Raw genomic sequence first — 72,089 nt, 5'->3', positions numbered from 1 at the left:
AGAATTCTATCACATAACCTCAGAGAGTGGCCACATCAGCAGTCTCCTACTTCATCATACATATGCATCTATCCTCAGATATACAACCTTCCTTTTACAAAAGACACCAAGGAGGAAGGAAAACTTCACAATGTAGTTAATCACTAACAGATATGTAAACCAAAAACATAAACTCTTTGATTCTTCATTTAAGTCAAGCAAATATTTTATAACCTTTTGTGATATGAAACTATGTTGATTATTCCTCTATCTACTCTATCATTAGGACCATGGGAAAAGTGAGTCTGAGGGGGTTGAGATGATCCATAGAAAGCATCAACACATTCTAGCACTGCTTTCACCAACAACTCAGCTCAGAGGCAACAGAGCCAAGACAAAAAATAAAGTTTGTGATGAGACAACCAGGCCTGATTAATGAACTCTTTGTTTGGAAATATGGATATTTAGTAATATTTGACTTCTCTTTTCATTTACTTTGGAGTAGAAGTCTTCCATCCAGTGCTCTCAGCTCCTTTAGTCTCCACCCTCTGAGGATTCACATCTACTCCATGATCATACAGGAAGTATTTAAACTGTGGGGTTTCCAGGTTTCCAGGTTCTGGCTATGACAAACAATGCTGCTATACATAGTTGAGCATATGTCCTTATGGTACTATATATACACATAGGAATAATATTCATTTTGATCAGAGAAGAATGAAGTAATAAAAATTGATGGAAGTATTTGTATGTGTTTTCATGTGTACATGTGTATGCATAATATAAAAAAGCTTACAGAAAACAAGAAATTCTGATTTTTTAACGCCTTATAAACTTACTTTGAGCATAAATAGCATGATGGCTTACACTGAAGAAGATAGGAATCTGCTAATTGTTCAAACTACGGTTCAGGATACCTAAGCAGCTCCAATCTCACCACAAAATCTTGCAGAATTCCTATAGATCTATTGGTCTTCACTGTATGTTGGAAGCCTGAAGAAACTAGTTCTAATATCTGGGCATGAATGCTGCAGTTATGGATAGATGGATTTGCCAGAAGTGAAAGCAAAATGGCAAAAATTAAAGTTCTTTCTTTCATATGCCTTCATTTAGTCTGTCATCTATCAGTGCTGCCTACGTGCATTTAAGTATGAATTTTTTTCAAATAATACGTTCAAGAAGACATAAGGAATCATGAATGAATATTGGAGATGTTGGCATTGAAGGCTGGAGAGGGAAGAATAGACATTATATAAATAATATTCTTTGTTTGTACTTTACAAAAAACAGTAAGAAAGAAGGAAATAATTTCCTCACAGGGATGCCTAATAGACGTAGTTTTAGTTAACTTCAGATTCTGTCAAGTTGAAAACCCAGAATAATCATTACATAAAAGAGGTCTCTTTAGCTTTACTATACAGTCCACTGCAGTAGTAACCTGTAGAATGTGCTAAAAGTCCTAAAAAATGCAGTTTAAGTTTATATAGAGAAGAAATGTAGAACAGGAATGATTTAAGTGTAATGATAAAATTATAAAACAGTAGTAACAATAGTTCAAGAATTCTTATGTATTTACTGACATTTGGAAACATCAATTTGTACACAGTACACTTAGTTTCGCTTCTCTGTTATTAAGTTAGTTAATCTATATAACATGAGGGCCTGCTTGTTGGTGTTTCTGTCCTGCTCAGTCAGTTCCTACAGCCGTTTAGCCCTCCCCCAAAAAATCAAACATAGAGTCTGCATTAGTTACAAATTGATAGGCCCATTAGTGTAGGCTTCTTATTAACTCAACTCTTATAACTTACATTAACACATTATTCTTATCTATGTTAGTCACATGGCTCAGTACCTTTTTCAGTGTGGCAGGTCACATCTTCCTTCTTCCTTGTCTGGGCAGGACTGTGGCGGGATGGGCTTTCTCCTACCCAGAATTCTCTTGTTCTCCTTGACCTGTCTCTACTTACTGTCTGTTGTCTCACCTATAATTTTTACCTGCCTACTGGAAAATCAGTGTTTATTTAAAACATAATTACCAGAATACAGAATTGTCCCACACCAAATATAGAGAGATGAATGTCGTGTCTGTTGTTGAATAAATATATGATGGATAGATGGTAGGTAGGTTGCTGGATGACTATATTACTAAATATTTTAAATGGTAGATACATAGTTGAATCATAGATGTCAATTATAGGATGAATGTGGGAATAGATGATATTTGTATAAATCATAGACTTGGGAATCTTTTCTCTCTTATCATGATGTGTTTTGTTGAATCATGCTCAACTTTATTTCCATATTTCTCTTAAGAAATTGAGTGCACATATAAATTATTTTACTGAAATATTTGCTAGAAATTTAACAAACTTTGTAATGTCAGTAAGTAATCACATCTCAAGCATTAGCGGCAAACATTACTGAACACTCCAATGCATCTGTAATGTGCACACATTCTGTTAAGTTCACCCTATCTCATAGAGCTTACACACAGCCATTACCTGCAAATATATTCTGTGTGAACAGGTCCCAAAAGATATGAGAATAAAGACTAGAGACAATAAACTGTACTTTCTTCATGTCTGTTCTGAATTTGATTCTTTGGGTTTGTTTTCTGCTGATTGTGCCCTTCTAGTTATGAGTTCTTCTGAATGAAGTTTTGTGCCTGGGCTCACACAGAAGTGCCCTCACTAATTTTTTTTTAACAGCAGTACCTGGTAGTATCCTCAGTGATCACAGAGTATAGTTTTAGGAAGTTAAATGTTTAGATGTTTCTCTAATTATGAAATGTCGGCTCTTGTAGGAAGGACTTTAACTGGTGCCACAACCATCCACCACTACTTACATAACTCACCCACTCTAGAACATTCCTTGGAGCTGTCAAATCCAGGCCCAGGCTGGTGACGGAATAACCATCGACAATGCAGCTGAGAGAAAATGAGTGTGAGAGCTTAATGAGTCTAGGTCTTGTCTTCTGAAGCTTCACATGGGACAACACACCTGAGTATAAGAAAATATAGCCACTATCAATTAACTGCTGATAAATTACTGACATCTGTGTAAAATGGTAACACTCACCTTGGGGTGTTGTCACCAGTCACAGGAGAAGACCCAATAGCCTCATCAATAGACAACATTCCTTTTTGCACTGAGATCAGGAATGTATGTGAGACAGCTATGAGATCCCACAGCCCAGGAAAGGATATAACAGAACTGGAAGATAAATGTCCAGGCAGAAAGCCACATTCCTTTCAAGATGAAATAACTATTCCAATATTATTGATGAATGAGGATAGAAAAGAACATGTGGTCCTTAATGTTACTATACATCTATGACTGTACCTATCTTCCTATTTTTAAGACCCACAATGTGGTAGTTAGTCTGAATATGCTCTAGGGCAGTGCCCAGGATTCTCTTTTACTTTTGATATTACTAGTTTGACTTAACCCTACAGAATTCCTGATTTTCGTTCGTGATAAAATCCTATGATGTGTTCACATTTCCCTTAGTGCTTTTTGTTATAGGAGATCCACATACACCGTGCTCCAATTTCACTGAGTGATGCTGGTGAAACTATATTGACTATATATATCACACCACCTCTCTAATGGAACCAATTCATTCTTTATACAGTGACCTAGCTCACAGTCTAAGAAGGGCATGTGTGTGACAACATGATGGGAGGAGGTTTGTGATGGGCCAACTGCAAGAACGCAGGGTAAGGAGTCTGAGAACACTTCCACAGCCCTGTATATTTGCAGAAGTGATGTCTTTACTATCATATGTCCCTGTTTCACTATTTGACAGCTTGTCTTGGAGTCAAGTCTAAACAAAGCCCTCTCTAGTGAATTTTGATTTTGATTCTGTTTCTCAGGGTTTCAGCATAAACACCAAGCTTCAGATTGTGGTTGGTGGTATAGAGAATGGAATAGCCAGGCACTAGAGTCCAAGAAAAACATTGGAGGACATGAAAGGAATTCACTCCTAAAATCAAGATATGAGGAATATTATATTGAATTTACTATTCTTTCCTTCAACCAATCTCCCATTACTGATACTGGGAAGTCATGGCATATTGTATTAGGGCTCATATTAATGGATTCTCTCTCTCTCTCTCTCTCTCTCTCTCTCTCTCTCTCTCTCTCTAACCAAACTACTATATGGTCATGTATTCCATCTTCACAAAATTCAATTATAAAATAAACTGTTTCTTCATTGTATGTGTGGAGATAAAGATGTGGCTCAGGAGAGGTGGAATCCAGTCTAAGTTTCAAGTTTCACTTTTGTGTCATATCTCAAGGCTCCCATCTCATTTCCTCAAGTTTGGCCAATAGTCACTAATAGAGATGAAACTTGACAACTCATATTCCTTACCTTTAAATGAACTTCAAGACCTGCTCTTTATTTCTTGCTCTGTGTCAGGGATGAGAGTTTACCCATAAGGAAAGGCCCAAGACTACTTAAACAAAAGAAGTTATTGACATTGCCTCTAGTTTCCTACCAGAAATGCATAAAAGATGATATTGCTGAACACACTGTTACATGCAGTTTGAGTGCATCCATGGCTGATACTCTAAACCCTCAGCCTTGGGGAGGTCATAGTTCTTAGAGAAGAACCTATTACAGTCATCTTGATAACTGGACATATTAAAAAATTTATTCTAAATATTTATGTTTAAACACATATTTAATGCTGATATCAGCCTTTTTGGATAAGATACTTTTACAGCAGAGTAACACTTAATTCTGAGACACATAACTTTCAGATTTCTTAGAATAAGTAAATGTGCTCTGGTCTAGTGAGCATCTATATCACCTTCTCCATGTCAAAAGAATACTTGCTTAGAGAGGGTGGAGAACATGTAAGACCCAGAGAATGAGGAGGAGTGCTATGCTGTAGAACTCCATGACAATGTGAGCAGACCAACAACAGATCCTTATTTTCATCACATTGAGTTGACAAATGTTATCTCTTTGCTTTGAACACCCACTTGGTCTCCTCCAGTGAGATCAATCAGAAGGTTCCAAGAATGTAATGGAACATAGTCCTCAACACACAACCCTTTCCTTGAATCCTCCATGTGTCACAAACTGGGATATCTTGTTGTTCAAGGTTTTCTGTCCTGCCCAGTTCCTTCAGTTTTTAAAACCCAAAGGAATCACACAGAGGTCTACATTAACTATAAACTGATTGGTCTAGTAGCTCAGACTTCTTATTAACTCTTATAACTTATATTAGCCAATTATTCATTTCATTTCTGTGTTAGCCACATCATTTGGAACCTTATTTGGCAAGGCAGTCACATCTTGCTTCTTCTGTGGCTTATTGACCCACCTTTATTTCCTGTCTGGTTGTCCCACCTATATTCCTGCCTGCCTGACTACTGGCCAATTAGCGTTTATTTCAAATATAGTTGACAGGATACAGACCATTGTCTCATAGCACTTCCCTCCTTTTTTTATACATAAGAACTCTGAATCTATTATCCTTTATTTAGCTTTTTTCTGACCATAATCCATAACAACTTGTAACCAATATTCTAAACAAAGGAAAATAGTCATAGTCCATATCTTGGGAATGTGGGCATAGTTTTCCAGGATATTTCCTGCTGGTTTGGGGTGTTGATAATCTTATGGGGATCTAAAGAAAATTTAGAATTATGATCAAGTACTGACTGGAGTATCCTGTGACGCTTGGTCATCTCAGGCAGCTGTCTTAAATCTGTTCTGGATGTATAACTCAGACCTCTGGGCAATCTGCTCCTACCAGTGTTTTCTCAGGTGGTCTTTCTTGATCAAACCTGATTTTTCTTAACTCAGAATGAATCCACAGACTCTCATTTCCTGTAAAAACAAAAACAAAAATCTCTTCTCCAAAGTAACATGTTTTTGACTTCAATTTTGAAGTCAGGGAATTTTCAAAATACCTATCTTGGATTAATTTAGCAGCATTTATAAACAAATATCTTTCAGCAGCTGTTGCTCCTTCCTCAGCATTCAAGCCATTCAAAGAGAACATCATAACATACAGTATCCAGAATCTCTGTGTATTTTTCATCTTTACATGGATTTATTTTAACCTCTATTTCTTTATTTTTATTTTTTAATTTTTGGCTTTCTGAGACAGGGTTTCTCTGTGTATCTTTGTCTGTCCTGGAGCTCCCTTTATAGACCAGGTTGTCCTTGAACTCATAGATCTGCCTGTCTCTGTCTCCCAATATTGGGATTAAAGGTGTTTATCACCACACTCAACTACTCTCTTCTTTTTTCTTTTAAGGACTTTAATCTTTTTCTCTTCTCTCCCAAGCCTGCATATATTTTTAAACACATTGTAAGCCATTTAGACGTTTTCTTTGTTTTTGAATCTATCTTTACTGTATATCTCTCTTTTTCTGACCACATGATTCTTTAATTTGCTAAGCAATATGGAGAGGATTAAAGCTGGGGCTTTTACAGATGTATCCAGCCTATTCCTTATTTTTCTGAGATTCCAGCCTCAAGGCAGAGGTACTGGATGTAGCCATATTTAATTCTACAACTTTATGTTGTTTTAAGGTTCTTGCTAGAAAGCAAGATGCAGAAGTGTGCTCAAAAACCACACTCAAATGCTCTGTAGCTGGACCTCCTTTCTGAAAGAGTTAGAGTTAACATTGGCAGTACGGCCCAGAAAATCAGCATTTTAAAATGGTGTGGCTTTTTTCCTTCTATGGCTGATAACCAAAAAGCATGTGGTCAGCTTTGCATCAAAATCATATAAGTATTTCATGGCAGGAACTCTTAAAACAGTTGCAAGGTTTTACAGCTAAAGCACTCTTAAATGAGAGCACTTGCCTCTAGCAAGCAGAGCCCACCTGAGAAAGTGCTGCTATCAATAAGCCATGCTTGATTCTATTATTTTATGTCTAGAATTACTTCCCAAGCTCTCTCAGGTTTTATGAGGATGTAGTTGTCCACATGTTGGGCACCATTCTGATGTCTGAGGTTTTCTGTCCTGCCACATTCCCGCAGTTGTTAGGTCCCAAAGAAATCACACAGAGGTCTACATTAATTATAAACTGATTGGCCTAGTAGTTTGGACTTCTTATTTACTAATTCTTATAACTTATATTAGCCCATTATTCATTTCATGTCTATGTTAGTCACGTGGTTTGCTACCTTATTTGCCAAGGCAGTCACAACTTGTTTTTTCTGTGGCTCAGTCATGACTGCAGCCTAGGACTTCCTTCTTCCCAGAATTTTTCTGTTCTCATTTACCCACACCTCTTCTTCCTGTCTGGTTGTCTTGCCTATACTTTCTGCCTGGCTACTGGACAATAAATGTTTATTTTAAATATAATTGACAGGATACCAACCATTGTCCCACAGCAACATCTGATATTCAGTTCAAGGATCAATGACTCCAATATCACTGCAGAGACTGCAAAACTTATTTGCAAGTGAATCTGTGTAAGTAAGAACTCTGTGGAGGAACAATGGATAGAGAAATGTATCTACATGATGAAATTAAAATCCTATAACTTTTCAAATGTGTTTAAATACCTTGATAGAGGTAGGGTATTTTATTTTAGCCAAAAACAAATTGATTACTCACTAGCAATCTGAGATGATCAGAATAGATTCTAAGACATACAAATGAAATTTGGATTTGACAGCATTTTCAGAAAGAGACGTGAGACTCAGGGACACCTTAAGCAGTGTGTTAGCTAGAAACCTCCTACAGGCTCCTGAACCTCAGCTGCTCTATATCTGCATTACTTTCATGGTCTGAGTACCAGAGCATAGCCAGGATCAATGATAAAATTGATGTTCATTTTTTTATGTGAGGATAATGGAGGGAGTTGAGGAAATCAAGGTTAAATACCAGGGTATTCCTACATGATCTGTTGGCTCTTGCTGAAATCATAAATTCTACTGTAACTGGAGAATTAGCTGAAGCTCTGTTGTGAATTTAGGGACCCCACTCCCAATGATCCTTGAATCTCTTCAAGATTGTTCCTGGATCACACAGCACAACCAGGTCTTTCCTGTGTGATGCCATCTATCTTTTTCAGATGAGATTGCAAATTATATAGAAAAATAAATATTACACTACAAAACAGGACTTCAAAATATTAAGATATATTAAAGTTTAGTACAGACTAAATTCAAGACTAGTGTAATGAGAAACATGACTTTGATGCACACAGCAAGCCAAGAAACAAAGAAGCCATCCCTTCATGGGCTTGTGTACCTGCTGTGATTCAGCATCTGAAATTATTTGTGCTAGTGCTGGGGAATCCCTGTTTGCCCTTAGTAGCATTTGCTCATTTCAAGGTCTCTGTAGGAAGGTTTTATACAGGTTCACACTAGAGTTCCATCACTGTGTCTCTGGTAGAGTAATATATGGTTGTGCCCTCTGTTTTCAGACTGTTCAGTTTTAAGGAAAATTAGTACTTGGAGGTGTCTCTGCTGATGGTGACTTAGGATTTGAGAACAGAAATATAATTAGTGTTTTCATTATACCATATTATTCCCATGAACTCCAGACCCTATCTTGGAGTCTTATGGACCCAGTGCAAATGACAGTTTGTTAATGAGAACACAAAGACAGTGCAGGTGAGAGACAGGGTCTGGGTCTGTGATGTCTGAACCAGGTCTGGTACCGACACCTTCACCTGGACCTGGGATAGTGCACCTGGGAACAAGCAACATCATCATCAGTCATACATTCCATACATGGTACATCTGGGTCTGTCTCCTTAACTCCTAAAACACTTATAGGTTAAAAAGATCATGAGGCAGATGAGTAGCACCAGGACAGTCATGATCTGTTGGAAGTTCCAGTGAGAAGTGTATGTGGCTTCTCAGCTAGACTTTGGCTTTCATCCTGAGTGTGAGGCTTCTTTGAATTCGAAGAGGTTCCTGGGAAGCACAGGAGCTTTTAATTTCCCCTCCATGTGAATGACATTTGCTTCATGCTTTTTAGTAGAAATAGAAATGGATACTCAAGAATATTTTCCTGGTCTGGCTGGGTTTCCAATCCCTGGTAAACAAGAACTATTTTAAGTCACACTGTGCAGAGCTTCCAGGCAAAAGATGGGAATGTTTACCATGATTCCATATTCAATCAATGATTGTAGAATAGGGTATCACTTACTCAATGCATTTGAATGTCTTTAATATTTCATGAAATGGATTGATGGAATTGGGGTTTATAGTGATCAGAAATCATAGTTATGAAAACTTGGAATTTATTCTTTTGGTGTCAGTAGAGTAATCTCATTCTTATCCCTCATCTAGAAGATAACTTATGATTACTAACATTTAGTATGTGTGATCCCATGTGTTCATTGGGAAAAATAACTCAAGTGACTGAATTGAATCTGATCTTATTAGTCTCACACTATTTACCTTTCTAATTAGGGACACCATACCTCAAAACTTGTCCTTGAATATCTTTATTTAGGTCTGTCTGTTTTTCTCTTTCTATTTTTATGTCTCTCACTTTTTCTCTCCTCAGGTTGTAGCACATAAGAATCCAGGGTTTATGATTACTGCATTGTTGAAGGATGAGAAAGCAGTTCATAACACCCATGAAATAAAGTAGCATCCAACCATGCTTGAGAGTTATGTGATATGAAGAAAAAAAAAAGACAGAGAAACCTATGTGATGACAAGACATGGAAACGGGTTTACTTGAACAGTGGGAACTGTTTGCCTTGTGGGGATGATAATTATGGAGGACAAGGGACTGCTGGGATTTGTCCCCTGCCTTAGTAATGTAAATCACCAGGGATAAGAAATGAGCTGTAACGAACCTTCCCTTTCATATCCTAAAGAAGTCCACCATCTACTTTATTGGTACCTCACATTTTATGTCCCTCAATTTGGGGTGCACAATATATTTACTGTGAGTGGCAGTGGTGGAGCTAGAACTTAACATAGGAGAGACAGTCATCCTTCTAAATTCTGATGAAGAACCAACACTATGAGTGCTGTGTTCACCTTATTCATGATGTTCAGTAGAAGAATATTTTTCAGATATGTTTAGTATGTCTCATCTTGGGTTTGTCTGATATTCTCATTGTGGTTACATAAAAGGTGAAGGAACCTCAGCAAAATAAAGACATATTTCTGATACCTTTGCGAACTTGCTTTAGGTTATCTTATTATTCCCATATTTTGACTTTGACTATTGCAGATATAGTTTGCATCTGTATTCTATACTCTCTTGATCCATAGATTTTTGTTTCTGTGAATCTGTCTAGAAGGTAGTCACTAAACAAAAGTCGTTTGCAAAGGGAATGAGTTGATTGTAAAGTCACACATTATTTATAATTATCTTCTGTTTGAGAGCTGGATCCTTATTCTTAAGTGTTTCATCAGTTATCTTTTTTTCTCATGTGAACAAATGGCACTCATTTAATGGGTCACGTTATCTTGACTATACCAGCCTGTCCATTTGTGTTTTGGTAGAATTTCATCATAATACAAACTAGAGACTTCAGGGAAGAAAAAAAATCCCAGGTGGAAAATATGCTTTCATCATATTGTTCTGTAGGCAAGACTGTGGGAGCCACTTTCTTGATTAATGAGTGATTTGGGAGGGCCCATGCAATGTTAAAGATCTCATCCATGAAAAGGTATTCCTGGTTTGTATAAGAAAGCAGACTGAACAAACATGAAGAGCAAGCTGGTCAGCAGAGTTCATGCTTTCTGATTCAGTCCCCACCTACACGTTCCTACTTTGATTTAATGTCCCGATTTTCCTCATGGTGGATTTTGAGAGTTAAGATGACAGAAACCTTTTCATTCACATGTTGGTCTTGTTCTTAGTGTTGAACGTATTTATAGATCACAAAGTAGGACAATAGAAAATTCTTCTCATGAAAGTATTGAAGGAGGGGACATAACAGGCTGTCCAAGTGCAACCTCAGCCACACACAAAGTCCTCCTTCCAGATACATCTACACATTCCAACAGACACACAGAGAATGAGAGTCCCACTTCCAGATATAGTCCCCCACCCATCCTACACAACCACACTCTGAAAAACTCTCACATTCATTTTTTTACAGGGTCACCTGGGTGGCCTGGACTTTATATATAGACCAAGGTATGAGAGATTTTCTTGCTTTTGTCTCCATATTGAATGGATTGAGACTATATTTCACCATGCCCAACGAACAAATACAGTGTTGTCGATAGTTAATGAATTTATTTTCTTGAAATCTTTCAACACAATATATTATGATAATTATTTACTTTCTCTCTTCTTTTGCAGGTCCTACCCATTTCCCCATTTCCAAAATTCCATAATGGTCTGTTTTAAGGGTTATTTAAGAGGACATATAAGGGTTTGGACTCAAGGCACTCATTTTCTTATAAACAGTTAATGTTTTAAAAATCCAAAATTGGCAATACAATTTCTCTTTTAAAAATTATTATACAATAAATATATTTGCATTTACAAATTGCAATTCTTTTATCAATGTATAGTTATAATATCCAGGGCTCAAGTGTTGGTTCAGTGGTACAGTGCCTGCCTCCCAGTATTAGTATTTTAGCTCGATTCACAACACTTCGCTTACAAGCTGGGTGTGATGGTTTATCCTATATTCCTAGCATTGGAGGTGTTGTGACTGGAAGACCAGCCATCCAAAGAATCTATCTGCACATTTGTGCTCCAGATTCATCTTGAGATCCTATCTCTGAAGTAACATAGAAATCAACTGATAAACACACTCAATCTCAACGCTAGCCTCCAGACACCTGTGTAAACCACACCAGCAATTACAAATTCTTCTTCCTTGATGTCCAGCAATTATAACTGATTCTGTAAAGGACCAATATACTGAGCATGGATATTGAGAATGTTGGGGTAGGGAGGATAAATCAAAACAAAGAATACAGAAGGAAGAGGCCAAGGAGAAGTAGAAAGAAACTGTATTCTTAGCTGGTGACTCCTATGCTGAGTCTGGACTCCATGATCTTTTCAAGACTACTGTGTAGTTGAGACACAGCATGTGCTGGAATCTCACTACTCATGTTCAACACCACACACCTGAATACAAAGTTAAAAATGAGAGCAGAGTGCATATATGAATAACTATATCTGCCACAGACCGTAAAGAGACAGACAGGGCATGTTCAGCTGTGTTCTCTGACTCTGGTGCTTTGAGTCTCACTAGGATCTTGAAGAAGAATGGGAACTGGAATGTCTTCAGAGGCTTTCGCAGGGTAAGGGAGGCCCTGAGCTTGAAGTCAAACCAAAAATCCCAGCCTTGCTGCTCACCTGACCTCAGAGCAGGTTTCTATGGTCAGATGATGTGGTAACTTCTATACTGTAAACTATCTATAGATGATGAGAAAGTATGCATCATTGAAGCCAGAACTCAGACATATACACACAGACAGATATACAACAACAGAGACAAACCTTTCCACAAACACACTTACAAGGGCCAATGGGTATATGTATATTAATGTCCTATGCTATTTGAAAATTTTTTCCCAACTATGTCATTCATTCTGCTTAAAAACAAATCACCATGCTCATTTATAGTACACTGTGAATTCACTGATTTACCCCACTACCCTCTTCCCTCTTTCTCTCAATCCTTTGACCCTTCTGTCCTTTCCTACTCTCGTGTCTCTTCTTTTCTCTCCTCCCTTCTTTCCTGATTTACTGCACCAACTCTGCTTCTTTTGTCTGCTCTTCCGGGAGTGAGATTGCAGGGTCACAGCATCTTGTGCAATCTTCTGAGGGATCCGCACAGTTTTCAGAATATCTTAGTAGAACCACATTTCCATTTCCATAGCACAGGCATCCCTTCTCATCCATACCCATAACACTTGGTCTTATTCTTTCCTTGGGTAAATGCACTCATATCATTGGTTACAAGCAACTAATACTTTTGGGTTTAAGATCCATTTCTGTGGTTGTTAGAAATGTTAGCTTCATGCTACCTCTTCTGCGCATATGCCCTGGTCAAGGTAAAGCACCCTAATCAGAGCATGGAGGGCAGAACAATGTGTGCTCATGAGAACATCACCTCTCCTCTGGGTTCCTAGAGATATCTGTTAAACTCCTGACTCAGAACTTAGAGAAGTGAGAGAAAGGAGTTTTTCTTGGAAACAAAAATTAAACTATTCTCTTGGATGACAGAAACCATAACCTGTAACAGGGTGAGGAGTCAACAACAGTATTTATTCAATACAAGAAATATAATTATTAAAAATTACCATTTGAATCAAGGTCTCATATAAACCACACACAAACTAGATCATTGGGCTAAATCACAGAACTGGATGAGAACTTTTTAAGAATACACTTTTTAAATTAGGGGTATTTACTTCTGTGTGGGTAGTGTAGTGCTCATGGAGACAAACAGATGGCACAGAGTCCTCTAGACTCACATGTGGTTCTGAGCTGCCGGTGTCTTCTAGGGTTTACAATCTTTTTTGGCTTCTTCAGGTACTGATGAAGGTCAAAAGGCAAGATTACTCTAGCTCAGTGTGATGATCTACACTTTGTTCAGGTAAAGGGCATCCTAAATTTAAACAGAAACTACAACAGGGCTGCAAAAATCAAGTTTTTGACACATAAGAACCCTTCAGTTGGTTCTAAACACAGCACTCAGAATCCATAACTAAAAAAAAAAAAAAATAGAGAAAGAAATGTGTGTGGCAGCAAACCAGGTATACTGTATAGGGAATGTGAAGACTGAACAATCATTGGGGCTCACTGGAAAAATCAGATAATCCAGTCATTGAGATTCAGGCCCTCAGATAGAATTTGTCTCAAAACAAGTGGTGCAGATTGCTAGAGAAATGCATCATATGTCAGCACACACACACACACACAGTAGTGAGAAAGAAAGAGGGAGAGTGAGAGAGACTGAGACAGAGATAGACAGAGAGAGAGATAAAGGGTAACAGGGAGAAACACTGTGATAAATAAACACACAGCACAACAGGAAAAATAAATTCGAATAAACATTTGGACACGCAAGGATTACTACACACTATACCTGTAGAGAAAATCCCTAAGTGTGATATTGAGAGGCAGTACAGACACAGAGAAGTCCTGTCTGCCATGCTTCTATGAGCAGTCTCTCCTGTGACCCAGATTTCTAAGTGCTCTCAGCGCCTCCTGCTGGTCCAGTGTTCCTTACAGGGAGGTTTGTGTCTGAGCTCACAGTAGCATTCACTCACTGTGTCTCTTGTACAGTAATACATGGCTGTGTCCTCTGACCTCAGAATGTTCATTTCCAGGTACAGAGTGTTCTTGGCATTGTCTCTGGAGATTGTGAACCGGCCCTTCACAGCGTCGGTATAGTATATATCACTTCTAATGTATGAAACCCATTCCAACCCCTTTCCTGGAGCCTGGCGGACCCAGTTCATTGGGTAACTACTGAGGGTGAATCCAGAGGCTGCACAGGAGAGTTTCAGGGATTTTCCAGGCTGCACTAAGCCTCCACCAGACTCCAACAACTGCACTTCAGACTGGATACCTGTAAACACAAAGAATTCATGTTAGAAAATTGACAAAGGAATTTTTTTCTCTTTCTCATGTCCACACAACACACAGCATCTCATAGTTTTGATTTACCTTTTAAAATAAGGACAAAGAAAACCAATATGAGCCCTAAGTCCATGGTATGTGGCCTCTGTTCAGTGCTGACCCCTGACAGAGATGACTTGGGAATCCAAGGCTTGTCTCCTCTGCCAGAGCTGCAGGGTCATGACAGGGCTTCTTTTTATGGGCAAAAGAAGCCTTATTTGCATATCTTCCTGCCATAACAGACTCTGTAATTGGATCTGGCCAGAAGGCAGTAGTCAGAGCAGATATAAGACATCATACACACAGGTGAGAGTTATGGAAAATGAAGCATTAATGTAGCTCTGTGTAAACACTTTCCTTGTTAGGGATTCACTACAGTGTATTTAGTTCCCTTTTCATCATATGCATGGAAAATGCTGTGTTTCCACACTGTCATGTCTCTTTAGGATCAACGTGAAGTTTAAAAGCTCCGCACACAACTATGTATCTAGATATAAGCTCTGTCTCTCCCTCTGTCTCTGCTGTAAATGGATTCTTCCTGAGGTGAATGCTGATAGGATCACTTGAAACTTTTCTGAATTTTAATCTGTTCTGAGAGGTGCTGTCATATGCCCCAAGGAATTTTGCAAATGATATATTCTTTGTTCTGTCTGTCTTCCTCTCAGTGATTGCCATGGAGTTATACTTGTATTTACATCACTGACTTGTTTGCATCATGAAATTTTCCCTATGATCACTTTGTATCCCCCAATCTGCCTTTCCCACCTCAATACCAGACATCACATGGCTGGCTTCATGTTGTCTTAAGTCACTTTTATTTCTACATATTTATATTTTTATCATAATGGGAACATTCAAAAAGTGTTTATAACCAAACACAAAACTTTTGCATCAATTTTGTATTTTCAGATGGCTTTGTTTTTATTTTCCCAAATTCTCTTGCTTTGCTTTCTAACCACTCAGGCTCTTTTTCTCACTACACCCAACTTTTCCTTTGAAAACCCCTGTATTACCTGTGCATTTTCCTTCTTGTCCTTCACTTAAAATTTCTTTAACCCCAAATAGGGCCAATTCAGTCAAAACCCTGGAAGATGGGGCTGAAAATTCCTTGGTCTTACTTCTTACTGAGGAGCAGTTGAAAATATATTTTTCAGGACAAGGGATACATTCACTTGTTTTTGAGGTTATGGTCACTGGTATGTTTCTTTTATTTCAGTGCTTGGGTTTACATACATACAGATATGGGCATCAATTTCTGTTCTTAAGAATGTATAAGGTTGGTAGGGACCCATGTTTGGAAGATGTAGGAGGAGCTGGGTGGAAATCATCCTACATAGGGATCCTAAACAGAAAGAATAAAGAAAATTAGTAAAAACTGTATAGCTGAGGCTTAAAACAAAAATTCAGAAAGCAAATGATTAAGGAACACTGGTAAATATCAAATAACTTGGTAGGCAACTTTATCTGGGACCGTCTTCCCATCCAGCTAAGAACTGGTGGGGTCCTTCAATTATGTAAAAAAATCTATTTGTAGATAATCCTATAAATGATTTGTAAAATATCTTTTCACATTTAGTTAGCTGTTATTTTCCTCTAAGCTGACAATATCCCGTCATCAATCAGAATTGGGGGGAAACATATCATCCTTGCCTCATCCTTTCAGGTCTCATGCTGCCGGAAAAGTTATTCTGGTGTTAGAATATACATATGTATCATCTAGGTATCCCCTTTTCTTTAAAATTATCTATAATAAATCAGAGGACATATTGAAGAGAAGAGAATTTCCAGGACATTTCTATCAACAATTGTTACTTCTTTTCTACTCCAGAGGTAAAATTTTGCCTGTGCCTATATGTTTAATAATTTATTTACCTTAATTTGAATATGTGAAAGTTTTAATTAACATTGGTAGGCTCTCCATAAAAGTTTTGGATATTCTTGGTCAAAAGTGAAAACCTGGGATTAGAATAGAGGTATTGGTTCTGATATATTTTACGTTCAACAAACTCATTAAAATTTTATCCTATTCATCTATTTCAGGAGCAGCCATGTGAGCTGATTCTCACGCTGACCCTGGAAAATATGACAGTGGAACCTATGAGTTCTACATAGTGTGGAGTTGTTCAATTCATGGTTATGTGTTCCTCTGTCAGGATTCTAAGAATGTAGTCAATGTGGTCTTCAAAGCTTCATCACACACTAATGGTGTCACTGCCTGAATTTCAGGAAAATCCCCAGCCTCAGGTGAAAAGATTCTTGTTTCCTTTTTAAACCACCCCAAGTCTATGATGCATTAACATTAAGCCCACAGCCAACATGGCTTCTCTGAAAACACTTCACTATCTCCCACATGAGACACCCACTCTTCATGTCACCAACAACAGAGAGTGCAGAGGAGTAATTCTGGGAGCAACAAAAGCACCAACAAAAGCACAAACTGTGAAAATCATTGAACTCAGTTGTCTATGGGAAGGACTAAAGAGAGATGAACCAGGGGCTGGAGCTGTTGTCTGCTGGGATGTGCATATTTGTGTCTGAGAATTTTGTGGTCTGAGTTGCACAATATGCCTATAGAAGAAGCAGTAGTTTGGATTTCGAAGTGCAAGCTAATTTTTACCAAAATGATAATGTTCAAAAATAGAATCTTGCAACAATTATAACAACTGTACACTTTTATAGGATCCTCTTAGTTTAAAAGTAAAAAACTGTTATTGTCCATTTTCTAGAGTAACTTTGGAAATTAACATCAATTTAGGGCAGTTGTGGTTTCTCTGTCACACGTTTAGAAAAAAAAGAGGATGAAAAAAGATTATTCAAAATTCTTAAACTGTCTTACAACATCAGCAATCAGCAACTTTCCCAATTTCATACTCGTGATGAAATATATATATATGCATATATATACACATATATGTATATATAATGAACTGTATATATGAAATATATAAATTAATGTGCTGATTTGTCTGACAATGAGCAATTGGACATCCTAGAGGATTGTGTGGGAACCCAGATGATTAGTGTGTAATTAAAATCAAGATAAATAGGCTATGACAAGTAAAGGAAACTCTAGAAGATTTCGTTGTGTAAAAGAAAAAAAAAATCAAAGGTTAGGGCATCAAACTTGTCCAACCACTTTGGAAATCAGTGTGGCGATTTCTCAGGAAATTTGGGATCAACCTACCCCAAGATCCAGTAATACCACTCTTGGGAATATACCCAAGAGATGCCCTATCATATGACCAAAGCATTTGTTCAACTATGTTCATAGCAGCATTGTTTGTAATAGCCAGAACCTGGAAACAACCTAGATGCCCTTCAATGGAGGAATGGATGAAGAAAGTGTGGAATATATACATATTAGACTACTACTCAGCGGTGTAAAACAATGACATCGTGAATTTGGCATGCAAATGGATGGAAATAGAAAACATTATCCTGAGTGAGGTAACCCAGACCCAAAAATATGAACATGGGATGTACTCACTCATAATTGGTTTCTAGCCATAAATAAAGGACATTGAGCATATAATTTGTGATCCTAGAGAAGCTAAATAAAAAAGTGAACCCAAAGAAAATCATATAGTCATCCGCCTGGAGAAGGGAAGTAGATAAGATTGCAGGGCAAAAACTGGGAACTTGCGGGTGAGGTGGCATGGGGCAAAGGGGAAATGGGATGAGAAACATGAGAAGGGGAGTATGGGAGGAGCTCGGGGGATTAGGATGGTTGGGATATAGGAAGGGAGGATACGGGAGCAGCGAAGTATATATCCTAACTAAGGGAGCCATCATAGGGTTGGCAAGAGACTTGACTCTAGAGGCGTTTGCAGGTGTCCAGGGAGATGTCCCCAGCTCATACCTTGGGCAACTGAGGAGAGGGAACCTGAAATGACCCTATCCTATAGCCATACTGATGAATATCTTGCATATCACCTTAGAACATTCATCTGGCGATGGATCGAGATAGAGACAGAAACCAACCCAATTTGGAGCAACGGACTGAGCTCTTAAAATCCAAATGAGGAGCAGAAGGAGGGAGAACATGAGCAAGGAAGTCAGGACCACGAGGGGTGCACCCACTCACTGTGACAGTGGAACTGATCTATTGGGAGCTCACCAAGTCCAGCTGGACTGGGACTGAATAAGCATGGGATGAAACCGGACTCTCTGAACATGGCAGACAATGAAAGCTGATGAGAAGCCAAGGACAATGGCACTAGGTTTCGATCCTAATACATGAACTGGCTTTGTGGGAGCCTAGCCTGTTTGGATGCTCACCTTCCTGGACCTAGATAGAAGTGGGAGGACCTTGGACTTCCTGCAGGGCAGGGAATTTGGACTGATCTTCAGTATCAAGAGGGAGGGGGAATGGAGTGGAGGGAGGTGGAGAGGAGTGAGGAGAGGGGGAGGGAAGCGGGGGGAGGGGGCGATGTGGGAGGAGGGGGAGGGAAATGGGAAACGGGGAGGAGGCAGAAATTTTAATTAAAAAAGAATAACATAAAGAAAAATAATTAAAAAATAAAACCTTTGAATCAGAAAAAAAAAGAAAGAATTGGGTGTGACAGCAAACCAGGTGTACCCTACAGGGAATGTGGAGACTGGACAATCACTGTGAATAACTGGAAAATCAGACAATTCAGTCGTTGAGATCCAGGCCCACAGATAGTATTTATCTCAAAAAAGTGTTGCAGATTGTTAGAGAAATGCGTCATACCGCAGCACACACACACACACACACACACACACACACACACACACACACTCAGAAGTGAGGGAGAAAGAGTGAGAATGAGAGAGATTGAGATAGACACAGGTAGACAGACGGTAACAGGGAGAAACAGTATAATAAATAAACACACACAATAGAACAGGAAACAGAAATTCTAATAAACAATTGGACATTCAAGGATTACTACACACAATATCTGTAGAGAAAATCCCTAAGTGTGATATGGAGAGACAGTGCAGACACAGAGAAGTCCTGTCTTCAATATTTCTCTGAGGAGGCTATTCTGTAACCTAAGTGCTCTCAGCGCCCCCTGCTGGTCCTGTGTTCCCCACAGGCATGTTTTTGTCTGAGTTCACAGTAACATTCACTCACTGTGTCTGTCTTTTGCACAGTAATACATGGCTGTGTCTTCAGACCTCAGTCCGCTCATTTCCAGGTACAGAGTGTTCTTGGCGTTGTCTCTGGAGATTGTGAACCGGCCCTTCACAGCGTCGATATACCAGGTGCTACCACCACCACTGCTAATGGATGCGACCCACTCCATCCCCTTCCCGGGAGCCTGGCAGACCCAGCCCATTGCATAACTACTGAAGGTGAACCCAGAGGCTGCACAGGAGAGTTTCAGGGACTTTCCAGGCTGCACTAAGTCTCCCCCAGACTCCAGCAACTGCACCTCACACTGGCCACCTGTAAACACAAAGAATTCTGGTTAAAAAACTGACACAGAAGAATTTTTTCTTTCTCATGTCCACACAACACACAGCATCTCATCTTTATGAATTACCTTTTAAAATAAGGACAAAGAAAACCAGTATGAACCCTAAGTCCATGGTAAGTGGCCCGTGTTCAGTGCTGACAACTGACTGGGAGGACTTGGGAATCCAGGGCTGGTCTCCTTTTCCAGAGCTGAAGGGTCAGGACAGGTCTGGTTTTTATAGGCAAAAGAAGGCTTATTTGCATATCTTCCTGACATAGCAGGCTCTGTAGTTGGGCCTGGTCAGAAGGCAGTACTCAGAGCAGATATAAGACATCAAACACACTGATGACAGTTATAGAAATTGAAGCATTAATGTAGCTCTGTATACATAATAACCTTGTTAGGGATTTACCACACTTTATTCTAGTTCTCTTTTTACCATATGTATGGAAAATGCTGTGTTTCCACACCATCATGTCTCTTTAGGGTCAATGTGAAATAGAAAATCTCCACACACAGCTGTGTTTCTAAATATCAGTTCTGTCTGTCCCTCTGTCTCTGCTGGATATGGCTTCTTCCTGAGATGAATCCTGACAGGAACACTTGAAACTTTTCTGAAATCTGCTCAGTTCTGAGTGGTGCTATCATATGACCCAATGGACTTTGGCAAGTGATACATTCATTGTTCTGCCTGTCTTCCTCTCAGTGGAGACATACTTGTATTTGCAACACTTAGTTGTTTGCATCCTGAAGTTCTCTCTATGATTACTTTGTTCTTCCCACTCTACCAATCCCAACTCAATACCAGGAAACACATGGCTGTTTTCATGTTAACTTAGGTCACTTTTATTTCTGCATATTTATATTTCCATCATAATGGGGTCATTTAACAATTGTCCGTAACCAAACACAAAACTTCTGCATCAATTTTGTATTTTCAGAAGGCTTTGTTTTTATTTTCCCAAACTCTAGTGTTTTGCTTTCTACCCACTCAGTTTCTTTTTCTCACTACACCCAACTTTTTCTTTGAAAACCATTGTGTTACCCTGTGTTTTTCCCTCTTGTCCTTCACTTAAGATGCCTTTTCCTGTATTGACTTCCATTCTAGTTCCAAGTCTACACAGCAGAAGCCAGTACACCAAACACGCAGAGTCTCGGACACACAGTCTGAATTCTCTATAAGGCAGAAACTCTCCTTCCTAATCTTCAATGTGTTGTGTGATATAAGATTTCCAGTCTCATTCAAATTTCTACAAGGCTCAAAGAACATTGATGAAGCGGATGTGGGAAGATTGTGAGGTGTGGAGCCCAGGGAAGGGTGCTGTGAAATGCTGTCTTCTGGACATGACATGGATATCACAATCATGGACTCATAATGGTTGTTACTGTCTGTATAACCCAAATAGGCCCTGGTAGAGATAGGCCTGAAATTCCTTGGTCCTACTTCTTACTGAGGAGCAGTTGGAAATACATTTTTCTGGACAAGGGATATAGTCACTCTTTTTTGAGGGTATGGTCACTGGTATGTTTCCTATGTTGCAGTTCTTGGGTTCACATACATGTAGATTTGAACATCACTAACTGTGCTTAAGTAAGTATAAGGTTGGTAGGAACCCATGTTTGGAATACGTGGGAGGAGCTGGGTAGAAAACATCACACGTAGTGATCATAAACAGAAGGAATAAAGAAGATTAGTAAAAACTGTATAGCTGAGGCTTAAAACAAAAATTCAGAGAGCAAATGATTAAAGAATATTGATAAATATCAAATAACTTGGTAGGCAGCTTTATTTGGGATCATCTTCCCATCCAGCTAAGAACTGGTGGGATCCTTCAATTATGTATAAAAAATCTATTTGCAGATAATCCTATACATGATTTGTAAAATATCTTTTCACATTTGGTTAGCTGTTACTTTGTTCTAAGATGACAATATCCCATCATCAATCAGAATTAGGGGAAAAACATATCATTCCTTTCCCACCCTTTCACGGCTCATTGCAGAAACAGTTATTCTGGTGTTTGATTATATATATGTATCATGTAGGTATCTCCTTTTCTTTAAAATTATCCATAATGAATCAGAGGACATATTGAAGAGAAGAGAAATAAATTCAAGGGCATTTCTATAAGCAACTGTTACTTCTTTTCTACTCCAGAGGAAATATTTTGCCTGTGTCTATTTGTTTAATAATTTATTTACCTTATTGTGAATATGTGAAGTCTTTTAATTCATATTTGTAGGCTCTCCATAATATGTTCTGGATAATCTAGGTCAAAAATAAAAACCTGGGATTAGAATAGAGGTATTGGTCCTGATATAATTTAGGTCCAACAAACTCATTAAACTTTTACCCTATTCATTCATTTCAGGAACAACCATGTAAGGTGATCCTCACAGTGACCCTGGAAAATATGACAATGGAACCTTTGAGTTCAACATGGTGTGGATTTGTTCAATTCATGGTTATATATTCTTCTGTCAGGTTTCTAAGAATGTAGTCAATGTGATCTCCTAAGCTTCAACACACACTATTGGTGTCACTGCCTGAATTTCAGGAGAAGTCTCAGCCTCAGATGAAAAGATTCTCTTTTCCTTTTTAAATCTGCTCCAAGTCTGTAATCCATTAACATGGAGCCCACAGCCAACATGGCTTCTCTGAAGACACTTCACTATCCCCCACATGAGACACCCACTCTTCATGCCACCAACAACAGAGAGAGCAGAGGAGTAATTTTTGGAGCAACAACAGCACAAACTGTGAAAATCACAGAACTCAGTTGTCTATAAGAATGTTTAAAGAGAGATGAACCAGGAACTGGAGGTGATATCTGTTGGGATGTGCTTCATTGTGGCCAAGAAATTTGTGGTGTAAGTTGCACAATATGCCTATAGGGGAATCATTAGTTTGGATTTTGAAGTGCAAGCTAATTTTTACCAAAATGCTAATGTTGAAAAATAGAATCTTACAACAATTATAACAACTGTTCACTTTTATAGGATCCTCTTAGTTTAAAAGTAAAAAACTGTTATGGTCCATTTTCTAAAGTAACTTTGGAAATTAACATCAATTTAGGGCAGTTGTGGTTTCTCTGTCATACGTTTAGAAAAAAAGAGGATGAAAAAAGATTATTCAAAATTCTTAAACTGTCTTACAACATCAGCAATCAGCAATTTTCCCAATTTCATACTTGTGATGAAATATATATATATATGTGTGTGTGTGTATCTATACACATATATGTATATATTATGAACTGTATATGGAATATATAAATTAATGTGCTGATTTGTCTGACAATGAGCAATTGGACATCCTAGAGGATTGTGTGGGAACACAGATGATTAGTGTGTAAGTAAAATCAAGATAAATAGGCTATGACAAGTAAAGGAAACTCTAGAAGATTTCGTTGTGTAAAAGAAAAAAAATCAAAGGTTAGGGCATCAAACTTGTCCAACCACTTTGGAAATCAGTGTGGCGATTTCTCAGGAAATTTGGGATCAACCTACCCCAAGATCCAGTAATACCACTCTTGGAAATATACCCAAGAGATGCCCTATCATATGACCAAAGCATTTGTTCAACTATGTTCATAGCAGCATTGTTTGTAATAGCCAGAACCTGGAAACAACCTAGATGCCCTTCAATGGAAGAATGGATGAAGAAAGTGTGGAATATATACATATTAGAATATTACTCAGCGGTATAAAACAATGACATCGTGAATTTGGCATGCAAATGGATGGAAATAGAAAACATTATCCTGAGTGAGGTAACCCAGACCCAAAAATATGAACATGGGATGTACTCACTCATAATTGGTTTCTAGCCATAAATAAAGGACATTGAGCATATAATTTGTGATCCTAGAGAAGCTAAATAAGAAGGTGAATCCAAAGAAAAACGTACAGTATTCTGCCTGGATAGGGGAAGTAGACAAGATTGCTGGGCAAAAACTGAGAACTTGCGGGTGAGGTGGCATGGGGCTAAGGGGAAATGGGGTGAGAAACATGAGAAGAGGAGATGGGGAGAGCTTGGGGGAATGGGATGGTTGGGATATAGGAAGGGTGGATACAGGAGCAGAGAATTATATATTCTAATTAAGGGAGCCATCGTAGGGTTGGCAAGAGACTTGACTCTAGAAGGGCTCGCAGGTGTCCAGGGAGATGTCCCCAGCTCGTACCTTGGGCAACTGAGGAGAGGGAACCTGAAATGACCCTATCCTATAGCCATACTGAAGAATATCTTGCATATCACCTTAGAACCTTCATCTGGCGATGGATCGAGATAGAGACAGAGACCCAATTTGGAGCAACGGACTGAACTCTTAAGGTCCAAATGAGGAGCAGAAGGAGGGAGAACATGAGCAAGGAAGTCAGGACCACGAGGGGTGCACCCACCCACTATGACAGTGGAACTGATCTATTGGGAGCTCACCAAGTCCAGCTGGACTGGTACTGAATAAGCGTGGGATGAAACCGGACTCTCTGAACATGGCAGACAATGAAGGCTGATGAGAAACCAAGGAAATGACACTAGGTTTCGATCCTAATACATGAACTGGCTTTGTGGGAGCCTAGCCTGTTTGGATGCTCACTTTCCTGGACCTAGACAGAAGTGGGAGGACCTTGGACTTCCCGCAGGGCAGGGAATTTGGACTGCTCTTCAGTATCAAGAGGGAGGGGGAATGGAGTGGAGGGAGGTGGAGAGGAGTGAGGAGAGGGGGAGGGAAGCGGGGGGAGGGGGCGATGTGGGAGGAGGGGGAGGGAAATGGGAAACGGGGAGGAGGTGGAAATTTTAATTAAAAAAGAATAAAATAAAGAAAAATAATAAATAATAAAACCTTTGAATCAGAAAAAAAAAAGAAAGAAAGAAATGAGTGTGACAGCAAACCAGGTGTACCCTACAGGGAATGTGGAGACTGGACAATCACTGTGAATAACTGGAAAATCAGACAATCCAGTCGTTGAGATCCAGGCCCACAGATAGTATTTATCTCAAAACAAGTGTTGCAGATTGTTAGAGAAATGCTTCATACCTCAGCACACACACACACACACACACACACACTCAGAAGTGAGGGAGAAAGAGTGAGAAGGAGAGAGATTGAGATAGACACAGGTAGACAGAGGGTAACAGGGAGAAACAGTATAATAAATAAACACACACAACAGAACAGGAAACAGAAATTCTAATAAACAATTGGACATTCAAGGATTACTACACACAATATCTGTAGAGAAAATCCCTAAGTGTGATATGGAGAGACAGTGCAGACACAGAGAAGTCCTGTCTTCAATATTTCTCTGAGGAGGCTATTCTGTAACCTAGATTTCTTTTTTTTTTTTTTTTTTTTTTACTTATTTATTTATTTTTATTCTTTTTTAATTAAAATTTCCACCTGCTCCCCATTTCCCATTTCCCTCCCCTCCTCCCAAATATTGCCCTCCCCCCACTTCCCTCCCCCTATCCCCACTCCTCTTCTCCTCCCCCCACTCCATTCCCCCTCCCTCTCGATACTGAAGAGCAGTCCAAATTCCCTGCCCTGCGGGAAGACCAAGGTCCTTCTATCTACGTCCAGAAAGGTGAGCGTCCAAACAGGCTAAGCTCCCACAAAGCCAGTTCATGTATTAGGATCGAAACCTAGTGTCATTGTCCTTGGCTTCTCATCAGTCTTCATTGACCGCCATGCTCAGAGAGTCCGGAATCAACCCATGCTTATTCAGTCCCAGACCAGCTGGCCTTGGTGGGCTCCCAATAAATCAGTTCCACTGTCACAGTGGGTGGGTGCATCCCTCGTGGTCCTGATTTTTTGCTCATGTTCTCCCTCCTTCTGCTCCTCATTTGGACCTTAAGAGCTCAGACCGTTGCTCCAAATTGAGACTCTGTCTCTACCTCGATCCATCGCCAGATGAAGGTTCTAAGGTGATATGCAAGATATTCATCAGTATAGGATAGGGTCATTTCAGGTTCCCTCTCCTTAGTTGCCCAAGGTACCAGCTGGGGACATATTCCTGGACACCTGCGAACCCCTCAAGAGTCAAGTCTCTTGCCAACCCTAAGATGGCTCCCTTAGATAGGATATATACTTCGCTGCTCCCGTATCCATCCTTCCTATATCCCAACCATCCCAATCCTCCGAGCTCCTCCCATCCTCCCCTTCTCATATTTCTCATCCCATTTCCCCTTTGCCCCATGCCACCTCACCCGCAAGTTCCCAGTTTTTGCCCTGGAATCTTGTCTACTTCCCCCTCTCCATGCGGATGATAGATTTCTAAGTGCTCTCAGCGCCCCCTGCTGGTCCTGTGTTCCCCACAGGCATGTTTTTGTCTGAGTTCACAGTAACATTCACTCACTGTGTCTGTCTTTTGCACAGTAATACATGGCTGTGTCTTCAGACCTCAGTCCGCTCATTTCCAGGTACAGAGTGTTCTTGGCGTTGTCTCTGGAGATTGTGAACCGGCCCTTCACAGCGTCGATATACCAGGTGCTACCACCACCACTGCTAATGGATGCGACCCACTCCAACCCCTTCCCAGGAGCCTGGCGGACCCAGGCCATTGCATAACTACTGAAGGTGAACCCAGAGGCTGCACAGGAGAGTTTCAGGGACTTTCCAGGCTGCACTAAGTCTCCCCCAGACTCCAGCAACTGCACCTCACACTGGCCACCTGTAAACACAAAGAATTCTGGTTAAAAAACTGACACAGAAGATTTTTTTCTTTCTCATGTCCACACAACACACAGCATCTCCTCTTTATGAATTACCTTTTAAAATAAGGACAAAGAAAACCAGTATGAACCCTAAGTCCATGGTAAGTGGCCCGTGTTCAGTGCTGACAACTGACTGGGAGGACTTGGGAATCCAGGGCTGGTCTCCTTTGCCTGAGCTGAACGGTCAGAACATGTCTGGTTTTTATAGGCAAAAGAAGGCTTATTTGCATATCTTCCTGACATAGCAGGCTCTGTAGTTGGGCCTGGTCAGAAGGCAGTACTCAGAGCAGATATAAGACATCAAACACACTGATGACAATTATCGAAATTGAAGCATTAATGTAGCTCTGTATACATAATAATCCTTGTTAGGGATTCACCACACTTTATTCTAGTTCTCTTTTTACCATATGTATGGAAAATGCTGTGTTTCCACACCATCATGTCTCTTTAGGGTCAATGTGAAATAGAAAATCTCCACACACAGCTGTGTTTCTAAATATCAGCTCTGTCTGTCCCTCTGTCTCTGCTGGACATGGCTTCTTCCTGAGATGAATCCTGACAGGAACACTTGAAACTTTTCTGAAATCTGCTCAGTTCTGAGTGGTGCTATCATATGCCCCAATGGACTTTGGCAAGTGATACATTCATTGTTCTGCCTGTCTTCCACTCAGTGGAGTCATATTTGTATTTGCAACACTTAGTTGTTTGCATCCTGAAGTTCTCTCTATGATTACTTTGTTCTTCCCACTCTGCCAATACCAACTCAATACCAGGAAGCACATGGTTGTTTTCATGTTAACTTAGGTCACTTTTATTTCTGCATATTTATATTTCCATCATAATGGGGTCATTTAACAATTGTCTATAACCAAACACAAAACTTCTGCATCAATTTTGTATTTTCAGAAGGCTTTGTTTTTATTTTCCCAAACTCTAGTGTTTTGCTTTCTACCCACTCAATTTCTTTTTCTCACCACACCCAACTTTTTCTTTGAAAACCATTGTGTTACCCTGTGTTTTTCCCTCTTGTCCTTCACTTAAGATGCCTTTTCCTGTATTGACTTCCATTCTAGTTCCAAGTCTACACAGCAGAAGCCAGTACACCAAACACGCAGAGTCTCGGACACACAGTCTGGATTCTCTATAAGGCAGAAACTCTTCTTCCTAATCTTCAATGTGTTGTGTGATATAAGATTTCCAGTCTCATTCAAATTTCTACAAGGCTCAAAGAACATTGATGAAGCGGATGTGGGAAGATTGTGAGGTGTGGAGCCCAGGGAAGGGTGCTGTGAAATGCTGTCTTCTGGACATGACATGGATATCACAATCATGGACTCATAATGGTTGTTACTGTCTGTATAACCCAAATAGGCCCTGGTAGAGATAGGCCTGAAATTCCTTGGTCCTACTTCTTATTGAGGAGCAGTTGGAAATACATTTTTCTGGACAAGGGATATAGTCACTCTTTTTTGAGGGTATGGTCACTGGTATGTTTCCTATGTTGCAGTTCTTGGGTTCACATACATGTAGATTTGAACATCACTAACTGTGCTTAAGTAAGTATAAGGTTGGTAGGAACCCATGTTTGGAATACGTGGGAGGAGCTGGGTAGAAAACATCACACGTAGTGATCATAAACAGAAGGAATAAAGAAGATTAGTAAAAACTGTATAGCTGAGGCTTAAAACAAAAATTCAGAGAGCAAATGATTAAAGAATATTGATAAATATCAAATAACTTGGTAGGCAGCTTTATTTGGGATCATCTTCCCATCCAGCTAAGAACTGGTGGGATCCTTCAATTATGTATAAAAAATCTATTTGCAGATAATCCTATACATGATTTGTAAAATATCTTTTCACATTTGGTTAGCTGTTACTTTGTTCTAAGATGACAATATCCCATCATCAATCAGAATTAGGGGAAAAACATATCATTCCTTTCCCACCCTTTCACGGCTCATTGCAGAAACAGTTATTCTGGTGTTTGATTATATATATGTATCATGTAGGTATCTCCTTTTCTTTAAAATTATCCATAATGAATCAGAGGACATATTGAAGAGAAGAGAAATAAATTCAAGGGCATTTCTATAAGCAACTGTTACTTCTTTTCTACTCCAGAGGAAATATTTTGCCTGTGTCTATTTGTTTAATAATTTATTTACCTTATTGTGAATATGTGAAGTCTTTTAATTCATATTTGTAGGCTCTCCATAATATGTTCTGGATAATCTAGGTCAAAAATAAAAACCTGGGATTAGAATAGAGGTATTGGTCCTGATATAATTTAGGTCCAACAAACTCATTAAACTTTTACCCTATTCATTCATTTCAGGAACAACCATGTAAGGTGATCCTCACAGTGACCCTGGAAAATATGACAATGGAACCTTTGAGTTCAACATGGTGTGGATTTGTTCAATTCATGGTTATATATTCTTCTGTCAGGTTTCTAAGAATGTAGTCAATGTGATCTCCTAAGCTTCATCACACACTATTGGTGTCACTGCCTGAATTTCAGGAGAAGTCTCAGCCTCAGATGAAAAGATTCTCTTTTCCTTTTTAAATCTGCTCCAAGTCTGTAATCCATTAACATGGAGCCCACAGCCAACATGGCTTCTCTGAAGACACTTCACTATCCCCCACATGAGACACCCACTCTTCATGCCACCAACAACAGAGAGAGCAGAGGAGTAATTTTTGGAGCAACAACAGCACAAACTGTGAAAATCACAGAACTCAGTTGTCTATAAGAATGTTTAAGGAGAGATGAACCAGGAACTGGAGGTGATATCTGTTGGGATGTGCTTCATTGTGGCCAAGAAATATGTGGTCTAAGTTGCACAATATGCCTATAGGGGAATCATTAGTTTGGATTTTGAAGTGCAAGCTAATTTTTACCAAAATGCTAATGTTCAAAAATAGAATTTTGCGACAGTTATAACAACTGTACACTTTGTTGCTCCCCATTTCCCATTTCCCTCCCCTCCTCCCAAATATTGCCCTCCCCCCACTTCCCTCCCCCTATCCCCACTCCTCTTCTCCTCCCCCCACTCCATTCCCCCTCCCTCTCGATACTGAAGAGCAGTCCAAATTCCCTGCCCTGCGGGAAGACCAAGGTCCTTCTATCTACGTCCAGAAAGGTGAGCGTCCAAACAGGCTAAGCTCCCACAAAGCCAGTTCATGTATTAGGATCGAAACCTAGTGCCATTGTCCTTGGCTTCTCATCAGTCTTCATTGACCGCCATGCTCAGAGAGTCCGGAATCAACCCATGCTTATTCAGTCCCAGACCAGCTGGCCTTGGTGGGCTCCCAATAAATCAGTTCCACTGTCACAGTGGGTGGGTGCATCCCTCGTGGTCCTGATTTTTTGCTCATGTTCTCCCTCCTTCTGCTCCTCATTTGGACCTTAAGAGCTCAGACCGTTGCTCCAAATTGAGACTCTGTCTCTACCTCGATCCATCGCCAGATGAAGGTTCTAAGGTGATATGCAAGATATTCATCAGTATAGGATAGGGTCATTTCAGGTTCCCTCTCCTTAGTTGCCCAAGGTACCAGCTGGGGACATATTCCTGGACACCTGCGAACCCCTCAAGAGTCAAGTCTCTTGCCAACCCTAAGATGGCTCCCTTAGATAGGATATATACTTCGCTGCTCCCGTATCTTGGGATATAGGAAGGATGGATACGGGAACAAGATTGTTTAAAACTTTCTCCCTGCTCATACCTAGTCCCCAGCATTCATGCATTATGATCCTCAGCCTGACCCCGGGTAACATGAGACTGAATAAGCTGTTTTCTGCTTTGTTTGTAATTATTCAATTCATTGTTTTAAGTCCTAATATAAAGATTCTAAGAATCTAGACACTTCTGTATCTATACAAACCTTCTACACTCACTGGTGGTATCACTGCAGCTATAATAAAAACTGATGATAGACGGGACAAGGACTGGAGCTGACATCTAGTAAAACATGCACACTGGAGGCTGAGAATTTCTTGATCTGAGGATTTAGGACACACCTGCAGAGGAACCAGTCTTTGGATTTTGATCTGAAATGTAAATTTTACCATAGGGAAATACATAAAAATGTGAATTGTCAGAAGTGATAATGAAGTGAACACTTCCCCTAAGTCCTGGTGGTTTAGAATAAGAAAAGAATGAATATTAAATTTTCAGGATTTCTTGTGAAAGGAACATTAATTCAGGCTACAAATAGTTTTTCCATCATGTCAACAAAATAACTTCAAAACATTACAAATTTCTGTAAATTCGTAAACATATTTAATGATCTTACACTTAACAATTGTCCTAACTTACAGTCTCTTTTTGAAATATGTATTTACACACACACACACACACACATTCACAGACACATATAATGTATTGAATGGAATTAAGTGGAAATGTATTTGTAAATACATGGCACATGTAAAATTATGTCTCAATCTGTCTGACAAGAAGAAGCAAATTCATAGCTTTGTGGGTATAATCCATTGGTTCTACCTTGGGAAAAAAAATAGGAAGCTTAATAGGCTTCAACAGTTGAGAGGGACCTCAACTGGACTTTTTTGAAAGAAAGAAGAAACCTCACATTTTAAAATTAAAACAAGAGTTCATGCAGCATAGTCTATAACTTCCATGTTTCTGAAGTGACCCCTAATGGTCTTGGAACTCCTGTTGGTCCTTTGCATTTCCTCTTGCTTCCAAGTTTCTCTGAAGAGGGGCTTTCTGCAGGCTCACACTGGATTTTCCTCACTGTGTGTCAGTCACACTAATACATGTCTGTGTCTTCAGTTTGCAGAGTGTTGCATTTTAAGAAAACTTGTCTCTGTGAGGTGTCCCTGCTGATGGTGACTCAGGATTTGAGAATTGAACTATATTTGCACTGATACAGAGATTCACAGGAAGATGTAAGTGGTGACTTTGACAGTGTTCATCATTTTTGAGTTGATGGAGTTTTAGGATGCTCTCCATTCTGAGACCATATTGAAGAAGAAATGTCAGCCCCACAACTCTCTGAGCTAGTGGGTTGCCAGCCCAGCTTCTGGCTTCTGACTTTTTACTGGTAAATAGAACAATAGAGATTTAGTTACAAACTACATTTTGTGGAAGTGGCGGCTTTGGATCTGATTGACTCAGACGTGAGGTGACTAGTAGCCATTAAGTCACAATTACTTTCTGAAAGAGCAGCAGCTACAGGTGCAATCACTGTGAAGGTGTTAAAAGAACAAATTTTTATTTTTATATACCTAGAAGAAAAGGAGATGATAAAATTAAAGTGAACATGGCAAAAATTAGCAGTTTCAAATATATTTTAGATGATAAATCAAGAATCATTAAAATCATCTGAACTTAAAACATACGGAATCTTCCTTGTTGAGAAAAGAGAGGAATAACAGTTACAAAATTTATAACCACAAAATGTTATATCTTGCATGTTTAATATAAACAGAATGTATTTTAGCAATTAAAATCCAAACATTATATTTAAATTTTCTGGATAATTTTGTCTCCTGTGAATAAACAGGACTGTGTCTATACTGTCTGAGAATCAGGAAAACGTAAGAACTGGTGCCTAATCTTGACCAAATTGCAGCCCAATATTTACAGCATGGTCTTCTCTGATAAAGCCTGCAAATAGGACCCAGTGTCCACATCCTACAGTACATTCTGAATACAAGTATTTCTGTGAATTATGACAAATCCTAGGGCTTCTTGTCAGAGTGCCCCAGGCTGTGGACAGTAGGTGGAGATTTCAGGATTTCCCATTGGTAAGTGGCAACAAAGAGACTTAGAGATGTTATCTCTGTTGCCCAGGATTATGGAGCAGTTGGAGTTTGTCTCACAGGTGGACAATAGCAAAATGAAGATTTTTATATTCCACTTATCTGAGAAATGCATCGAACACATCAAGTGAGCATAACTATTGTAAATAAAAATGCCCCATGTTCTCTAAAATAATCATGAGGCAATCATGAAAGGGGCTTCAAGGTAACAATGAATATTTCTTTCCTGTCTTATATTATAATATTTTCATAGGTGTTTATTCACTTGAAAACTTTGCAGGATGTTGATATTTGAATGCACAAATTATTATATGGCCACATTAATTCAATAAATTAATTTACAGAAATATAATCAATTTACTGCTGTTCCCACTTGTATTTATGGACAACTGCCATACTGAAAACAATTAAATGAAAATAAGAATGATGTGATACCTACAATCGCAATTAATTGTGAGTATCTCTGTGAGATTTGACACCTCAGGCTTCACTTATAGAGAGTCCAGCAGTGAGAGACAGTAGAACAGTGGAATATGGAAATAATCATTGAAAAGCAATAATCTATTTTAATTGAAAATATCATTTTCTTCAGATCCTCACATAGAAGTGAGAATGTTGGGCATGTGTTCTTGTATACAAAATTGTTGTGGTTCACCAAACTTCTTTACAATAACATAACAGAACCATGTTCCCTTTTACAAGGCACAGGGTCCATTTCTCTCCAGCCTCATAGTACTGTGATATCTTTCTTTCCTTTAGTAAATGGGTCTTAAATTATTGGTTACAAGCAACTTATTCTTTTGGCTTTAACTTTCATTTTTATGTTGATCAAAGATGCTGGTTCTATGCAACCTACTGTGCCCACATGCATTGGCCAAGATTGAAGAACCAAAAGAGACATTGGCAAGCAGTAAAATGTCTGTTCATGAGAGAATTAGACCTATGTGCTATCCTTAGACTCAAATTTCAGACAAGAGATAGAAATGAGTTATATTTGAGAAGAAAAATGAGACTGAACTCTTGGATGAGACAAAAAGGTTAGAAGTTAAATGCCCTAACCATTTACTTTTTTGAAATTTTCTATATGTATCAAAGTTTCATATAAACTATGGACCACCCATATAAACATTGGGTTAACTCTCAACAGTGGAGGAGAAAATGAAATATTTTGTTTTTAATTATGTGTGTATGTTTCTGTGTGAGTAGTGTACTGTGCATGGGGACAAATAGAGACCATGGGTTCTCCAGACTTACAGGTAGGTATGACTTAACCATTGTCTGTGCCAGAAATTGAAACTGTTTCCCTGCAAGAACAATATGCTCTGTGAACCTCTGAGTTGCTTCCCGAATGTGCAGATGAGCAGTGGCAACCTTCCCTTTTATGTTTGCTGCAGCTCAATTCTCAACAGTTGAAATGTCAAACCAATCTGCATGAACATGGAGGGTATCATAACAGCCAGGCATCAAGAGGATAAAATGACCACTTAATCTGTGGAACTTAAGAAGCTCATTTTAGGAATAGTAAATAGGGAAGACTGATCATAGTTTAGACAGTGTAGAGTGAGACTAATCAGTTATTTGGGAAGGATTATCCCAAATAAGAAGTTATATGGAAGTTGACCAAAGTTAATAAGAACACATCTTGTTTTCAATTATGAATAAAGTCGGTTTTAAAGTTAGACAGACCCCCAAACAATACCTATTTGTTTTGCCTGAGAAACCACTGCTTCTAAGTCTGATAGGAAAGCTAATTTTTACCAAGATGCAATTGCATAAAATGGGATCTGTCAAAAGTAATAATCAATTCTATTCTTTTATGGGACCTTCTTGGTGTAGAAGGAAATTATGGATATTTCAGTTTCCAGGGTGTTGTGGGAAAATGACTTTAAATTAGGAAAGCTGTGGTTTCTCTATCACAGGTGCAAAAACAAAGAGGACAAATTACAGCTCTTTTAAAGTTCTCTAGCTTATAACTGAACATAACATCCAACAAGTGTCATAACTGCTCACTCCTTTAAAATATCTACATATATAAGAAAATGTGTGAATATGTAGGTATATGTGTGTGTATGTAAAACATGTAAAGTTATATGTTATTCTATCTATAACAAGGAGCAGATTGTTATCTTACAGGACTTGTAAGAAAAGCTATTTGTTATAGTATTTGAAAAATAGGAAGTTTATTAAACTATGACAGTGAAAAGACACCTCTAGAGAATTTTTTTTTATACGTGTTTGGAAGAGGAAAACACAGATTCTAATGTTGAAGCATATTCTCATCCATAATAGTCTATAACTTCTTATCTTGTTAATCAGCCACATACTGCTCTTGGGAGACCCTGTTGGTCTCCAACGCCCCCTGCTGGTCGTGAGTGTCTCCATTTGGAGGTTTTTGTACAGGTTCACATTGGAGCTCTCTCACTGTGACTCTGGCACAGTAATACATGGCTGTGTCCTCAGTTTGCAGACTGTTCAGTTTTAAGAAAACTTGGCTTTTCGAAGTGTCCCTGGTGATGGTGATTCGGGACTGAAGAGCTGAATTATAATTTGTGCCTCCACTACTCCATATTGCTCCCATCCACTCCAGACCCTTTCCTGGAGGCTGGCGTATCCAGCTTACAGCATTGCTGGTTAATGAGAATCCAGAGACAGTGCAGGCGAGCGACAGAGTCTGTGAGGGCTGCACTAGGCCAAGTCCTGACTCCTTCAGCTGTATCTGTGACAGGACACCTAGGGACAAGCAACATCACTATCAGTCATATAACCCATAGATGAAAAACCTGGGTCCGTTTCCTGAAACCCTGAAGCACTTACAGCTTGGAAATGTCACCAGGCAGAGGAGCAGCACCAGGACAGCCATGCTGTGTTGGAGGCTCTAGTCAGAAGGAGATGGGGCCTCTCAGCTTGGCCATGAATTTCATCCTGAGCTTGAAGACTGCTTTGCATTGGGGGAGGTTCCAGAGAGCATAAAAGGAAGCACAGGCAATGTTTTCAATTTCTCCTCCAGGAAACTGAGATTTGCTTTTTGCTTCTTAGAGGTACTGAATATTGAACCTCATTAACATTGCCAATTCCAGAGAAACAAGGAATATTAAGAGTCATACTGTACAGGCCTTAGAAGCAAAACATGGAAGTGTTTGCATTAACTAGATATACATTCAGAGGAGAATACCAGGTTCTCAATGGATTTATGTATCTCTGTATCTTCCAGTAGAGAATTTAAATGGTACTGGTATATTGGAGATCAGAAATCCTGTTTAAGGAACTACTTAAAATTATTTCTCTTGGTGTCTGTGGAGTTGTCTCATTCTTACAACTTCTTAGGAAATAACTTGTGAGGAAGCAGCTCACACACATTTCATACATGTGATTTTCCATGTTAATCTGTAAGGAAATTTGTGGGACTGATTTGGGTTCCATCTTATTAGGCTCAGATTTCACGTTCTCACTTAGGAACATCCTAACTGGATACTAGATTTCATTTCTCTTAATTTATGTCTGTCTATCCATTAACTTTTATATCTTTCTCTGTCACTCTCCTCAGCTTGTAGTCAATTACAGTTTCCTAAATATGATTGTTACCTTGGTAAGTTATGGGATGCACACCTACTCATAACACTTTACAAAAAGCAACAGCATACAACCAGGTTTGAGGGTTATGGTCACTGGAGAACATTAAGTGATGACAAGAAGTGGACTAGAAGTCAGATATGAACATGGGGAACCCTGTGATTTTAATGATAGTCAAGGCAGAGATAACAAGAGTTTCTAGTGTATTTTCCTGTGTCATGTTAGTGCAAATCAACAGGGAAGGTAAGTGCAGAGCTGGAACCAACATGGTCAGTCAAGGCTCAGGAAATGTCTGTCTAACTTGGCATTAGAGAAATCACAATTTGTCTGCATTATATCTTTATGAATTTTCTTTTCACTTTTTACTCTGAGTTTCAGTGGTAGAAACTGCTCTTCATTTTAATGAGACAGCCATCCTATGAAAGCCCTGATCATCATATGTAGTACGAGTTCAATGTTCCCTGTGTTTTTTAATGCTTCAGGGTTATACAAAGATTTTTTTTCAGACATGATGCTTAGTATGTTTCTTCTTTGGTTTGTTTGATATTTTCTTTATGGTTACAATAATCTTGAAAGGAATATCTTAGAAATAAATGCATATTTCTTATACCATATTGGGGAACTAGGTATAAATTCACTTATTCAAATATTTTTTGTCCTTAGTTCCTTCAGAGATATTGTCTAAGTTAGGTTTCTATTTCTGTGAAAAGACACCATGACTCCAACTGTTATAAGGAAACTGTATAATTTAGGGTACTTTCCTGCAGCTCCAGAAGTTCAGAACATTCTCATCCTGGCAGGAAGAATGGCAGCGTACAGGAAGTAATGGTGCTGGAGGAATAGCTGAGAGTCCAACAACTTGCAAGGAACAAGAACTCAGCTGACAGACTGGGCAACATCCTGAGCATAGAAAGCTTCAAAACCTACCCTCCACAGTGACACATTTCCTCCAACTCCACCAATGCCACACATCTTAAAAGGGTCATCCCCTTTCATATTATGTGGGCCAATTTCATTCAAACTCCCACAGAAAGTTTGTGTGCATATTCCACACTCTGTTACTTCTTGGGTTTCTCTTGTTCCATGAGACTCTCAAGAAGGAAGTCACTGGGAAAACAACATTTGCAAAGGGAATTCATTCATGGTAAAGTCACACATTATACATTATTATTTTCTGTTTTAGAGGTGTATTCTTATTCTTAAGGGTTTATTCAGTCATTTGTTTAATTATGTAAAGAGGATAGACGGATACTCACTTAATGGGTCATGTAGAATTAACAGTACCGCACTGTCTAGTTGTGTGGTTGTCAGAATCTTTTTGCATGATATAAACTAAAATCATCATGGAAAAAGGAACCTTATTTGGAAAAAAATACCTACATTATATTGGTATGCAGGCAAGACTATGATGTCATTGTCTTGATTAATCACTGATGTAAGAGGACCCAGACCAACGTAGACATTACCATCCGTAGGTAGGTGGTGATTCTGCATTGTACAAGGCAGCAGATTGCATAATCATGGAGAATAATTAAAATTTCCACCTGCTCCCCGTTTCCCATTTCCCTCCCCTCCTCCCAAATATTGCCCCCTCCCCCCACTCCCCTTCCCCTATCCCCACTCCTCTTCTCCTCCCCCCACACCATTCCCCCTCCCTCTCGATACTGAAGAGCAGTCCAAATTCTCTGCCCTGCGGGAAGACAAAGGTCTTCTAGCTACGTCCAGGAAGGTGAGCATCTAAACAGGCTAAGCTCCCACAAAGCCAGTTCATGTATTAGGATCGAAACCTAGTGCCATTGTCCTTGGTTTCTCATCAGCCTTCATTGTCCGCCATGCTCAGAGAGTCCAGTTTCAACCCATGCTTATTCAGTCCCAGACCACCTGGCCTTGGTGGGCTCCCAATAAATCAGTTCCACTGTCACAGTGGGTGGGTGCATACCTCGTGGTCCTGATTTCCTTGCTCATGGTCTCCCTCCTTCTGCTCCTCATTTGGACCTTGAGAGCTCAGACCGTTGCTCCAAATTGAGTCTCTGTCTCTACCTCGATCCATCGCCAGATGAAGGTTCTAAGGTGATATGCAAGATATTCATCAGTATAGGATAGGGTCATTTCAGGTTCCCTCTCCTCAGTTGCCCAAGGTACAAGCTGGGGACATCTCCCTGGACACCTGCGAACCCCTCTAGAGTCAAGTCTCTTGCCAACCCTAAGATGGCTCCCTTAGTTAGGATATATACTTCGCTGCTCCCGTATCCACTCTTCCTATATCCCAACCATCCCAATCCCCCAAGCTCCTCCCATCCCCACTACCACATCGACATGTAGAAATACTTATTCATAAGCAGAGGGGCTGAATTTCTATCTTCCTCTCTTTTTCACAGGGTCACTCTGGTTGGCTTGGTCTCACTACATAGACTAAGCTGATATTGAACCATGTGGTGACTGAATCAAAGGTGTGCAACTTCTCTCCAAACCATCTCATACAGAGTTCTTAAAACTTTGACATAATTTTTTCATATAATAATTTCTGATCATTATTTTCTTCAGTAGTAAGGTGCCTGTCTCACAGAATGAGTGTTTCAGTTTGATTTTCAGCACTTAACTCTAAAACTAGTGGTGATGATTTCTCCTTATATTCTCAGAACTGATGAGTTAGTGAAAGGAGCTATCCACCCATTCTATCTTACCCTACTGAACTTCAGGTTTAGTGTGAGACCCTCAAAAATAAGGAAGATGTCAACTGAGGAATACACTCAGAATCAACTTGTGGCCTCTATACCCATGTGCAAGCATACACTGTGATAATTAGTGTTTCCATTCATTCAAACATTTCCCTTTCCATGTGTTGAACTCTTAGTTTATAGTTATTTTGTTATGGAAACTGTAGACCTAAGTAGGGCTGATTGTTATGGAAAGCAAGAGCAGGACTCCTCTGATTCACTGTATACTTCCACTCCAAAACTTTTATTTGTCCTTCCTACACTAGGAACAATAATTCCTTCTCCAGTCATAAGATTGCTTGCTTTAAGTGCATTAATGTGAGAACTGATATTTTTCTGTATATAATTCTGATATTTTTATTTTTATTTTAAACTTGGTTCTTGACTTAATACCTTGCAGATGGAATGCAAGTAACTCACAGATAGCCTAGCCCTCCATTCTTTAAAATATCAAATTTTATATCAGGAAATAATGTTTTTATTTATTTTGAATTATAACATTCAAAAACAAACACCAGCCTCTCCAAGTTCTACTTGATACCCAGTACTTATGACTGCATGTAACACAGCAGAAAAAAAGTACAGGATCAATATTTTGAGCATCAATGTCCAAAATTTAGAGTAAGAAAAACAAATAAAACCAAAGAAATAAAATGAGGCCAGGGGAAAGAAACTTCCTTCCCAGCTTGTGCCTCCCATCCACAATCTAGAGTACATTAAATAATGAAATCATCATGTACTGTAAAGATTCATGGAACATGCATGAATCTCACTGTTTATATTTAACACCACATACTTGAATGAAATGGTAAAAAATAGGAATGTACTGTGCACATGAACAACACATTGTCTGCAACACACTTAACTGAGGAAGGAAGGGGCTACTGAGTTGTGCTCTCCATCACTGGTGTTCTGATTGTCGCTTTGAATCATAAGCTGAAAGTGTATCTGGGTTTTGTTTAGAGCCATTATAATGGGAAAGGAGGCCCTGACTGTAAAGTCAATCTCCCAAGTCTCCCAGGGCACCTGACACCTGAGCTAGGCACTGGTAACCTCAGTAATGCAAACTATTAACATAGTATGAGAAAATGTGCTTTCTTAAGCAAACACAAACTCCCAGACATAAACACAGACAGACATATAACAACAGAGACAAACCTACCCAAAAAATATATACTAGAGCAAACATACATGTATGTCAACATATTATTGGAATATCATCCTTTCTACTTAAAATATCATGTTCATTCATAATTTAGCTTGATAATATTGATACATCCCAGTACCCTTTCTCTCCTGCATCCTACTCTGCATGAACCTGTGTTCTCTGAGCTATGTGTTGTCCTGTGGACTGAAATCTCAGAGAAGTGATTGAAATGAATTGTTATTGAGAAGAAAAATGGGACAGTTCTTTAAATGAGAAAAGGTGTTCTAACATTCAACAGGGAGTAGTGGTGATTGAAACTCAGCATTTATTAATCAAAATGAGGGATTAATTCTTGAAATGTTTCATTTTGAATCAAAACAGCATTTATACTATGCAAGAACTCTTCCATCAAATTAACTCCCAACACTAGATGAGTATTTCTTTTAATAAATACTTTTAGTTGTTTTTTCTAGGCAGGGTTTCTCTGTGTAACAGTCCTAGCTGTCCTGAACTGGCTCTGCAGACCAGACTGGCATCGAACTCAAATGATCCACCTGCCTCTGCCTTCTGAGTGCTGGAATTAAAGATGTGCACCACCACCACAACCAGGCAAATACATTATCTTGAGTTATATATATGTGATTCTGTGTGGATGATGTAGTGATCATGGAGACCAAGAGAGGTCACAGGATCCTCTGGACTCACATGTGGTTATGAACTGCCTTGAACTGAATCTACGGTTTACAATCTCCTATTTCTTTAGTTTCTTTCAGATCTGATGCTGTTCACCACAGAATCAGTTCTGCCTTGTATGGTAGTTTTCATTTCTTCATGTCTGGGTACACCCTAAATTTAAAATGCAACATAAATGGGGCATTGGAAATAGCCCTGAAGCTCAGATTCTTGCTGAAGCCGAATCTTCTACTGGGATTTTAACTAGGAGCTCAAGACTTCAAGGCTACAAAAAAACTGTGAAGCAGCCAATAAGTTTTCCCATTCATGGGATGTGGAGACAACATAATCACTGAGACTGACTGATCAACCATTCTAGCTATTTAAGATATCCCGGTCATACATGATGTAGGAAGTCTTTCTGTCTATGTGTTGCTTTTAATGGTTAATAAAGAAAGTGCAATTGGCCAATAGTTTAACAGAATATAGCAAGGATGATAACAAGAGTGGGAAGAGTCAGTGAGACTCCAGGTAGCTGCCAAAGGAGAAAGACATGAGCCACCAGCTGAAATCTTGTCAGTAGGGAGGACACGAGCGCTGTGGTAAAATGTAAATAGAAATAGTTGTTTAACCAAAGATATAACAGATAACTATCAATATGCTTAAATGATTGGCCAAGCAGTGATTTAAATAATATAGTTTCTGTGTGATTATTTTGGGAGGCTGGGAGGCTGGGAAATGACTAAACAGCCTCTGGCAACAAGGCCATTGGATACAAAATGTCTTTAAAATAAGGTGTTGATTGATAGGTGAATGAATCACATATCAAAATGTACACAAATACACATATATATGAGGGTAGGGTAAGAGGAAGGGGAGAGAGGAAGAAAAACAGTATAACAAATACATACATGTATATAAACAATTTTATAAAATAAACTGAATAAAATAAATACAAAAACACTTACTAAACTGAAAAACAGAAATTTAAATGAACATTTGGACACTTTAAGGATTACTACACATCACACCTGTAGAGAGAATTCCTGACTGTGATTTGGAGAATCAGCATAGACAAAGAGGTGTCTGGCCTTTTATGCCTCTCCCACCAGGCTCTACTGTCCTCCCAGAGCTCTCTGTGGACTTAGTGCCCCCTGCTGGTCCTTGGGTACCTGCAGGGAGGTTTGCATCTGAGCTCCTAGTAGTATTCACTAACTGTGTACTTTGCACAGTAATACATGGCTGTGTCCTCAGACCTCAGACTGCCTATTACCAGGTACAGAGTGTTCTTGTCCTTGTCTCTGGAGATGGTGAATCAGATCTTCATGGCATCAGCATAGTAGTTGTTGAACTACTACCACCCTGGATGCATAGAAACTGCTCCAGCCCCTTCTGTTGTGCTGGGAAGACCCAGTTCATGTTATAGTTACTGAAGGTGCATCCACAGAGTCTCGGGAGGTTTTCAGGCTTTACTAAGAATTCCCAAGACTCCACCAATGGCACCTCTCACTAGACACCTGAAAGGGCAGAGAAATCTGATCATAAAACTGACCAAAATCAATTTTTTCATTCTTATGCACACACATGACACACTTTCTCATCTCTATAAATTACCTTTTAAAATAATGACAAGAAAAAGTGAACTAAACCTCAAGTTCATGGTGAGTGGCCTGTTTTTAGTGCTAATTACTAAATAAGAAGACCTGGGAATTTAGGGCTGGGCTTCTTCGTCAGAGCTGCAGAATCAGGGCAGTGCTGGTTTTCATGGGCACAGAGAAGACTTATTTGCATGTCTTCCTGCTATAGGAAGCACTGGAGTTGGATCTCATCAGAAGGCTTTTCTCAGAGCAGATAATAGTCATCAAGGCAATGATGGCATTTATAGAAATTGACACAGTATTGAAGTTCAGTATTCATCCTTTCGTGGTTAAGGATTTATCACCTATTTTTCTCTTTTGTGCAACTGCACAGAACTTGCTTTATTCCCATGATATATGTCTCCTCTGTATAAATGTATAACTAAGGAGTTCCACACATATCTCTGTTTCTATACACAAGCTCATCTTTTCCTGTTGTCTGTGCTGGACATTTTTACTCCCTGATATGTCTCTTAGATAGGGTCAGACTTGCAATGTGATCTTTGCAGAACTCCTTGTCTTTTGTGGGAATACTTGGTAATTTTCTGAATTTTAATTATTTCTGAGACAATGCTGTTTGCAGGCAACAGGAGAGTTAGAAATGAGACAAGTCTTGTCATTGTCTCACTACCACTTTTACATATTTCTATTTTCATCAAACTCACTTTCTGCATCCTTATGTTCTCTCTTTGATTCATTTAAGCTTTCTACCATTATCTTCTTCATGTTTACACCAGGCAACTCATGACTGCTTTTATGTTGTTTTAACCTGGTTTTTATTTCATCCCATTAATATAATTAGCATATCCTGGGATTTTGATTAAATTTTAGGATGACCTTGCTGTTTTTCAATTGTTAACATTTTCTTAAATTCTCTTGTTTCCTCACTACTCATCCCCTTCTCTCAGCGCACCTCACTTCTGCTTTCACATCATCAGTGCAACTTTGCCTTTGGTACTCTTTGTTTCTCACATAAGATGTTTTCCCTTCCTAGGGATTTCATTATAGCTCTAAAATTGAAAAAAATTGAAGTGAGAACACCAAACACATAACCTAGGTTCTAAAATGATCAAAACAGGCAGTGTTCCTCCCCCACCAATCTTTATTCTACTGTTTGACACACAAATTTCTAGTGTCAATCATGTCATAGGCTGAATAAACACAGAAGAAGAGGAGGCAGAAAGAATATAAAAGGTGGAGCATGGGGAGCAGTGCTGTGAAATCCTGTGTATAGGATGTGACATGGTAATCACATTCATAAACTCATAATGGCAGCTGTTTTGTGTGTAAACCCTACATAAGACCAAGTCTGCCAAAACCCTAGTGGAGATTATTTTCAGACATTATCTCTACTGTCTTACTGAGGAGCTGTTAGATGTAGACCATTCCTGGATAATAAGAATGCTTCTCATCTGAGACTGTAGTCATTGGTAGTTTCCTATGTTACAGTATTTGTCTCCATACACATGCACATATGGCCAACATTAAGTAGCCTTCTACATGTCATGAAGCGGTGAGTGGTGAGAAACTTACATAGGGGAGGATATGGAAGGGATTTGAAATGAAATAGCACAGAGATGTGGTCATATTTTACTGTATACAAGCAGCATATACAATTCTATAAAAGAAAAAAATAGTACCTACTGAATAACTAAATTGTTTAAAGAATCTTTTGCTAAATGTGATATGCAGGGGGTAGTCAAGACAACCCTCAGTAAAAAGAATGATGATGAAGGTGTACTACACATTATTTCAGGTGCTACACTGCAGTTACCATGATAATAAACTCAGCTTGGGACCAGTACAAAATCAGAGAGAGAGAGAGAGAGAGACAGAGACAGAGACAGAGACAGAGACAGAGAGAGAGAAAGAGAGAGAGAAAGAGAGAGACAGAGAAAGAGCCAGAGAAAAAGAGAGAGAGAGAGGGAGAGACAGAGAGACAGAGAGAGAGACAGAGAGACAGAGAGTATGAGAGTCTGGATGAAGAAGTAGAGACCTAATGAGGTGGATGATGTTTAGGGTGGTGCCAAGAGTAAAATGAGTATTAGCTAGGTCACGAAATGGTTTATTTTAGCCTTTGAGGGGCATCAGTACAGGCCGAAAGCAAGACAGTGGGATATTTGGAATTCAGAAAACCAATAGAATTTGTGCAGGGTAAAGACTAATGGCTAAGTTTGGAGAAGAACACAGGGGCCAGGAGGAAATGAAAATTTACTACTTGCTTTTTCTTGCCATATCAGGCAACTGAAGGACAAATGGTTGATGAAAATATAACTGTAGTGAATCTTAACTGAGAGGGCCTGACACTGAAGAGTGCAGTGCAGCACTGGCAAGGACTTTATGAGATTCCTTAGTGGAGATGTGCACAGAGTAAAATGTGCATGATCATTCATCGTATTGTTGTGCTGGCTTAGTGAGACAAGTTCAGGGCCATGGATAGTCTCTGCTTATTTTATAGGGACTCCTCAATAAAGAGGTACCAGGAAGAGAAAGTTTGATATCTATTCATTCCATTGGAAATTGCTTCTCCTACCCAAAATTCAGCATTCAATCAAATGTTGCAACATTCACTGTATGCAGAACACATTTATCCATAGGTGCTGAACTAACCTTAAAAGGCCGAAGTATCTTTTTGGATTCTAAGTCTACATTTTCAACAGCTAGAAATACAAGGAGTACTCATTTAGCATCTGGATGTTGTAGCCTTACTTAATCTTTGTAAAAAGTCAGGAAATGGTTCTCTCTGTCTCTGTCTAACCCTGGTATATGATTCAATTCTTGTTCATAGTTCTTGATTCCTTTCACAAATATTTAAGACTGCTTTGTGGTATAGGGACAAGATTTCTTCATCGTAAAGTGTCGCGGTCCACCTTGTCCAGCAAGGATGACACGCAACACCGGAGCTCTTCTTGCTAAGCAGTTTATTTCAGGACTTTATTCACAGCAATCTTTTCCGTTCTCTTTCTCTCCCTCTCTCTCTCTCTCTTTTCTCCTCTCTCTCTTTTCCTCTCTCTCTCACTCACTCTCCCTCTCTCTTTCCCAGGCAAACCTCTCCCAGCCCTTAAGTAGGCCTGGGCCGCCAACCCCAGATTGCCAGGTGGGCACTGCCCATAAGTCCACGCATATGCAAGCAGCTGACAGTCATTGCGTGATAATAGCATAAGTCAGGCTTTAGCCATAGCAGTTGATTATCACAGAGAGCACTAGCTTTCGGGATCGCGGAGGGCAGGAGCCAGCACCGTCAGATGCGACTCCACGCAGCTCTCTACATTGCCATCAGGTGTGGCTTCACGCAGCTTGCTACAGTAAAGTGCTTGAGCTTGTGAGCCAACATAAGGATCTTCACCAAGAATTTGATCTTGGGACGTTAATGCCTTTTGATTTTCCCTGTTGTTCCAAAATGTTGACTTCCTCTCTGAAATAAATTTTAAACATCAATAGATGTCCATTATCCAGGACTGCTGGAACTAAATGAAAAAAAAATCATGTGGGGTTGCCCTGATGGTAGATGCCCAACTCTATCATCTCCTTAACAAATGTGGAATGTAAGCCATAAGTTTCAACAGCTTGCTTAATTTCTTTTAGATCATTCATTCCTGTAAGTATCCATCTACCTTGTTTGGATTCTTTTGAGCCTTTAGAACCTGACACTTTGTAGATTTGTAGATTACAGGGTAAAAATCTAAAAAACCCTGGGTAAGCCATCTCTGACAGACATTGGTGATGTTGAATCCTGTACTTGTGCCTTCTTTCCCTGTTCATCAGCTCCAATAATTTCCTTAATTATTTCAAATCTTTTTATTATTGTCTTTTGTAAAGACTGAATCTCCTGGCCTGTACATATTTCTCGTGATTTTATTGAGGCACCTAGTCTCCTGTTCTCATTCTGCATATGTGATTCCAGAGTCTGAAGTTTCTCCTTTAAAGATAACATTTCATTCTTGGACTTTACTTGCATAGCGTGCAGATTGCCATTCCGGAGAGACAGTTTTTCTGTTAACTTATCATGACTTTTTGACAACTTTTGATTGTCAACTTCAACAGTATGAATTCTTTCAGATAATTCTTAGTACACTTAGATATAGATTTAATTTTGTCTGTAATAGTATTAACTTTTTCAGGTAACCTTTGATTTTTGATGATATTAATTCTGTCAATTAGCTGTTCATTATTAGTCTGTAAAGATTATATCATTCCTAAAAATGCCATATTCTTTCTTAATGATAGAACATGGAGAAGAAAACTTAAACCTAATACCTAATAAACTGAATTATCGCCATAGTCATATAAGCCTTGCATAATACAATCCATAGTATTGGCCAAAAAGTTACTAAAAGTTTCATTGTTAATGAAGTCTGTCATAATGATTTATGTGTTACCTGTTACTGTCCAGCAGATATCGTGGTTGCAGAGTTGCAACTAGAAGCAATGCAACTGGTGACAACAGAAATGGTCTTGGGCTGCTTTAGTTTTCACCTTGGTACTGGTTAAATACATTTCCTTGACAAATTAAAGGCAATTAAATCAATTACATACACAGAACAAGAAACCCAGAACCCAGTGTCAGGGAGCAGAAACTGAAAGCTGCACAAGTCACCACATGACAAGGAATCAAAATGAAGATGAAATTATACCTATTGAACAGCTGAATTGTTTAAAAAATAAATTCCCAAAGAAAATGCTTAAAGGAAGATACTACTGAATATGAAAGAAATGGGTATGCAGGGCAACCTTTAGAAAAAGAAATGGTGATGAAGGTTTATCCACACTTTATTTCAAACTACACTGAAGTACTTTGATAATAAAGCCAGTATGGCACCAGCTAAAATGCTGACATATGGAGTATGGGAAAGAAGCAATAGAACTGAGGTGGTTGATGGTGCTTGTGGAGGTTCCCAGAGAAAAATATGAATTTGCAAGGTCAATACATAATTCCCTTAGGGATACATGGGTCATCTGTTAGGTAGAGAGCAGGGCACTGGGCAATCTGAGTGAGGAGTAGGGGCAGTATTGACTAAGCATCCCAAGACAGTTGTAGAATCCTGGGTGGAGGCGGATGATATTTTTTATGTTTCTTATATCTGTTAAAACACAATTAATCAACAGTTCTTGAGTATCCCCGGAGTTTCAAGACAGTGGGAGACAAAGATGTTACCTAACACAGACTTTGTATCCTTTAGAAACAGGCAATTTGACCAGGAAGCCTGGAGACAAACAATCCATGGGTACAGAAAAGACAAAGAGTGTCTGCTAACATTAAAAAATTTCTATCAACATTTTCTAAGGGAAAAATGCCAGAGAAACTCAATAAGAAAGCAGAACTAGTGTCAGTGTGCATTTCCCAAATTAGTGAATATAATCATATGAAGGGATATTGACAGAAACTCTAGAAAAGCAATAAATACTTTATCATCTTATAGTACAGTGATTTCATATGGTGACACAAAACGTATTTGTATGCAGAAATTATTATATGCTCACAATACCTCAATAATTTTTGTTTTGAAAAATTTGAGTAATGTAACTTAGAAGGGGAACATATCAGATAAAGGGGAATGCACAAAATAAAGTAATCCCACACTATCTACAAATAGGGTATCATAAGGGGTTCTTTAATTAAAGGGGAACTCACAGATCAAAGGAGCTTCAAGAGTTGAGAGGAAGCTCAACTGGATTTTTTGATTGAAAGAAGAAACCTCACATTTTAAAATTAAAGCAAGAGTTCATGCAGCATAGTCTATAACTTTTATGTTTCTAAAGTGACACCTAATGGTCTCCTGTTGGTTCTTTGCAACCCCACCTGTTTCCAAGTTTCTCTGAAGAGGAGCTTTCTGCAAACTCACACTGGATTTTCCTCTCTGTGTGTCAGTCACAGTAATGCATGTCTGTGTTCTCAGTTTGCAGAGTGTTGCATTTTAAGAAAACTTGTCTCTTTGAGGTGGCCCTGCTGATGGTGACTCAGGATTTGAGAACAGAATTATATTTGCACAGATACAGAAATTCACAGGAAGATGGAAGAGGTGACTTTGACTGTGGCAATCATTTTTGATTTGATGGAGAAGTAGGATGCTCCCAATTCTGAGACCATGATGAAGAGGAAATGTCACTCCTCAACTCTCTGAGCTAGTGAGTTGCCAGCCCAGCTTCTGGCTTCTGAGTCTTTATTTGTAAATAGATCATTAGAGATTTAGTTACTAATTACATTTTGTGGCAGTGGCGGCTTTGGATCCGATTGGCTCAGACATGGGCTACCTAGTAGCCATGGAGTCAAAATTACTATCTGAAACAGCAGCAGCTATGGGTGCAGTCACTGTGAAGGTGTTAAAAGAACAAGCTTTTATTTTTATATACATGGAAGAAAAGAAGATAATAAAATTAAAGTGAACATGGCAAAAATTAACAGTTTCAAATGTATTTTAGGTGACAAATCAAAAATCATCAAAATCATCTTAAATTAAAGCATACGGAATCTTCCTTGTTGAGAAAAGAGAGGAATAACAGTTACAAAATTTATAACCACAAAATGTTATATCTTGCCCGTTTACTAGAAACAGAATGTATTTTAGCAATGAGAATCCAAACATTATATTTCAAATTTTCTGGATAATTTTGTCTCCTGTGAATAAACAGGAATGTTTCTAAACTATCTGAGAATCAGGAAAACATAAGAACTGGTGCCTAACCTTGACCAAATTGCAGCCCAATATTTACAGCACGGTCTTCTCTGACAAAGCCTGCAAATAGGACCCAGTGTCTACATCCTACAATTCATTCTGAATACAAGTATTTCTGTTAGTTATGACAAATCCTAGGGCTTCTTGTCAGAGTGTCCCAGGTTGTGGGAGTAGGTGGGGATTTCAGGATTTCCCATTGTTAAGTGACAACAAAGAGATTTAGGATGTTTTCTCTGTTGCCCAGGCTTATGGAACAGTTGGAGGTTTTCTCACAGGTGGACAATAGCAACATGAATGATTTTTATATTCCAAGTATCTGTTAAATTTATTTTAAATTTATTAATAAATAAATTTAACAGATACATGCTCTGTGCTTATTATCAATACCATGGGGTACAAAAAATATATTGTATCAATGGTAGGAGTGAGATTTGTCCAATATCGCTTTGAAAGAAAAAAAAAACATATGACCATTTCATTAGATGCTGAAAAAGCATTTGACAAAATTCAACACCCATTTATGATAAAGGCTTTGGAGAGGTTAGGGATACAAGGATCATACCTAAATATAATAAAAGCAATATATAGCAAGCCAACAGCTAATATCAAATTAAATGGAGAGAAACTCAATACCATTCCACTAAAATCAGGAACAAGACAAGACTGTCCACTCTCACCATATTTCTTTAACATAATTCTTGAAGTTCTAGCAATAGCAATAAGACAACATAAGGATATCAAGGGGATTCTAATTGGAAAGGAAAAAGTTAAACTTTCGTTATTTGCAGATGATATGATAGTGTGCATTAGTGACCCCGAAAACTCTACCAAAGAACTCCTAAAGTTGATAAATACTTTCAGTGATGTGGCAGGTTACAAGGTCAACTAAAAAAAAAAATCAGTAGCCTTCCTATACACGAAGGAAAGAGAAGCAGAGAGGGAAATCAGAGAAACCTCACCTTTTACGATAGCCACAAATAGCATAAAGTATCTTGGGGTAACTCTAACCAAGGAAGTGAAAGATCTATTTGACAAGAACTTTAGACATTGAAGAAAGAAATTGAAGAGGACACCAGAAAATGCAAGGATCTCCCATGCTCTTGGATAGTAGGATCAACATAATTAAAATGGCAATTCTACCAAAGGCAATCTATAAATTCAATGCAATCCCCACTAAAACCCCCACAAAATTCTTCACAGACCTTGAGAGAACAATAATCAACTTTATATGAAAAAACAAAAAAATCCAGGATAGCCAAAACAGTCTTATACAATAAAGTTACTTCTGGAGGCATTACCAACCCTGACTTCAAACTCTCTTACAGAACTACAGTAATAAAAGCAGCTTGGTATTGGCATAAAAACAGAGAAGTCGACCTATGGAATCGAATAGAAGACCCAGAATTTAACCCACAGACCTATGAACACTTGATTTTTGACAAAGAAGCTCAAAGTATACAATGGAAGAAACAAAGCATCTTTAACAAATGGTGCTGGCATAACTGTATGTCAACCTGTAGAAGAATGAAAATAGATCCATATCTATCACCATGCACAAAACTCAAGTCCAAGTGGATTAAAGACCTCAATATTAATCTGAACACACTGAAACTAAGAGCAGAGAAAGTGGGAAGTAGTCCACAACACATGGACACAGGAGACCACTTCCTACATTTATCACCAGTAGCACAGACAATAAGGGCAACATTGAACAAATTGGAACTCCTAAAACTGAGAAGCTTCTGTAAAGCAAAGGACACTGTCACTAAGACAAAAAGGTAACCTACTGATGGGAGAAGATCTTTACTGACCCCGCAACAAAGGTTTGTACTCCAAAATATATAAAGAACTCAAGAAACTAGATGTTAAAATTCTAATTTACCCAATTAAAAAATGGGGCACTGAATTCAACAGAAGTTCAAATGGCCAAAAGACACTTAAGGTCATGCTGAACCTCCTTAGCAATCAGGAAAATGCAAATCAAAACAACTTTGAGATACCATCTTACACCTGTCAGAATGGCTAAAATCAAAAACACTAAAGATAACCTTTGCTGGAGAGCATGTGGAGTAAGAAAAACATTCATCCATTGCTGGTGGGAAAGCAAACATGTGCAACCACTTTGAAAATCATTGTGGCAGTTTCTCACCCTACCCCAGGATCCAGCATAATCATTCTCGGGAATATACCCAAGAGATGCCCTATCATACTACAAAAGCATTTGTTCAACTATGCGCATAGCAGCATTATTTGTAATAGCCAGAACCTAGAAACAACTTAGATGTCCTTCAAGGGAAGAATGGATAAAGAAAGTGTGGAATATATACGCATTAGAATACTACTCAGAGGTAAAAAAAATAACATCTTGAATTATGTATGCAAATGGGTGGAAATAAAAAACACTATCCTGAGTGAGGTAACCCAGACCCAAAAAGATGAATATGGTATGTACTCAATCATAAGTGGATTCTAGACATAAATAAAGGACACTGAGCCTATAATTCGTGATTCTAGAGAAGCCAAATAAGAAGGTGAACCCAAAGAAAAACATATAGTTATCTTCCTGGATATTGGAAGTAGACAAGATTGCCAGGCAAAAATTGGGAGCTTGGGCATGTGGATGGGATGGTGGTAACGGAAGGGGAGGGAAGAGAAGGGAGAAGGGGAGGATGGGGAGAATTTGTAGGAATGGGATGGTTGGGATTGAGGAAGGATGGATATGGGAGCAGGGAAGTATATATCTTAATTAAGGGAGCCATTTTAGGGTTGGCAAGAGACTTGACTCTAGATGGGTTCCCAGGTGTCCAATGAGATGTCCCTAGCTTGTTCCTTGGGCAGCTGAGGAGAGGGTGCCTGAACTGGCCCTATCCTTTTGCCATAATGATGAATATTTTGCATATCACCGTAGAACCTTCATCTGGCGATGGAAGGAGATAGAGACAGAGACCCACGTTGGAGCACTGGACTGAGCTCCCAAGGTCCAAATGGGGAGCAGAAGGAGGGATAACATGAGCAAGGAAGTCAGGACTGCAAGGGGTGTGCCCACGCATTGAGACGGTGGGGCTGATCTAATGGGAGCTCACCAATGCAAGCTGAACTGGGACTGATGGAGCATGTGATCAAACCGGACTCTCTGAACGTGGCAGACAATGAGGGCTGACTGAGTAGCCAAGAACAATAGCACTGGGTTTTGATTCTACTGCATGTACTGGCTTTGAGGGAGCCTAGTCTGTTTGGATGCTCACCATCCTAGACCTGGATTGAGAGGGGAGGACCTTATACTTCCCACAGGGAAGGGAATCCTGACTGCTCTTTGGACCGGAGAGGGAGGGGGAGAGGGATTGGGGGAAGGGGGAGAGAAATGGGAGGAGGGGAAGAGGTGGAAATTTTTAATAATAATAATAAAGAATAAAAAAAATCAAAAAAATCTGCATATATAAAATATGTGAATGTGTGTGTATATGTGTGTGTATGTAAAATATATAAAATTATATGTCATTCTATCTAATAACAGGAAGCAGATTGTTAGCTTACAGGGCGTTTGGGAAAAGCTATTTCTTATATTATTTAAATAGGAAGTTTATTACACTATGACAGTGAAGAGTTGCCTGTAGAGAAGTTTTTTTCTTATTTTTGTTTGGAAGAGGAAAACATAGATTCTAATATTGAAACATGTTCTCAAGCAGCATAGTCTAGAACTTCTTATGAAGCAACCACATACTGCTCTTGGGAGACCCTGTTGATCCCCATCGCCCCCTTCTGGTCGTGAGGGTCTCCATATAGAGGTTTTTGTACAGGCTCACACTGGAGTTCTCTCACTGTGTCTCTGGTACAGTAATACATGGCTGTGTCCTCAGTTTGCAGACTGTTCAGTTTTAAGAAAACTTGGCTCTTGGAGGTATCCCTGGTGATGGTGATTCGGGACTGGAGAGCTGAGTTATAATCTGTACTTCCATCATTCCACATTATGCCCATCCACTCCAGATCCTTTCCTGGAGGCTGGAGGACGCAGTGTGCATGATTATTCGTTAGTGAGAATCCAGAGACAGTGCAGTTGAGCGACAGGGTCTGTGAGGGCTGCACTAGGCCAGGTCCTGTCTCCTTCAGTTGTATCTGGGACAGGGCACCTAAGGACAAGCAACAACACCATCAGTCATATAACCCATAGATGAAACGCCTGGGTCCCTTTCCTGAAACCCTGAAGCACTTACAACTTGGAAATATCACCAGGCAGAGGAGCAGCACCAGGACAGCCATGCTGTGTTGAAGGCTCTAGTCAGAAGGAGATGGGGCCTCTCAGCTTGGGCTTGGATTTTATCCTGAGCTTGAGGACTGCTTTGCATTGTGGGAGGACCCAGAGAGCATAAAAGGAAGCACAGGCAATGTTTCCAATTTCCCCTCCAGGAAACTGAGATTTGCTTTGTGCGTCTTAGAAGTACTCAATATTCAACATCAGGAATATTCCTGTGATTCTCTCTGGATTTCCCATTCCAGTGAAACAGGAAATATTAAGAGTCATACTGTGCAGTCTTTACAATCAAAACATGGAAGTGTTTACATTAGTTAGGTCCAGATTCATTCAGGGCTGGCAGAGAAGAATACAAGGTTCTCAGTATATATATATGTATCTCTGTAACTTCCAGGAAAGAATTTAAATGGTATTGGTACTTTTGATGATCATAAATCCTGTTTAAGGAACTACTTAAAATCCTTTTCTTGGTGTCTGTGGAGTTGTCTCACTCTTATAACTTCTCAAGAAATAACTTGTGAGGAAGAAGCTCACACACATTTCATACATGTTATTTCACATGTTTATCTGTAAGGAAATCTGTGATACTAATTTGGTTCCAATCTTATTCGGCTCAGATTTCACCTTCTCACTTAGGAACATCCTATCTGGACACTGGTTCTCATTCAACTTGATTTTTGTTAGTCTATCCATGTACTATTGAATCTTTCTCCACCACTCTCCGCAGCTTGTATCCAATCACAGTTTCCTAAATATGATTGTTGCTTTCCTAAGTGACGGGAAGCTCAGCTACTCATAATACTTCATAGAAAGCAAAAGCATGCAGCCAGGTTTGCGCGTTATGTTCACTGAAGTAATAACAAGACAGAGAACATTAAGTGATGACGAGAAGTGGACTGGAAGGCAGATATGAACATGGGGAACCCTGTGACTTGAATGATAGTGAAGGCAGAGGTAACAAGAGTGTCTAGTGTCTTTTCCTGTGTCTTGTTAATGCAAATCACCAGGGAAGAGAAGTGCAGATCTGGACCCAACCTATTCATTCAAGACTCAGGAAATGTGTGTCTAACTTGGCATTAGAGATGTCACAATTTGTGTCCCTTATTTCTTTATGCATAGTCTTTTCCCTTTTAACTGTGAGTTGCTGTGGCAGAAACTGCTCTTTACTTTAAGGATACAGCCATTCTGTGACAGCCCTGATCATCATGTACAGTATGAGTTCAATGTTTCCTGTGTTTTTGAATGCTTCAGGATTACAAAAAACAATTTCAGACATTACACTTATTTTTCTTCTTGGGTTTGTTTGATATTTCCATTGTGGTTACAATAATCTGGGAAGGAGTATCTCAGAAATAGATGCATATTTCTTATACTATATTGGGGAACTTGGTATTAATCCACTTGCTCAAATTTTTTTTGTCCTTAGTTTCTTCAGAGATATTGTCTAATTTAGGTTTCCATTTCTGTGAAAAGACACCATGATCATAACTGTTATAAGGAAACCATACAATTTAGGGGGTTTTCCTGCAGCTCCAGAAGTTCAGACCATTCTCATCATGGCAGGAAGGATGGCAGCATGCAGGAAGTCATGGTGCTGGAGGAATAGCTGAGAGTCCAACATCTTGCAAGGAACAAGAATTTAACTGACAGACTTGGCAGCATCCTGAGCATAGAAAACCTCAAAGCTTACCGTCCACAGTGACACATTTCCTCCAATCAGGCCTTGCCCACTCCAGCATGGGCATCTTTAAAGTGTCACTCCCTTTGATATTATGTGGGCCAATTTCATTCAAATTCCCACAGAAAGTTTGTGTCTGTATTCCATAATCTCTTATTCCTTGTGTTCCTCTTTATCCATGAGACTCTTGAGAAGTCACTGGGAAAAAGCATTTGCAAAGGAAATTCATGGTAAAGTCACACATTAATTGTTATCTTCTATTTGAGAGGTGTATCCTTATTCTTGAGGATTTATTCAGTTATTTGTTTAATTATGTAAAGTGGATAGATGGATACTCACTAAATGGGTCATGTAGAATTAACAATATCAGCCTGTCTACTTGTGTGGTGGTCAGAATTTTTTTACCTGATATAAACTAAGGTCATCATGGAAAAAGGAACCTTATTTGAAAAAAAAATATACCTTTATTATATTTGTATGCAGACAAGACTGTGATGTCATTGTCTTGATTAATAACTGATGTAAGAGGGCCCAGACAGATGTAGATATTGCCATGCATGAACAGGTGTTGTTTACATATTGTATAAAAAAACAAGCTGCAACCATGGAGAATAAGTCTTTGAACTGAGTTTATTTGTGATCTCTGATTCAGTTCCCACATTCAGGGTTCTGTCTTGATTTCACATCGTAATTTTCCTCCATGGTGGTCTGTAATATTTAAGATTACACAAACCCTTTCCTTTCCATGTTGCTGACCATATCAATAGGTAGCAGACTGGGATAGTTTAAAATTTTTCTGAGAGAGAATGGGTTGAGAACGGTGACAGTGTGCACAACTGCAACCATAGTCACACATACAGTTACACTGGTAGGTACAGCTATACTCCTCAACACACACATTCACACTCACACAGAATCACACTTACAGATATGGTTACAAATATAATTATACTTCCAAATACACTCACAGACACAGATGCATACACACACATGCACACACACAAGCACACATATACCACTACCACCAGCACCACCACCACCACCTCCAGCACTACCACCACCACATGTGCAAACATACACTGTGATAATATGTGATAATATGATATACTTGTTCATAAGCAGAGGGAATGAATTTTGTTCTTCCTGTCTTTTTCACAGGGCCACTCTGGTTGGCTTGGTCTCACTATGTAGACCAAGCTGATATTGAACCATTTTACTCTCTCCCTGGTGTCTGACTCAAAGTTGTGAACTTTCACTCCCAACCATCTCAAACAGAGTTCTTAAAACTTTGAAATTTTTTTTCATATAATAAATTATGATCATTACTTTCTTCCCTCATCTCTTTCCATGTCTTTCCTCTTTCACAACTTTTCAACTCCATAACAGGCATATTTTTCAGCCAATTTTAGGACCAGACTCGTGACATTCATTTTCATATTGACAATAAATGGTTTGACAATCCAGAATTACAATGCTTTTTCTTTTAAAAATTATTATATGATATATATGATAGTTTAATAGTTTACAACATTTTTATTAATGTTTACAATGAATAATGCTACAATTCAGGGCTGAGGAGATGGCTCAGTAGTAAGGTGCCTGCCTCACAGAATGAGGGCTGGAGTTTGATTTTCAGCACTTAACTCTGAAGCTGGTGATGATAATTTATCCTTATATTCTCAGAATTAGTGAGATAATGAAAGGAGCTTGAATGGATCTTACTATCCAACCATTCTATCTGACCCTCCTCCTGAACTTCAGGTTTAGTGTGAGACCCTCAAAAAATAAGGTAGATGCCGACTGAGGAATACACTCAGAATCAACTTGTGACCTCTACATCCACGTGCAAACATACACTGTGATAATTACTGTTTCCATTCATTTGTACATTTACCTTTCCATGTGTTAAGCTCATAGTTTATAGTTATTTAGAAGCAAGTTATGGAAGCTGCAGGCCTAGGTAGAGCTGATTGTTAAGGGAAGCAAGAGCAGAACTCCTCTCACTCACTGTATACTTATTCCCACTCCAAAACTTTCATCTGCCCTTCCTACTCCAGGAACTATCATTCCTTCTCCAGTCATAACATTGCTTGTTTTAACTATTAATGTAAGAAATGATATTTTTCTGTATATAATTATGATATTTTTCTTTTTAGCTTGAAATTGGTCCTTAAACATTAATACCTTGTAGATGGAATGCAAATACTGTAACTCAGAGCTAGGCTAGTACTTCCATTCTTTAAAATATCGTATTTTACATCAGAAAATAATGTTTTGATTATAACATTCAAAAAAAACCTCCAACCTCTCCATGTTCTACTTGATAACCAGCACTTACTACTGCATGTAACACAGTAGAAAAAAAGATATAGGATCAATATTTTGATCATCAATGTCCAGGATGTAGAGTAGCAAGAACAAATAAAACCAAAGAATTAAAATGAGGCCAGGGGAAAGAAACTTCCTTCCCAGCTTGTGGCTCCCATCTAAAATCTAGAGTACATTAAATAATGAAATCATCATGTATTATACAGATTCATAGAACATGAAGGAATCTCCCTAATTATATTCAACACCACATACTTGAATGAAATGGTAAAAGATAACAATGTACTGTGCACATGAAAACACACTGTCTGTAGCACACTGAACTGAGGAAGGCAGGGGCTACTGAGTTGTGCTCTCACTCATTGATGATGTGATTGTCACTTTGGATCTTAAGCAGAAAGTGGATCTGGGTTGTGTTTAGAGCCTTTGTAATGGGAAGGAGGTCCTGACTCTGAAGTCAATCCCCCAAGTCTCCCAGGACACCTGACACACTATCCTGGCCCTGTGGTCAGAGGATGCTGTGGTAACTGATGTAATGCAAACTATTAGCATAGTATGAGAAAATATGCTTCTCTTAAGCAAACACATAAACTCCCAAACATAGACACCGACAGACAGACAAATAACAACATAGACAAGCCTACACAAAGACATATATACTAGAGGAAACAGATATATGTATGTCAACAGGTTATTTGAATGTCATTCATTCTACTTAAAATATCATGTTCATTCATAATATCGCTTCAACAAATTGTGCTGGCAAAACTGGAAGTCAATCTGTAGAAGAATGAAAATAGATCCATATCTATCACCATGCACAAAACTCAAGTCCAAATGGATTAAAGACCTCAATATCAGTCCAAACACACTGAACCTGATAGAAGAGAAAGTGGGAAGTACTCTACAACACATGGGCACAGGAGAACACTTCCTATGTATAACCCCAGCAGCACAGACACTAAGGACATCATTGAATAAATGGGACCTCCTGAGACTGAGAAGCTTCTGTAAAGCAAAGGACACTGTCACTAAGACAGAAAGGCAACCCACTGACTTGGAGAAGATCTTCACCAACCCCGCAACTGACAAAGGTCTGATATCCAAAATATACAAAGAACCCAAGAAATTAGACCGTAAAAGGTTAATCAATCCAATTATAAAATGGGGCACTGAGCTGAACAGAGACTTTTCAACAGAAGAAGTTCAAATGGCCAAAAGACACTTAAGATAGTGCTCAACTTCCTTAGCAATCAGGGAAATGCAAATCAAGACAACATTAAGATACCATCTTACACCGGTCAGAATGGCTAAAATCAAAAACACCAATGATAGCCTCTGCTGGAGAGGTTGTGGAGAAAGGGGCACTCTCATCCATTGCTGGTGGGAATGCAAACTTGTGCAACCACTTTGGAAAGCAGTGTGGCGTTTTCTCAGGAAAGTCGGGTTCAACCTACCTCTCGACCCAGCAATACCACTATTGGGAATATACCCAAGAGATGCCCAAACATACAACAAAAGTATATGCTCAACTATGTTCATAGCAGCATTGTTTGTAATAGCCAGAACCTGGAAACAACCTAGATGTCCTTCAATGGAAGAATGGATGAAGAAAGTATGGAATATATACATATTAGAGTACTACTCAGCAGTAAAAAACAATGACTTCTTGAATTTTGCATACAAATGGACGGAAATAGAAAACACTATCCTGAGTGAGGTAAGCCAGACCCAAAAAGAGGAACATGGGATGTACTCACTCATATTTGGTTTCTAGCCATAAATAAAGGACATTGAGACTATAATTCGTGATTCTAGAGAAGCTAAATAAGAAGGTGAACCCAAAGAAAAACATATAAGCATCCCCCTGAATATTAACCTTCATCAGGCGATGAAAGAAGACAGAGACAGAGACCAACATTGGAGCACTGGACTGAAGTCTCACGATCCAAAGGAGGAGCAGAAGGAGAGTGAGCACGAGCAAGGAACTCAGGACTGCGAGGGGTGCACCCACACACTGAGGCAATGGGGATGTTCTATCGGGAACTCACCAAGGCCAGCTGGCCGGGGTCTGAAAATGCATGGGACAAAACCGGTCTCGCTGAACATAATGGACAATGAGGACTACTGAGAACTGAAGAACAATGGCAATGGGTTCTTGATCCTATTGCACATAATGGCTTTGTGAGAGCCCAGGTAGTTTGGATGCTCACCTTAATAGACCTGGATGGAGGTGGGTGGTCCTTGGACCTCCCTCAGGGCAGAGAAACCTGCTTGCTCTTTGGGCTGAGGAGGAAGGAAGACTTGATTGGGGGAGGGGGAGGGAATGGGAGGTGGTGGCGGGGAAGAGGCAGAAATCTTTAATAATTAAATAAATAAATTAATAATAAAAAAAATATCGCTTGATAATATTGATACATCCTATTGCCCTCTGCTTCCTGCATTCTAATCTGGATGACTCTAAGCTATGTGTTGTCCTGTAGACTGAAATATCAGAGAAGTGATTGAAATGAGTTGTTCTTGAGAAGAAACATGAGATGATTCTTTTCATAAGAAAAGTTGTCCTAACCTTTAACAGGGAGTAGTGATGATTCAAGCATAGCATTTATTAATCAAAATGAGGAACTAATACTTGAAATGTTTCTTTTTTTAATAAAAACAGCATTTATACTACACAAGAACTCTTCCATCAAATTAACTCCCAACACAAGATGAGTAATTTTTTAATAAACACATTTTTGTTGTTTTTTTTTCAAGACAGGGCTTCTCTAGCTGTCCTGGCACTGGCTCTGCAGACAAGGCTGACCTCAAAATAAAATGATCAGTGTGCCACTGACTCCTGAGTACAGAAATTAAGGAAGTGTGCCACCACCACCAGACAAATACATTATTTTCAGGCATGCATACTTGATTCTGTGTGGATGGTGTAGTGATCATGGAGACAAACAGAGGTCACAGGGTCCTCTGCACTCACATGTGATTATGAACTGTCCTGAGTTTAGGGTTTACAATCTCCAGTTTCTTTAGTTACTTTCAGATCTGATGTTGTAGAATCAGTTCCACCATTTATAACAGTTTTCATTTTGTTCATTTCTGAATACACCCTAAATTTAGAAAGAAACTTAAATGGGACAATAAAAATAGCTCTGCAGTTTAGGTTCTTGCTGAAGCAAAGTCTTCAACGAGGATCTTAATTATGAGCTCAAGTCTTCAAGGCTACAAAAAGAGCTGTGTGTCAGCCAACAAGTGTTCCCATTCATGTGATGTGGAGACAATATAATCACTGGGACTCACTAAAACTAGTCTAACCATTTGTGATATCCAGGACATGGTACACGAAGTTTTTCTGTCTATGTGTTGCTTTTATTTGTTAATAAATAAGTTGTTTTTGATTAATGGCTTAACAAAATATAGCCAGGCTGGAAGATTATGTATATATAGTGAAATTAGGCAGAGTTACTGAGACTGCCTGTAGCTGCCAGAGGAGAAAGACATAATCCACCAGCCAGAATCTTGCCAGTAGAGCATGAGCATCGTGGTAAAATATAAAGTAAATACAAATAGGTTAACCAAAGATATAAGAGCAAACTATCAACATGCTTAAGTGGTTGGCCAAGCAGTGATTTGAATAATATAGTTTCTGTGTGATTATTCTGGGAGTCCGAGAGACTGGGAAATGAACAAACAGCCTCTGGCAACAAGGCTATGTGATACAGCTGTTTTTAAAATAAGGGCAGATTGATAGATGAATGAGTCACATATAAAATGTACTCAAATCCACATATACATGGAGGTGGGGTTAGAAGGAGAGAAATGAGGAAGTAAAAAACAGTATAACAAATGCATACATATATAAACATCATTTTATAAAATAAAAATGAATAAAACCGATACAAAAACCCTCATCAAACTGAAAAACAGAAATTTAAATAAACATTTGGACACTTCAAGCATTGCTACACACCAAACCTGTAGAGCTAATCCTGAGTGTGATTTGGAGAAGCAGCACAGACACAGAGGTGTCTGTCCTTTTTGCCTCTCTCAACAGGTTCTACTATGACCCAGAGCTCTGTGTGCTCTTAGTGCCCCCTTCTGGTTCTTAAGTACCTGCAGGGAGGTTTGCATCTGAGCTCCCAATAGTATTCACTAACTGTGTACTTTGCACAGTAACACATGGCTGTGTCCTCAGACCTCAGACCACCTATTTCCAGGAACAGAGTGTTCTTCTCCTTGACTCTGGAGATGTTGAATCAGATCTTCATGGCATGAGCATAGTAGTTGGAACTACTACCACCCTTAATGCATGAAAACCACTCCAGCCCCTTCCCTCATGCTGGGCAGACCCAGTTCATGTTATAGTTACTGAAGGTGCATCCAGAGAGTCTCAGGAGCTTTTCAGGCTTTACTAAGACTCCCCAAATCTCCACCAACTGCACCTCTCACTAGACACCTGAAAGCTCAAAGAAATTTGATCATAAAACTGACTAAAAGGACAGGGAACCCTGATTGCTTTTTGGGCTGAGGAGAGAGAGAGACTTGATCAGGGGCGGGGGAGGGAAATGGGAGGCGGTGGCAGGGAAGAGGCAGAAATCTTTAAGAAATCAATCAATCAATAAATAAATAAATAAATACATACAAAAGAAAAAGAACACTGACTAAAATCCATTTTTTCATTCTCGTGCACATACGTGATATACTGTCTCATCTCTATAAATTACTTTTTAAAATAATGACAAGAAAAAGTGAAGTAAGCTTCAAGTCCATGGTGAGTAGCCTATTTTTAGTGCTAATCACTGAATGGGAGGACCTGGGAATTCAGGGCTGGGCTCCTTTGCGAGAGCTGCAGAATCAGGGCATTGCTGGTATTCATGGGCACAGAGAAGACTTATTTGCATATCTTCCTGCTATAGGAAGCACTGGAGTTGGATCTCAAAGGAAGGCATCTCTCAAAGGAGATAATAGTAATCAAAGACAATGATGACATTTATAGAAATTGACACAGTATTGAAGTTCAGTATTCATCCTTTCCTGGCTAAGGATTCATCACCTATTGTTGTCTTCTGTGCAAAAGCACAGAACTTGATTTATTCCCATGATATATGTCTCCATTGTATAAATGTATAACTAAAGAGTTTCACACATATCTCTGTTTCTATACACAAGCTCATCTTTTCCTGTTGTCTAGACTGGACATTTCTCGTCCCTGATGTGTCTCTTAGATAGGGTCAGACTTGCAATATGATCTTTGCAGAACTCCTTGTCTGTTATGGGAATACTTAGAAATTTTATGAATATTAATTATTTTTAAGACAATGCTGTTTCCAGGCAACAGGAGACATAGAAATGAGACATGTCTTGTCAGTGTCTCACTACCACTTTGCAGTTACATATTTCTATATACATCAAACTTACTTTCTGCATCCTTGCATTCTCTTTTTGATTCATTTAAACTCTCTACCCTCTCCTTCATGTTTACACGAGGCAACTCATGACTGCTTTTATGTTGTTTTACCCTGGTTTTTATTTCATCTAATTAATATAATTAGCATATCTTGGGATTTTGATAAAGTTTTAAGATGACCTTGTTTTTTTTTTATTTGTTAAAATTTTCTTAAATTCTCTTCTTTCCTCCATACTCATCCTCTTTCTCTCAGCACACCTCACTTTTGATTTTACATCATCAGTATAACCCTGCCTTTGGTACCCCTTGTTTCTCACATAAGATGTCTTCCCTTAATAGGGTTTCCATTCTAGTTCCAAAATCTACAAAACTGACGCAAGAACACCAAACCTGTAATGTAGATTCTAAAAAAAAAAACAGGCAGTGTTCCTCCCCCACCAATCTTTATTCTACTGTTTGACACACAAAGTTCTAGTGTCATTCATGTTTCTCTTAGGCTGAATAAACACAGAGGAAGAGGAGGCAGAAAGAATATAAAAGGTGGAGCATGTGGAGCAGTGCTGTGAAATCCTGTGTACTGGATGTGTCATGGTAATCACATTCATGAACTCATAATGGCTTCTGTTTTGTGTGTAAACCCTACAAAGACTAAGTCTGCCTCTCCGCACTCATGCACATATGGCCAACATCAAGTGACCTTCTACATGTCATGAAGTGGTAAGAAACTTATATAGGGGAGAATATAAAAGGGAGTTGAAGGGGAAATAGCATTGAGATGTGATCAAATTTAACTGTATACAAGCACAGTACACAATGCTTTAAAAGAAAGAAAAACAGTACCTACTGAATAACTAAATGGTTTAAAGAGTCTTTTGCTTAATGTGATATGTAGGGGGTATTCAAGACAACCCACGGTAAAAAGAATGATGATGAAGGTGTAATACACATTATTTCAGGTGCTACACTGCAGTTACCATGATAAAATTCAGCTTGGGACTGATGTGGGAAGGTCATATGTCAATCTGTTGATTTTATTGGTTAATAAAGAAACTGCCTTGGCCCATTAGAAAGGCCAGCCCTTAGGTGGGTGGAGTAGACAGAAAAGAATGCTAGGAAGAAGAAGGCAGACACCATGCTGCTCCTCTCCAGGGCAGATGCGATGAAGCACCACCCTAAGATGGACACAGGTGAGATATGCTGAATCTTTCCAGGTAAGACACCACCTCGTGGTGCTACACAGATTACTAAAAATGGGTTAAGCAAGATATGAGAGTTAGCAAGAAGAGGCTAGATATAAAGGGCCAGGCAGTGTTTAAATGAATACAATTTGTGTGTTGTTATTTCAGGTGTAAAGCTAACCAAGCGGGGGCTGGGTGGGACAAAAAGCAGGCCCACCGCTCCTTCTACATGGAACCAGTACAAAGTCAGACAGAGAGAGAGAGAGAGAGAGAGAGAGAGAGAGAGAGAGAGAGAGAGAGAGACTGTTTGGAAGAAGAAGTAGAGACCTAATGAGGTGAATGGTGTTTAGGGGTGCCAAGAGTAAAATGAGTATTAACTAGGTCACAAAATGGTTTATTTTGGCATCAGGACAGGCTGAAACAGGACATTGGAATATTTGAAATGCAAAAACCCAAGAGAATTTGTGCAGTGTAAAGTCTAAGTTTGGAGAAGAACACAGGGACCAGGAGGAAATGAAAATTTACTACTTGCTTTTTCTTGCCATATCAGGGAACTGAAGGATCAATGACTGTTGAAAATATAACTAGAAAAAATCTTAACTGAGAGGGCCTGATACTGAATAGTGCAGTTCAGCACTGGCAAGGGCTTTATGAGATTCCTTAGTAGAAATGTGCAGAGAATAAAATGTGTAAGACCATTCATCGTATTGTGCTGACTTAGTGAGGCAAGTACAGGGCCATTGATAGTCTCTGATTATTAAATGGGGGACTCCTCAATTAAGAGGTACCAGGAAGAAAAATACAAGATACTGGTTGAACAGTGGATGGGGATTTGGTATTCCCTATCGGTAAGGGTGCTTAAGAGGAGGAGGTATGTTTACTGGACCTCCTAGGCTTATAACACAATTGTAGGATTTTGAGATGGGGAGGATGACAATAACCATAAATTTTTATGGTTCATTATTTTGTTAGAAATGAACCTAATTAATATTTCTTGAATATCTGCTGAGTTTCCATGTAGTGAGAAGCAAAGATGATTCATAACATAGATTTTTTCCCCCATAGAAGACACAGGTATTTGACTAGGAGGGTTGAAGACAAACAAGCTATGAGCATAGAAAATTATAAAAATTATAAAATTTATTATAAAATTTCAGTCAGCATCTTTCTAAAGAGTAAGAGCCAGAAAAAAAATCATCCAGAAATTTAAATATTTCAGTATATGAACCTCAAAGTGACTAGTAAAATTTTATGATGTATTATTAATGAGAACTTCAGGGGAGAAAGGAATGTCTTACTATCTTACATAACAATGGTTTCCCCAGTGTTTACTCACAAGGCAACTATTGTGATGTATAAGATATATATTAGTTATCAGAGATTATAGTATGCTCAAAATACCTCAATAGGTTTCTTTTTAAAATTCTGACTAATGTAACATCTGTCCCTACTTTATTCAAGGACAAGCTCCATGCTAATGACACATAGAATTAGGACCATGGGAATGGGAGAGGTAGAAGCGCCATTCATTGAGGATGTCTTTATGGGACTTGATACCTCAGGCTTTCCAATGCAGGATCCAGCTGGAGAGAACAAGCTAAGGTCATGGGCAAGAAGGCAGTTTCAGAAGTTTTTCAGGCCTCCTAAGATCAAATTCTTTGTGAGGGCCCTTGTGGTGATCCAGGTAGTCAAAGTACATCTAGTGAACACACATTGTCCCTCTGTCATTCAACAGCCTTGACTGGTTGGAACAAGATTTAAGAAATAAAAAAAAAAGAATTGAATCATATACTAAGGTTATACAAGTCCCAAGAGAACTCTTTAGTGACTGTTGTAATGATTAACTAAAATTGTACAATTAGGGGTAGCAGATCCAGAACCTGATGAGTCCACATTGAATCTCTGGCTTTGGAAAATGCTAATTTAGAATGCAAATGATACTTGGGTCCTTAAAGGTCAGATTAGCACCAATGGTCAAATGGATCCTACGCATAGACAATCTTAAATTCGTTGACTTATAGTGAGGCTTAGTTAAAAGAAGAAATTTCCAAAGGTATGATGAGACATCAAAATACCAAATGCTTTAATTCTGGTAGAATAGGCAATCTGGAAGGGGACTGTAGACCGTGATTTCCTAGAAAAGATGTTTTTTCTGGGACTTACCACTATTGAAGGCTCCAAATTTTTAGGTTATGCAGAAGATGTGCCAAATATCAACACTGGACCAATAAGTGTAGAACAAAAAGAGACAAAATGGCAAACCATTATCATTGGTAAGCTCCTTGAAAGATCTCTCAGAGGTTTTCAGGATGAACATGGTCTAGTCATTCCCAGTCACTGTGGAGCCTACTGAATGAGAAATGATCATCACCAACTGCACATCAGGCAAAGGGATGATCTCAACATCATGGGATCTCCACATGTTATCTCTACGTATGGGTACTCTACCAGTTTGTTGTGCATAATCTGTTTATTGTGCATGGCAGCGATGGAGCTAGACCTTAACATAAGTGAAGCAGTTATCCTTGTAAATACTGATAGGGAAACAAGACTATAAATGCCGTGTTCTCATTATTCCTGATGTTCAGGAAGTTAGAAAAATATTTTTCAGACATGTTTAGCATATCTCATTTTGGGTTTGTCTGTTATTCTCATTGTGGTTACAAAATGGGAGGAAGATTATCACAAAAATAATGAAACATTTCTGATACTACGTTTGTGCACTTGGTATAGGTTGATTTATTCAGGCATGTTTACTCTGGTTACTGCAGAGATAGTTTGTATCTATATTCTGTACTCTCTTGATCACCAAGCTTCTTTTTTCTGTGAATCTGTCTAGAATAAAATCACTAAGGCAAAGTCATTTGTAAAAGGGATGAGTTGATGGTAAAGTCACATTTTATTTATAATTATTTTCTTTTTGAGAGGCGGATGCTTATTCTTAAATGGTACATTAGTCATTTTTTTCTTTTTTTTTCTTTTTTTTGGGTTTTCGAGACAGGGTTTCTCTGTAGCTTTGGAGCCTGTCCTGGAACTAGCTCTTGTAGACCAGGCTGGCCTCGAACTTCCAGAGATCCGCCTGCCTCTGCCTCCTGAGTGCTGGGATTAAAGGCGTGCGCCACCACCGCCCGGCTAGTCATTTTTTTCTTATGCAGTAAACAAATGGCACTCATTTTATGGGCCGTGTTATTATGACAATACCAACCTGTCCATTTTTGTTGTGGTTAGAATTTCCTCAACATAATACAAGATAGAGCCACCAGGGAATAAAGAACCTCAGCTGTAAAATATGCCTCTATAATTTTGGTCTTCAAGCAAAACTATGGGATCCATTTTTTGTTTAATGACTGATATTTGAGGGCGAATATTCATGGTGAAGAGGCCATCCATGAAAAAGAGTTCCTGGTTTGTATAAGAAAGCAGGCTGAACAAACATGGAGACCAAGCAGGTAAATCAGAATTTATGATTCAGTTCCCACCTTCAGGTTCCTATCTAGATTTAATGTCCTGATTTTCCTCATGATGGATTATGAGAGTTAACTGATGGAGGAAGGTCATTGGTTAAATAATAAAAAAACTGCCTAGGCTCATTTATAGGCCAGCCCTTAGGTGGGTGGAGTAAACAGGCAGGATGCTGGGAAAAAGAAGCCGAGTAAGGAGTCGCCATGATTCTCCCACTCCAGACAGATGCAGGTTAAGATCCTCCCTGGTAAGCCAGCTCATGGGGCTACACAGAATATTAAAAATGGGTTAGATCAATATGTAAGAGCTAGCCAATAAGAGGCCAAAACTAATGGGCCAGACAGTGTTTAAAAAAAATACAGTTTCCGTGTAATTATTTCGGGGCATAAGCTAGCCATGCGGGCGGCCAGATGCCGGGGATGCAGCCCGGCCGCTCATATTACAACAAAATGGCGCCCAACATGCTAATAAACTCCACGTAAAACTTAAGAGGGCTTAATATGATATAGATATAAATAATTTACATTGGTATGGATTTTAAGGTCAATTTTGTTATGTGTATATGTATTTCTGATCTTGATTAAGGTATTATGATTGTGTAGTTCATTTAAAAATGTAATGTATAATTAGAAAATATAGGTTGCTAATGGATAATCATCAATAATAGTCAAATTTGTAGTCATGTTAGTTAGATTTTCTAAATATATAGAGATATATTTCAGTTAGATAGGCATTCTTCATATCTTTCAAAGACTACAGAATATGGCATTTAATGTTTTAATAACTTAGGGCTTTTTATGACAATAAGACACATCTGCTCCTAATAGCACCAATCAAGAGGAAGATGGGCATCAAAGAGGCTCCTTATGGAGTTTGATAGCCATTTGGGCAAGAAACTACTCTTGCCTGGACTGTTGCTTAAACTGGACACAGAGAACCCACAAAAAAAGGACTGCTAAACTTGCCTAAATGTGAGATGGATTTTCGGGGTTCCTGACTCATAAAAGAGTCTACAAGACATTCTACAGAACACAACAAAAAATGACTAAACTGTCTTTAAAATTTCCTACTTGATAAAAATGTCTGCTGGATACTATGGGCCTAAAGGCTAAAGATGGATGCCCCAACGGTACAAAAGAACTTTGGGTGACTGTCCAGGCAATGAGATGTCTCTGTCATTTCTAGAGTTTTATTATTTCTTGTTTACTTAGGTAATATTATATCCTTCTGGAGTCTTTGATGGAGTTAAAAAATAAATAGATAGTTATAGTTTTCCTTACTTATGATAAAAGATAGATATAAATATAACTGTAATTCTTGCTTGACAACTGTCTTGTTATATGTAATTTTACTATGTTAAAGTTAAAGCCTTTCTTTTTTTGTTTAAACAGAAAAAGGGGAAATGATGGAGGAAGGTCATTGGTTAAATAATAAAAAAACTGCCTAGGCTCATTTATAGGCCAGCCCTTAGGTGGGTGGAGAAAACAGGCAGGATGCTGGGAAAAAGAAGCCAAGTAAGGAGTCGCCATGATTCTCCCACTCCAGACAGACGCAGGTTAAGATCCTCCCTGGTAAGCCAGCTCATGGGGCTACACAGAATATTAAAAATGGGTTAGATCAATATGTAAGAGCTAGCCAATAAGAGGCCAAAACTAATGGGCCAGACAGTGTTTAAAAAAATACAGTTTCCGTGTAATTATTTCGGGGCATAAGCTAGCCATGCGGGCGGCCAGATGCCGGGGATGCAGCCCGGCCGCTCATATTACAACAGTTAACATTATAGAAAACCTTTCATTCCCATATTGGTTTTGTTCATAGTGTCGATCACATTAAAAGATCACAAGGTAGGACAAGTGAAAATTCATCTCATGAAATTAGGGAAGTTGGAGACATGTCAGGCTGTCCAACTTCATCCTTAGTCACTCACAGAGTCCCCCTTCCAGATACAGCCACACATTCCTACATACACAGACAGAGACACTTACAGAGAGAATGAGAGTCTCTCTTCCAGATACAGTCCCATACCCATCCTACACATCCACAGTCAGAAACACTCTCCTATATACAGGTAGAGGGAATGTCTTATTCTTAAAATGTTTCCCAAGGCGGGCTGGCCGAGCCAGCGACAAGCGGCGACAGTTTCCCACCAGCGGGAGGGCACGCGCCTTGTGGCCGGTAGTGGCAGGTACCAGACACATAAACACAAAGATAGGCATAAAGCATTTTATTGGGGGAAAGAGGCAGAGAGAGAGAGAGGGAGAAGAGAAAGAGAAAAAGAGGGAAAGAGCCAGAGAAAACGCGTGACCACACCAAAGAAACAGAAGAGGGTAAGGGCAAGATGGCGTGGGCAGGTCAGAGGTAATGGGAGTGGGCGTGGCTTGTCCCTTAAAGGGACAGGAAAGCACAACATTATGACTTTCTTCCTTTTTGACAGGGTCATCTGGGTGGCCTGGACTTTTTTTTTATAGACCAAGCTATAAGACAGTTTTGTTTCTGTCTCCCTACTGAATGGATTAAGACTATGTTTCCCCATGCCCAACCATCAAATGCAGTGTTGTCAATAATTAATGAATTTATTTTTTTGAAAAATTTCAATAGAATATATTCTGGTAATTATTTCTTTTCTCTCTTCTTTTGAAGATCCTGCCCATCTCTCCAATTCCAGAATTCCATAAAACGTCACAGTTTTAAGGGTCATTTATGAGAACATATAAGGGTTTGGACATGAGGCATTCTTTTCCAGATAGACAGTTAATGCTTTAAAAATCCATAACTGGCAATACATTTCTCTCTTAAATGTTATTAATATTAAAAAATGTTAAACAGTATTAATTTAAAATAATTAAAAATTATACAATATACATATTTGATTTCACAGAATACAATTCATCTATCAATATATAGTAATTAAATTCAGGACTCAAGAGTTGGCTCAGTGGTATAGTGCTTGCCTCCAAGTGTTAGTATCTTTGCTTGATTCACAACTCTTTGCTTAGAAGCTGGGGGTTATGATTTATCCTGTATTCCCATCACTGGGGCATTGTGACTGGAGGTACTGTAAGTCTTGACATCCAAAGATTCAATCTGCATAGTTGTGCTCCAGATTCACTGTGGTATCCTTCCTCAAAAATAAGATAGAAATCAACTGGTGAACATAGACAAATTAAACTCTAGCCCCCAAACCCATGTGAGAACCATGTACTATGCAAACACAGTCTAGCCAATTAGCATTTAAAGCCATCCACACATTGTCCTTACTCTGCATGGCATTCACATATTTTAGTTATTTAGAACTGTGTCATGAATGTTGCACACCTTGGATGAACTGCTTGATATGGAATCCAAGAGGTGAACTCCTGTAGAATTATTCCTTTTCCACAACTTTCCAACTGTTTTTACTACTCTGAAGACTTCCATTTCCAGCAATGAGAGTGGCTCATTTAAGACTATGAAAGCAAGAAATGATATTTTTCTAAGAGCTTAATTCCTATTTTTGAGTTTGGTTCCTAAAATTCAGATATTTTACATGATGACAAAGCTCTCTACCACAGAGCTACAAGCCTAGCTCCATCTTTTAAAACATCACATTTTTCTGCAGAAAACATTTTTGATGACTACATTTATGCACTACCAAAATAAACAGCAGGAACCACAAATTCTTTTTTCTTGACACCCAGCAGTTATAACTGATTGTGTAAAGGGTCAATTTACGGTCAGGCAGTGGTGGCACATGCATTTAATCCAGGCAGTTGGGAGGCAGAGGCAGGCAGATCTCTGTGAGTTTTAACCCAGCATGGTGTACAAGAGCTAGTTCTAGGAGTGGCTCCAAAGCTACAGAGAAATCCTATCTCAAATACACAAAAACAAAAAAACAAAAAGGATAAATTTACTAAGCATAGATTTTGAGAATATTGGGGTACTGAGGATAAATTAAAACAAACAAAACAGGAGTAAGAGAACAAGGAGCAGTACAGAAACTGCACCCTCAGCTGTTGACTCCTATTCTCATTCTGGACTCCATTACCTTTTCAACACTACTGTGTAGTTGAACCACAGCATGTGCCGGAATCTCACTACTCATGTTCAACATCACACACCAGAATGAAAAGAATAATAATAGCAGACTGCACATATGAGTAACAGTGTCTCATAAATCTTAAAAGACATAGATGGGTCCTCTTGATCTGTGTTCTCTGCATTTGATGCTTTGGGAATCACTGGGATCTTAAGGAAGAATGAGAACTGGAATGTATTCAGAGGCTTGCTCAGGGTAATGGAGGCCCTAAGCAGGAAGGCAAACCTTGAATCCCAGTCTTGCTGAGAGTAGGTTTCTGTGGTGATGATGCTATGGTAACCTCTGTAATGTAAACTATTTATAGATGATGAAAAAGTATGCATCACTGAAGCAAGCACGCAGAAACTCAGACATATACACACAGACAGATATACAACAACAGAGACAATCCTTCCCAAAAAACAAATTTACAAGGGCAGATGAATACATGTATATTAACTTCATATGATATTTGAAAATATTCTTTTCCCAACTTTGTCATTCATTCTACTTAAAGACAAATAACCATGCTCATTAAAAATGTATTGCAATTACATCGATTCATCCCACTATCTTCTCTCCTCTTTCTCTCACTCCTTTGAACCTTCTGTCCTCTCCTACTGTCATGTCCCTTCTTTTCTCTTCTCCCTTCTTTCTTGCCTTCCTATACCAACTCTGCTTCTTTTCCTGCTTATCAAGGAGTAAGACTGCAGAGTCACATCATCTTGCATAATTCTCTGAGGACCCCCCTCCCGGTTTTTATAATGTCTTATTTGGACCACATTGCCATTTCCACAGCACAGGCATCCCTTCTCCTCCATTCCAATAATATTGTCTCATTCTTTCTTTGGTAAATGGCA

At 39.0% G+C, this 72,089-nt stretch overlaps 4 gene segments (V, D, J or C); all 4 read right to left on the bottom strand.

The window, feature by feature from the left end:
• Nucleotides 1-14,104: 14,104 nt before the first annotated feature.
• Nucleotides 14,105-14,637, bottom strand: LOC130882860 (immunoglobulin heavy variable 3-48-like). The segment is given in 2 exon segments: nt 14,105-14,478; nt 14,577-14,637. Coding segments are annotated over 2 exon segments (420 nt in total).
• A 4,984-nt stretch (nt 14,638-19,621) lies between these two features.
• Nucleotides 19,622-20,114, bottom strand: LOC130882854 (Ig heavy chain V region 914-like). The segment is given in 2 exon segments: nt 19,622-19,944; nt 20,042-20,114. Coding segments are annotated over 2 exon segments (369 nt in total).
• A 6,189-nt stretch (nt 20,115-26,303) lies between these two features.
• LOC130882853 (Ig heavy chain V region 914-like) lies at nt 26,304-26,796 on the bottom strand. The segment is given in 2 exon segments: nt 26,304-26,626; nt 26,724-26,796. Coding segments are annotated over 2 exon segments (369 nt in total).
• A 7,974-nt stretch (nt 26,797-34,770) lies between these two features.
• On the bottom strand, nt 34,771-35,333 carry LOC130882852 (Ig heavy chain V region PJ14-like). The segment is given in 2 exon segments: nt 34,771-35,192; nt 35,277-35,333. Coding segments are annotated over 2 exon segments (468 nt in total).
• Between the last annotated feature and the right edge of the window lie 36,756 nt (nt 35,334-72,089).

Source organism: Chionomys nivalis, chromosome 10, assembly GCF_950005125.1.
Source record: "Chionomys nivalis chromosome 10, mChiNiv1.1, whole genome shotgun sequence".
Lineage (NCBI taxonomy): Eukaryota > Metazoa > Chordata > Mammalia > Rodentia > Cricetidae > Chionomys > Chionomys nivalis.
The sequence above is the reverse complement of the archived record's forward strand: the minus strand, read 5'-3'. Positions and strand labels throughout refer to the sequence as shown.